This window comes from Trichosurus vulpecula, chromosome 5, assembly GCF_011100635.1.
Source record: "Trichosurus vulpecula isolate mTriVul1 chromosome 5, mTriVul1.pri, whole genome shotgun sequence".
In the NCBI taxonomy this organism is placed as follows: Eukaryota; Metazoa; Chordata; class Mammalia; order Diprotodontia; family Phalangeridae; genus Trichosurus; species Trichosurus vulpecula.
The window spans coordinates 17,140,950-17,213,038 of record NC_050577.1 but is presented as its reverse complement, the minus strand read 5'-3'; the positions used below and the strand labels follow the sequence as shown (position 1 = coordinate 17,213,038).

At 44.5% G+C, this 72,089-nt stretch overlaps 1 protein-coding gene across 1 annotated transcript; it reads right to left on the bottom strand.

Annotated features, from left to right (window-relative positions):
- Positions 1-34,263: 34,263 nt before the first annotated feature.
- Positions 34,264-34,602, bottom strand: LOC118852237 (40S ribosomal protein S29-like). Its single transcript, XM_036761926.1, has one exon. It carries the CDS (start codon positions 34,600-34,602, stop codon positions 34,432-34,434), a length of 171 nt encoding a protein of 56 aa, XP_036617821.1. The 3' UTR covers positions 34,264-34,431.
- Between the last annotated feature and the right edge of the window lie 37,487 nt (positions 34,603-72,089).

Below are 72,089 nucleotides of genomic sequence, written 5' to 3'. Positions count from 1 at the left end.
CAGGAATGATTAGGGAGGAGGAGAAGGGAAAACCAACGAGCTTGCAGGCCTTGTCTGAGGGACCATTACACTAAGACTGTGGAGACCAGGAGAAATCTGTGGAGCCTTTTATAAACCCAGAGCAGACCTCATGGGACCTTGCCCTGGACTCAGTTCATGCAAGCTGGGAGGGGGCTTAGTTCAAGTTCATGGGGAGATGAGGAATGAAAAAAGGTAAGACCTAGAAAATAAGAGAAGACCCTGTATTTGTGCACCCCTTCTATCATAGCCCAAAGCCAGGCTGAGAAACATGGACAGGAGGTTATGGGAGGCTTAGCCTAAGGGATAAGGCCTTGAGACAGCCTTGGTCTCCCCCCCCCTCCATCCCCTGTGGCCCCTGGGCAGGTTCTGAGCAGAGGACTCCTGGCTACTAATGCAGGTTCTTACCCTTGTGGATGAAAACTGGGAAATGTCCACCTCTAGGCCATAGAAGGGTGAAACACCCTGGTGAATGCCCCAACAGGCCCTACTCTGAGGGACTGAGGCAGAGGTGAACCTCTATGGCAGAGCTCAGTTGCTCCAATAGCCACAAATGAGCTATCCTCTGGTCAGTGTAACTTTCTTTATCCTGGACTCTCTTAGGTCTGTGTCTTCTCTCTCTTTGTCCTTCCTCTTTCTTTCTCTTCCTTCCTTCCTTCCTTCTTTCCTTCCTTCCTCCCTCTCTCTTTCTCTGTTTCTCTCTGCTGCTCCTCTTTAAGATGAAAAAAATTAATTAATTTCTGAAAAAAACAGCTTTAGATTTGGAAATTCCCTAAACGAGGACATAGCATTTCTCCTGTAGCTTATAACCTTGCCAGACTCCACTCACCACATGGATGTGAAGGCATGAAAGCCACCTCTCTCTGCACTGGAGAACCAGGCTTGTATACTCCCTTGTTGGTCGTCTGGTCTAGTTACTATGGAAACCATAATTAAATTTCCTGAATTACACACACTCAAATATATCTTTGTATGAACTTTTATATTTTTGGCTTTCTCAGTCTTGATGCACCCCTTGTTTTGGACACAGAGCTCCCATTGATGGCCATGTGGGTTTGTTCAATCGTGATGGGCCCATGAGACCTTGGGGTCTGAGATTGTGGAAGAATGTGTGTGTGTTTGTTTAAACCTCTCCTTCTCTGTGCCTTCTTCTTGTGTGGGCCACAGGGGATAGATGTCAGGTGAGGTAGGAGTCTCTGGGTTTTCACCTTTGAGAGGCAGGAGACTGGAGGAAGGAAAGGGGCTGCCATTTTGGCAATTATTTCCTTGGAAAGAGTCAGTCAGTTGGGATCTTTGGGCTTCTGTTTTCCTTTCTGAGTTCGCTTGGTTATTTCATGAGTGTAGGGAATTCCAGGTGAGGAATCTCCCTCTACCAAAGCAGGTGGGCACTTGCACTGTAACAACATTTTAGAGAGTGTCAGGGACCCTTTAACATCCCTTAACAAGAGTCCCCTAAAATTGTTTGTTTAAAATAGGGACGGGCAATCCTTAGACACAAACCAATGACACGTGAGGAAAAACAATCAGAAACTCTTAGTTCCAGCAATTCGGGTTGGTTTTCCCTTTATACATAGGAGGGAGGGGAGCCCTTTCTGCCTTACAGGAGCTTTGGCTCACCCAATATCCCTCTTGCTACATGGTCTCCCAAGAGTAGGGTCTACCAAAATGTCAGTATCTCAGGGAAAGGGAGGGCACCCAGGTCCTTATCAGCTGGCACCTTCTCTTAGCTGGCAGCCAAGGAGAAACCTTGGAAAAAGTCACTTCATTTCTCCAGTCTCAGCTTTCTTTTCTGTAAAATGTGAGGTTTGGACCAGATGGCCTCCAAGTTCCCTTCCAGCTCAGGATTCTGTGAAGTTACTTTCCCCTCACTGGGTCTCATTCTCCAGTGATTTTGGGGGTGGTTGGGGGGAAAGGCAACAGGATTATGGTAATTCTAGGAGACAGAAGTCATGGGATAACAGATCATATGATCAAAGCCTTCTGGCCAGAGGCTGTGTAGACAATACTCTCATTTTGTGATGAGAAAACAGGGCTAGAGATTTGAAGTGGCCTGTACATGGTCACATGGATAATAATTAGCAGAAGCTGATTACAAACCCAGCATGTTGAGCAAGGAAGGAGAACTGCTATAGAACAGGACAGATGGGTACCATTTTGCCTGGGGTGGGCCAGGAAAATGGGAATATTATTTACCTCTTTGTCTGGTTTTGATGCTACAGAAGATGAATAGTTTGGGTGGAAACCATGCCCATTAAGTGAATGATTTTTCCTGCCAAACATGTCCCTGTCCTACACACCTCTAACTCATGGCATTTTGTGGCTTCACATTTGAAGCTAATATTCCATGACCTGTGTTCGGGGTCTGTCTACACAGCTTCTTCATTGGCTTTAATGTCACCGTTGATAGATGTGGGCCCTGGGCCTGCTTCCTTCATCCTCACTCTAGCTTCCCCATTCCCATAAGCCTTGGCACCAACCTCTTGTCAAGTACTTGGCCTTACAGGAATCAGGATGCATTGGCAGGGAGCCTAACTCAGGATAGAAACTCAGAGGTAGAGGGGAAAGTGTATTCTGGAGGCAAATGAGTCCATTCCATTCAATTCAACGTTTATACCATCAGTCTCATGCAGAGAAGAGTTAGAGATTTAACAAAGAAAGGAAAGAAGCCCAGGTGAGACACAGTCCTGCTCCTGAGGATCTTACACAAAGAATACTGGCTCCTGGGTCAGAGGCCCTGGATTCAAATCCCGCTTCTCATGCTTTCTGCCAGTGATCTTCCCTCCTTGGTTCTCAGTTTTCTTAACTATAAAATGAAGAGGTTGGACCAGATGGCTTCTGTGGTCTACAACAACCCTATCATCCTCCAGTTGGTTTTGGTCTTCAGCCCCTCCCCAACCCCCTCCCCCCAGTTCTTAGACCCTACATGGCTAAAAATGCCAATGGTTCTGGTGCAGAGAGTTAGGAGAAGCCGGAAATCCCAGTTGCAATTCTCAGATACCTCCCGGCTGTATGACCCTAGGCAGGTCACTCCAGTGCTTTGTGACTCTGTTTCCTTATCTGTAAACTTAAGGTATTAGACTCAATGTTTTCTAAGGTCCCTTCCAGTTATGATCCTGAAATCACTGATATATATATATATATATATATATATATATATATATGTGTGTGTGTGTGTGTGTGTGTGTGTGTATGGTTACCTCCATTTCCATTGACCCTACTGCTTCACCCTAAGGATCACAGGGCTATGCCCTCCATCTGTAGCATAACCTCCTATGGATGCTGTTATTTGAACCCACATCCTTAGACTCCAAATCCAATGTGCTGGGGAGGGAGGGAAGGAGAGGTTCTATAATTACAAAACCAAGCATTTATTGAGTGTTAACTGTGAGCCAAGCGCTGTAAATACAAATACCAGTACCCAAGACAGTCTCTGCCCTCAAGGATCTTACATGCTGACGGACTAAGACAACGCACAAAAGGAAGCTGAAAGAGGTGGGTGGGGCGGGGGTGGGGTGGGGGAGGAAAGAAGGTGCCCTGGACTGGGACATGGCAGAGAAGCAGACAGCTCCAAGAGGAAAGAAGACCTGGCGGGCCTGCGTGTTTGGGAGGAGCCAGATCCAATTAGAGGGAGAGAGGAAAGAAGGCACCCAGGGACGAGCTCCCACAGTCTAGATTTGCTAGGTAGTGTAGTGTATAATAATAATAGCAATTAAGAAGCATTTATATAGCACTGACTGTATGCCAGGCACTGTGCTAAGCGCTTTGCAATATTATCTCATTTGATCCTCACACCAACCCTGTGGAATAGGTGCTATTATTATCATCCCCTTTTACAGATGGGGAAACCAAGGCAGGCAGAAGTGAAACAGTTTGCTCAGGGTCCCGCAGCTAGTGAGTGTCTGAGGCTGTCTTCCTGCCTCCAGATTCAGGGCTCTAGCCACTGTGCCACCTAGCTGCCCAAGTTCAAATGCTGTCTCAAGCACTATCTGTGAGACCCCAGGCAAGTCACAACTTGGGTCAGCCTCAGTTTCCTTTTCAACCAAAAAGGGATAATGATAGCACCTACCTCCCACGGTTAAATGAGATAGATGGCAAAATGATCTGTTAAGTGCTATAGAAATATCATTATTGTGGTCCCTGTTATTATTAGCCCCGCCCCCAGGCACATGATGTCATAGCAGGCACTTGACCAGCTGTGTTACATCTTCAAAGGGGACAGAACCAGAGGAAATAGATTTAAGATAACAAGACAGGCTTTGGTTAGACACAGACGGACCGTCAAGCCTTCACCGATTATGTGGAGGTGAGCTGCTGAATCTCCTTTCCTGAAAGCTGGCCCAAAGCAGGACCAATAACCTCCTGGTTTGGGCGGTGTGAGCTGTCAGTTGTCTGACTCAGGCAGAGGCTGGACCAGTGGCCTTCCTAAAGTTCCTTCCAACTCGAGAAGTCTAGGGGAGGTGGAAGGATGTGTATCAGACAGACATAACTTCCACAGACCAAATCGTGCTCCAATGGAAAAAAAAAAGAAAGGAAAGAAAACAACCCCCAAGGAAAAAGGACCAACTTTCCAAAGGAGCCTCAGCTGAGCAACTGTTGAGTTCGCCTTATCTGGTTCACAGGTGGTTCAGTTTTTCTCTAATGGACAGTCAGCCAACAGTCCTTTTTTTGAGGGGGAGAGAGAGTGTTGGGATAGGGGAGAAGGAGATGGAGAAGATAACACCCCAGATGTTTCCCAAGAAGAAGGGAGAAAGTCATTCTCCAGTGTTAAACCATGTCGTCATCTTCTCTGCCTGCAGATGTTTAATTTGGGAATAGTTCCAATTTCCTTCCCTCCCTACCCCTTTTCAAAAATAGCTATGTATAAGTGGACCGCCAAGCACCTGATTGCGTGGGTGTCCAACTCCTTTGCGTGGGGATGGAGAAGTAGTTGTCGATCTTGGTTCGGCTGTCTGGGCTTCTATTAGCATTACTGGTCCCATAAGCTCCGCCCCGCCCCTCCAGCCCCCGCCCCAGAAGTTAGAAGTGTGGGGAGTCGAAGAGCATCCCGTGGTGGTGAGGGAAGTGGGGAGGTGGGGAGGAAGAGTGCTGGATCGGGAGTCGGTGGTCTTTTGTTCAAACCCTGGCTGGGCCATGTCTCATTGGGTGCAACCTTTAGTAAGACAATTTGCTCATTTGTAAAATGAGAAAATTGGACCAGATGCCCCCTAAGGTTCCTTTGACCGTAGTATGTAACATCTATAGAGCGCTTTAATGTTCAGGAAGATTGGAGCAAGCATTTATTAAGTGCCTACTATGTGCTAGGTACTAATCCTTTACAAACATCTCATTTGATCCCCACAACATGCCTGTGAGGTAGATGCTATCATAATCCCCATTTTACAATCGAGGCAGATGGAGGTCAAGTGACTTTCCCCAGAGTAACAAAGCTAGTAACTAACTGAGACTAGATTTGAATTCAGGTCTTTCTGATTCCAAGTCTGGCGCTCTGCGCACTCTGTCGCCCCGCAGCTGCCTCAGAACTGGGTGCTTTCCTTACAAAAGTCCTGGGAGGTAGCTAATAGAACTATTTCTACTCCCATTTCCCAGATTTGATGCTCAGAAGTGTTAAGGGAAAAGATAACTGGAGTTGAAGCCAGAGGTCCCACTTACTGTTGAGTGACCTCGGGTTTGTTCTTATCCCCCTGAGCCATAACGCTTCTACAGATTTATATGCTCTTTGGGTCTCAATTTCCTTGTCTATAAAGTGGATTGGGTCTTCCTCAGCTCTAAAAGGATAAAACTGTGTGGAACAGGGGGAAAGAGTGGGTGCTGGCTCTTGAGTAAGAGGACCTGGGACTAAATCCCGCCTTGGTCACCCACCCCGGTGTGGCCTTGGGCAAGTCACTTCTGATCCCCTGCTGCTGGCAGAGTGAGACGATGTCTGAGGGTCGAACCAGGTGTAGGTCTATGAGCCGGTGATCTCGTCCCCGGCATGGCGGAGGCCAGTTGTAAGGCAGCGCCAGGGGCGTGACTTGCCCGAGTTCACGGAGCTAGGAAGCTTCAGAGCCTCCGTCCTCCTGGCTCTCGGATCATTCACTTCCTGCTGTCCTCGGGCGGCCTCCCAGGCTTTCTGGGAGCAGATGAGGCAGTCAGCTACAGGCCGGTTTGGGTTCAGACGCTGACTGGCAGTGCAGTCGCGCCCCTTCTGGTCGCTCTTCCTTTTCCATCCCTGGAGGGACCCTGGCGCTCTCCTGGAGAGCCAGCAGCTGCTGGCCTTCCCGGACGCGTGTGTGTCAGACCAAATTCGCTCCCGGGCCAAACGAGGCTGGCGGCCGTTCCAGCCCTCGCAAACATCTCTCCCTGGGCGTTGGATGTTCTAGGATGAACATTGTGTTCCTCAGAGCTGTCTTCCTGGAGTGTGCTTTGATCTGCGAATAAAGGATGAGCATCCTCGGAGGTCTTAGCCTCCCTCCAGGCCTGGTGTTTACAAGAGCGTCTGTCCTTCCAGGCCTGGGCTCTGCATCTGCTCCAGGTGGGAGCATCCCGCCAAGATCTCCAGCCAACATACCTTTGGCCTTCTCATCCATTTCTCTACCCTGGATCGGTCCATCTCCTGACAGGCTGGATCCAGACTACAAAAGACCGCTGAGGGGATGAAGGGAGCCCCTCTGCAGCCTTTCCCAGCTTCTTTGGAGAAGCCCCCCACCCTCAGGCCCAATCCCGTAAATCATTTTGTGCTGTGCAAACATCGTCCTGGGCCGTAGGGATGGAGCAGATTGTGTAGGAGCCCAGGCTCCTTTCAATGGATGAAAACCATTGGAAATGGAAAATAATTCTTGTTTCCCGGAGTCCACTGCACTGCCAGGGCAGGCTGACTTAGGGCTTTTCAGAGGAAATGACACCTGGTCGCACCTGGGGGCAAAGCCTCAGGTAAGAAGTACCTTGCTTCTCTAACCAGGCTCACGGTTTATGGTCTGAAACATCCTGTTATGTTTCTGGCACTGGTTAGAGTGGAAAGAGAGCAGGACTCGATGACAAGAAGACCTCAGTTCAAATGCTGCTCAGATGTTGACTAGCAAGTCAATTAACCCCTGAGGCTCATTAAGAGAATGTGTCTTCCAGAACCCCTGCTTTATTTTCAGGATAGGGATTAGACCTAGGTCTAGGGCTGAAAGGGCAGCTAGTCCAACTCCTCCCCCTCCCCTCCCCCCCTTTCCCCAGAGGTCATGGGATACTGAGTGATTTGTCTGGGGCTGCCAAAGAAGCAAGTGACAGAGGTGAGCCATGAATCCAGATCTTCTTCCTCCAAAGCAAATACTGCTTCCATCATGGTCACTCTGAGGTGTGGGAGCAGCAGATGGCAAGTCTGGATAAAACTTGATGGAGAATCTTGTAAAATACAACTGGAGAGGTAGCCTGAAGCCTTACAGCTATGACTTGGCCCCATATGTGGTAGAGTTGGGCATAGCTTGTCTCCTTCTCCCTTGGCCTTTGAAAACCAAGGCTGCCTCCATGTCACAGGGCATCACCAGAGTTCAATTCAATAAACATTTATTAAGCACCTACCATGTGCCAGGCACTGTGCTAAGAACTGGGGCTACAAAGTCCCTGTTGTCAAAGAGCTTGCAGTCTAAATAGAGGATCTGAGCAGTTATGTGCAACTTCTAACTTATCTAACCCTCCGTTTGTGAGCATAACTTCCTCTCATGACAATACAACATGGCGGTGTTTGGAGATGACAATGGCTAGAAAAGATAGGCAGTACTTGGCCGTCATAAGAAGGTGGTGGATGACAAGAAAGGAGCCCACAAGACCCATAGCTTGAGGCAGTGGGGAGCGCTGATCTCGGAGCACTGGATTTGGTGTCTACTGCTCACTCCTTGTGTGGCTTTGGGCAAATGGTTTCACCTTCTTTGGCTTCAGGTTCCTCATGTGTAAAATGAAATGGTTGGACTGGGTCTCTAGGCTAAGGTTTCTTCTACCTCCAGATCGAGGATCCTTTGACAGTATTTGCTCCCACCAGTGAAAGAGTCGGTCTAAGGCATTATATTAGTCCTAGGACATTAATACCATGGAATCTCTTTTGACTCTAGAGGACAAGAAGACTTCAGAGTAGCATCAAAGGGAAGAGACTCCAGTGAGGACTTGCCCCTCACTCATTGGCTTGTGCCAAGATCATCCTCCAAGTTTTAAGAAGAAGCAGGAAAAGGGTCTTATGTGGGGTGAGAGGTGGGTGTCAGACAACCCTGGCTCCCCCAGAAACAGCTGTGTAATGTTGGTCCAAGCCAGAAAAAAACAACCACATGAGTTTGGGAGGAGATTCCTTTTTCCTCCTTAGATTTAAAGAAGTAGGGAAGTCTAATTTTAAATGATGACCTTGAATTTTCCATTATGCCATGGCTCTAAAGTCTTTTGCCAAAAGTAATGAGGGTTTTTAGGGGAGGACTCACCAACGAAACACCTTTTTCCCCATAGTCCATCACATTCTGTACACATTGAGCACATATTAGAACATACACGAATGTTCTATAGGATAGGGAAAGCTAATATGTGCTCAATATGGACTCCATAGAAAGAGAGGTTTTGTGGGGGACATTTCCCCTTCCTCCTCCCCAAATTCTCATTACTTTTGGCAAAACACATTAGCCCCATCACATAATGGAAAGTTCAAGGTCATAACTCTAGTCTAGCCTTCTCTACTTTTTTAGACCTAAGGAGAAAAAAAGAATCCTTTCCTTAGGTGGCATGGTTAGGTTGTTTATCCTATAGGGCATCTTCCACAGAGAAGAATTTTAGCTTTTTCAGAATCTCAGAGTTGGAAGGTGACCTTAGTGGCCATTTATCTAAGGCATCAGAAAAAAAATCCCCTGTCCATCAGTCAGTAAGCATTTATTAAGCCCCTACTATATGCCAGGCACTGTGCTAAGTGCTGGAGTTGCAAAAAAAAAGGCAAAAGACAATCCCTACCCTCAAGGAGATTGCAATCTAATGGGGGAGAATATGTAACACAAAACATATTCATCTTGTTGAATGTTCATTCAAGCTTTGCTTAAGACCTCCATCAAGGGGGAAGCCACTACCTCTCTAAGGAGTCCTTTCCACTTATGGATGGCTCTAAGAGCTAGGAAATTTTCCCTTGCATTAAGCCTAGTTATATGGCAGGAATCAAATCAATACCATCAGGGCCACTTTGAAGGGCATGATGAGTTGTTCCCCTGTGGTTCCCCTCAGAGTTCCCTGCACTAGCCACCACTTCTTCAAATGCTGCCATATTAGCCCCAACCTTTCTGTGTTCTCATAATTCTCTTTTCTAAACTTTCATTGTGCTCTCTGAACCTCCTGTTCCATAGTGAATAAACTGTCTTTCCTGTGAGTCCTGGGCCCCATTCCTAGGAATTACTGTGTATTTATTTTATTTTTGTGTTTTGATGTTGGTGCCTTCCCTGTCCAAATCACCTCTTTCCATGTTACCCTCTCCCCTCCTCATTCTTCTGCTAGATCATAAGCCTCTAAATGAAGGCAGGGACTGGCTAATGTTTGTCATTGTACCACCAGAATCCAGCATGGTATCAGGCACATATTGATTGATGATTAATTTACATATATATATATATATATATGTTTTCCCTTTCCACCAGTAGAATGTAAGCTTCCTGAGGGTATGGGTTGTTTTGTTTCTATCTCTCTTTCCCCAGTGCTTACCATAACGCCTGGCACATGCTAGGTACTTAATGCTGTTGAACTGAATTAAGAAACTCAAGGGCCGGCTTGATGATCACTTTATCCACCCTAGATGGCCCAAGGACAAAGCTGTTTCCTACCACTTTGGCCATTTAAAAATTCCTTCTTAAAACAAATCTGCTGTTTGCCCTCTTCCCATGCCACAAAGCCATTTTATGAAGATTTTACCTCCTTGGTCCTGCCTGCCTCCCCCAGTCTCCTGCGTGAGATTATTGAAAATAGAGCCTCTTCTTCTGCTGACAGCTCTGGGATGAGGTTTGGCCTCTTCTCCCCAACTCAAGATGTCGGGCGTCAAACTGTCACTTCTGGACGTTCTTGGCAGCTGGCTCCAGGCTGTGGACTGGGCACTGTTCTGGTTGGCTGCTTGTTTATCCTGGCTGTTAATCAGACCAAGGGGAAGCAAGTGGCCGTGGGTCCGGTCTGTGAGCTGGAGGAGCCCTGGAAGCCATCAGGGTCTGGCGTCTGCACTGTGTAGGAACACATCACCTAATGGCATGTTACATTTCAAAGTGTCTTTTTACTTTCGGGGAAAATTAAACCAATAAACAAACAACAGGGGGAAAAAGATCCTGAGGTCTCCAGATCCTCGGCCTCCTCCTCCTTGCCAGCATTCTTAATTAAGTCCTGGCTCTAAACAAATCTTGTTCTGATTGAAAGGAAGAGGAAAACCCCATAGAAAAAGTATTTGAGAAAACACAGCCTTTCAAGGTTTCCTGGACAGAACACTGCTCTACACTTTTTTTTTTTAATGATCCGTACAAAATAGAAAGGTAATCCTGTGTAATGAGGCAGGATTTTCATTTTGGAAGAGTTTGCTAATCATCACCACCCCGCCCCGCTCCCTCCCCCCCCCCCCCCCCCCGACATCTGCAGCTGTGTCTTCTAAGTAGTGCCTGATAAACATGGAAATAGGCATCATTTTGCCAGATAGTCATAGAAAACGAAGGGAAGAGGGAGAGACTGTGTGGGGGCACGGAAAAAGCCCTGACTTTGAGGAGCCAAGACCTAGGGTGGAGTCCAGGTTCTGCTCCCTGTGGGACTTCGAGCTGGTGGGAGTCATTGGATGTCTCTGGGCCTTAGTCTTCTCATCTGTGAAATGACATGTTTATAAATACACATCAAATGAAGTAACATGTAGAGTGCTCGTTAAAGTGCTACACAGTATAAATATACAAATACATATATGTGTCTAATCATTAAATGAGGTAACATGTAAAGGACTCTTCAAACCTCTCTGTCTCTGTCTGTGTCTGTCTGTCTGTCTGTGTCTGTCTGTGTCTGTCTCTCTGTCTCTGTCTATCTCTCTCTGTCTCTGTCTATCTCTCTCTCTCTCTCTGTGTCTCTGTGTCTCTCTGTCTATGTCTCTCTCTCTCTCTCTCTGTCTCTCTCTGTGTCTCTGTGTCTCTCTGTCTATGTCTCTCTATCTCTCTGTCTCTATCTCCCTCTGTCTATTTCTCTCTATCTCTCTGTCTCTGTCCCTCTTTCTGTGTCTCTGTCTGTTTCTCTCTCTATGTCTCTCTCTATCTCTCTGTCTCTCTGTCTATATCTCTGTCTCTCTGTCTCTGTCTTTCTTCCTATATCTATATCTCACTAAGATTTGATGAGTACTTTGTATATGTCATTTCCTTTGATCCTTACAGCAGCTCTGTGATTTAAGTGCTGCCATCACTTCCATTTTACAGATGAGGAAACTGAGGCAGCTCTGGGAGACTTGCCCAGGGTCACACAGGTTCTGGTCAGCATTCAGACTCAGGGTTTCCTGCCTCTAAGTTCAAGACTCCATATGTGGTGTCTCCCAGCTGCCTCAAATTCTTGATTTTCAATCCAGTTCCAATTTGTTTTCAATTTCAATGAAATCAAAGGGCTGGACCCCAACCTTCCTTTCAGAAAACCTCATCCAAGTCTGCGTTGCACTGCATTTTTCCAACACAGATCAGTCTCTCCTATAGAGGAACTCTGCACCTGGGGATCTGAGGAGCATGAAGAACGCCTCCCATGTTCTTCTAGCTTTTTCTCATCTGTCTTTTCCACACGATCTGCTGTTCCAGAAGCACTTGACTTAGAGTTCTCCCCATTCATTCCCGTGTTTGGCTTCTCCTGGAAATGGCAAAGTCAGGAAAAGCCAGGTGACTCCATTTGGGAAGCTCACCACCGTGACGCCGCTCCTTTGGCTTCGTAATGATAGAGTCCAATGTATTAACACCATCAAAGATAAGAAGCTGCCTAATTTACCATGGCATGGTAGAAAGAATGGGGCAGCCAAGTGGCGCCATAGTGCATAGAGCACCAGACCTGAAGCCAGGAAGGCTCATCTTCCTGAGTTCAAATCTAATCTCAGAATCTAGAGCTGTGTGACCCTGGGAAAGTCATATCACCCTGTTTGCCTCAGTTTCCCCATCTGTAAAATGGACTAGATGGTCTCTGAGGTCCCTTCTGGGTCTTCATCTCTGGTCTTGTGGATATTGTGGTAGTCTTGCCTTTTGTGAAAAACAAAATAACCATATGAAAACCAGCCCCCTTTCATCCCCAACCCCAAACCTGTTGAAGGATAGATGCATAGGTGATCAATCTCCCAAACTGTCTGTTTTCGCCTATTCCAGCAGCCTCTCCCCTTCTCCCATTCTAGCGAGAAGTAAGGGGGCTTTGCACCTCTTTGTTATCATTCCTGTTTTAAATAACATGACTTAAAAGGGTGAAATATGGGGTGACCACAGCAGTGAGGAAAAGATCTTAAACCTTGATGGGATCCTGTGAGCATCTTCACTGGGTGTGGTGTAGTGGCATCCTGAGTCTGCCAAGGCTCTATCGCACCGTTCCTTGGGACTGTGGGTAGGGTATAAGGACTGGATGTTTGTGTTTTTCGGCGTAGGGCACCCAGGTGAAGAATCATCCTCTGCAGAAGCAGACCGGCATCTTCTCTGCAATTTACAGATTTAGAGTTACCTAGGGTGAAGGGGTTAAACATATGGCCCACCATACTCCCAGGTGCTATTTAACTAGATTAAAATGTCGTTAAAGAATATTTAACAAAATAAATAAAAATGCAATAAAAATAGATAATGTTAATCTCTGGTTTTCTAAGTTAATCTCCTGCCAGCAGGGATCTATTTTTATTTGAGTTTGATTCCACTGGCCTTGAGCATTGAGAGTTTAACGGATTTGTGCAGGGTCATGAGGCAGTATATGTTAGAAATATGACTGAAACTGGGGTCTTCCTGTCCCCAGGCAGGCTGTTTCTGCAGATCATGTGACTTAGTTCAAATCCTGCCTACCACACATACCTTGTGGGGCATGATTTCCTCTACCTCCCTCTGGATGTGCTTTTTAAAGCTGAATCTAGATCAATTCATGGCCTGAGAATACATTTGACTCTGATGCAAAACAGTTACCCATTTTGGGAGACATTTTGTTTTTGACACCAAGCATTTTAATTATAGCATTCTGATGGCCGGGGGACACTTCTTGATGAGGCTTTGACTTCACTTTGGGATGGGCTGGAAGACCACCTAAGACCTTGTCAGCTTTGGTGTTTTAATCACAGAGGACCAGATTTCCAGCCACTCTAAATAGGTGAGAATGTTTGGTGGAGAAGGGAAATGTCCAGGCTGGATTCATCACATGATTCTATGGAGAGACGGATGAGGAAGGAAGGTTTGTCTTGTGCTAACAAAGAAGCAAGGACTTTCCAAATGAATAAAGATCTGGGTGGTTTCTTCCTACTCGATGATGACTGTACCCAGTCCTCGGAGGGTGGTGGAAAGAGTACTGGGTTCAAACTTTGGTTCTCTTGCAGATTGGAGACTGAATAGTACAGTAGAAAAGGGAATGGGATTCATAGTCATAAGACTTGGATTCAAATCCCACCTTGGTCACTTACTTGGTCACTTGTGTGACTTCACCTTTTTGTAAAATAAGGAAGTTGAACCCTAAGCCCCCTGAGGACTCCTTTGTTATCCAGCTCTTCCTCCCCTTCCTTCCCAGGGCCAGGTTTGGGTCACTAACATTGCTCAGCACCAGCCTGGAGGAGAGAGGGAAGAGCGTGAGGAAGAGAGAAGGGCTAAAGAATCCCCTTCTTGGTAAGGAGTGGTGGCAATCCAGGGAGAAATTTAGGTAAAGAGAAAGCAAAGGAAAACAATGAAATTTTATTATTAAAAATGTTATTATTTTTAATTATATTTAATTATTAAATTTTATTTTTAAAAATTATTTTAAAATTATTATTATTATTTAAAAATAAAGAGTCCCTTCCTTGGGTGATTTCAGATCTTTTAAAAACAGGGGCAGAAGGTATTTCTACCCTTCCCGACAGTGGTGGCTTGCCTCTGAACCCGTCTGCTCACATTTCAATCTCTGACCGAAGTACCCGCCATGTTGCTGTGGCCAAAGAATTCATTGCTAAGCATGCTTATTAATGATAAGTGCTTTCCAATTATTATCTCATTTAACCCTCACAAGAACCCTTTGAAATCGGTGCTATTATCCCTGTTTTAATGCTGAGAAGCTGAGGCTGAAAAAGTTAGATGCCTTCTCCAGGTTTGTCCAGCTAGTTGGTATCTGAGGTGGGATTAGAACTGGGTCTTTGTGACTCAAGGTCTGTGTTCCATCCACTGCACCTGCTGCAAGCTGACTGGGGATGACCCCACCTATGCTTAACAAGGTTGGTTCCCACAAAATTGATGGGGTATCTTTGTTAGCAGAAGAAAAGTTGAGGCTAGAATAAATATCTGCAAACAGGCCTTGAAAGCCCGTTGGAGAAATGTCAATCAGTTGGTCAACAAGCATTTATTAGGCACCTACTATGTGCTAGGCACTGAGCCAAGAAAAGAAAGGGAAGAACATAGACCCTGCCCTCAAGAAGCCCGTACTCTAATTAATCTAATTAACATGCAAGAGATTTCCAGGCTCAGTGAAAGATAACCTCCGTGGGAGGGAAGGGAAGGCCTTTTCCTCTGGGGGAGAGACCTGCTTCTCAAGTAACTCAGTCGACTTGAATGTCCTATAGGATGCTCAACCACATTACAAGGCCAGGGAATTTTCTCGCAAAATGCTTATGATTTAATGCAGTTTGGGGAAACTAAAGTGCATTCTGTGAAGCCCCAATGAGGAGCTCAAGTCTCCTGACCTGCCCTCTGGCTCCGCTGCTCTTGGAGAGGCTTTCCATTGTTGCCCTGGGAGCTCATTCGCTTTGCTCCATTGTGGCCCAGTAAATGAACAGCCAAGCAGGACAGGACAATCCCCGACATCCACAAAGTACTTCAAAGTTTGCAAAGCATAACACTTAGTGGAAGGTAAATGGTCAGGGGATCTGGATTCCAATTCCAGCACAGATACCATAGACCAAGCCTCAGTCTCCTCCTCTGTGAAATGAGGGGATTAGACTCGGCCCCTGGGGTCCCTGCCAGCTCTAAGTCTATGTTCCCACCATCATCCATGACCTCATTTCAGCCTGAGGTCACCGTTGTGAGGTGGGTCTTGAGGGTATTGTTTGCCCCATTTTATAGGTGAGGAAACTGAGGATCAGAGAGTTGAAATTATTGGACCATCGTCACACAGACACTAAATGTTAAAAAGGTAGGATTTGAGCTTTGGTCTTTGACCCCAAATATAACTTTCTTTCTATTCTGCCAAGTGTAATGTGCTTTGGAAATTTTGAACAACCCAAGCCCACGATGGCTCCAATGTCAGGTCTTTTTTTCACTATCTGGTGCCACCGTGTGTGTGTGTGTGTGTGTGTGTGTGTGTGTGTGTGTGTGTGTCTGTGTCTGTGTCTGTGTCTGTGTCTGTGTGTGTGTGCTTGCACGCATGAGATAGAGAAAGGAGAAACAGAGAGAGAAAGGAAAGAGAGAGGGGGAGGGAGGGAGAGACAGAGACAGAGAGAGACAGAGAGGCAGACAGACAGAGGGGAGAAAGAGAGAGACAGAGAGACAGAGAGACAGACAGAGACAGAGAGGAAAGCAGACAGAGGGGAGAAAAAGAGAGGCAGAGAGAGACAGAGAAACAGACAGAGAGACAGACAGAGACAGAGAGGCAGACAGACAGAGGGAGACACAGAGAGAGACAGAGAGGAAGGCAGACAGAGGAGGGGAGAGAGAGAGAGAGAGAGAGAGAGAGAGAGAGAGAGAGAGAGAGAGAGAGAGAGAGAGAGAGAGAGAGAGAGAGAGACTCAGCTAATTGGTGTAGTTTTGATTCCTAGATGAAAAACAAAAGCCCAGTTCCCCATGTCTTCCTCCCTAGCTTTGATTTGCCCAGAAGTAAGGGAAGCCCATTTGGGAAGGCTGGTTCTGCATGGAGGGCAGAGGGGTTCCCAGTTCTGAACATTTCAGCCTTGCCGCATCCAAAAATTTCTCAATTTGACAGAGTAAGAAATGCATTTACATGGCCTAAACTCTTAAATTGTCCCTTTCAATTAATGCCCCATCATGGAGCAAGCTGGAAGCCATTACTCAGTAACTCTTCATTATAATTGCTTGCAGCTGAGTATCCAGCCCTTGGTAATAGAAGAATAAAAGAAAGCTCAGTTAGTAACAAGTGCGATTGATTCCGTTCAGAATTCCCTTGGTGCCTTGCCATGTTTGGCCTGCATGAGAGGAAACAAGAGGTTTTCTCCCCCCACCTCCCTCCTTTTTTTTCTTGGGGCCAGGAAATGAATTGGCAGACGTGGGGATGGTTTGTGCTATGCTTACCCTCATTTTTCAGCTGGTCCTTGTTAAAAATGAGACGGTGGGGCTCCTGCATCCTCCCTCGCCCCCCTTCTTTCCCTCTTTCCTTTTTTTTCCTCTTTCTTGAGAGCTTTTCTGGTACCAGATAAAACGACAATGCCTCAATTTGCTGCACGTTAATGGCCACCAGACATAGCAGTCACCTCCTAGTGTCCCTGGCCTGGCCTGGTGCAGGGAGGCTGTTGTGGACTTTTATTTGCTCCTCTATCAAGGAGTCGGAGTATTTTAAAAAGGCAAACGCATCTCCTGCTGCCTGCTGGTGTTGCCCCTTGCAATACTCTTCCAGGTGCAGACAGTCCTGGCATTCAGGGCTTCAGCAATTTGGGGATCTAAATTAGGAAAGGTCATAGGACCAGAGGACGAGCGTTGATTTAGAACTGGGAGGGTCCTTGGAGCTCATCTTGCCCCTCATTTTACAGATAAGCAAATCGAGACCTCAGAGAGGGTGAGTGTCCTAAATCCTACAGGTAGAAAGATGGAAATGTAGAGTCCTGGTTTACTCATAATTCAGAATTTTTGACAGATTATCATCAATCAATAAGCATTTATTAAGCACCTACTATATGCCAGTCCTTGTGCTAGGGGCTGAGGATACAAGAAGACAAAGAAGACTGCCTGCAAGCAATTCCTGTCCTGTCAGGGGAAGAACCTGTCCCCACATAAGCAGATACAAGCTCCATGATTCATGTAAACAATTTATTTTTAAGAATTAACATTTTTCTTTTAAGCACCAGCCGTTGTGCTGAGTCTGTTAATAGGAAAAATAAAGATGAAAAAGGAAAAAAATTAAAAATTGGTGAGAGGAGGTCCTAGTAGTTGGGGAGGGAGGGGTGAGTCATATTTATAGCTGGAATGGTTCTTGTGATCCTACTCCCTCATTTACAGATTAGGAAACTGAAGCCCATACAGGTCAAAAGACAAGGTAGTAAGGGAGTAAGTGGGCTGTCCAGGATTTAGTTCCTTGTCCTTGAATCTGAATCCAAGGCCTTTCCACTATGCTACAGGTACCAAAGATGGAAATGTTCCAATCCTTGTTGGTTCTAGAGACCTAGTAGCTGGGTGAAGGCTAGCTGTTTCTGCTATGTGATGGTGGGCTGAAGGCACTGAGGGTGTTTGGTTTGGAGAAGGGAAGACTGAAGCAGGCCATGATAGCTGTCTTCAACTACTTGGGGGACGTTCTTTCTGTTTAGCGCCAGAGAACAGAATTAGGAGAAACCAATTTGAGATGCAAATAGGCAGATTTGAACTTGACATCAGGAAGAACTCTCTAACCATCAGAACTGCCCATAAGTAGGATGGGCTTCTGGGGAGGTGGTAGATGCCTCCTCATTAGAGGTCTTGAAGTGAAGACTGGACATGCCCTCATTGGGCACAATGTACAGAGGACTTTTTTCCGAGCATGGGTTGGTAGTTGGCTGCAGAGGGACCTTCTGATTCTCAGTGCTCTGTGATTTGGAACTCTCCTGATCTTCAAAGGCTCAGCATCACTCTCTCCACCATGCCCCATTTCCCCCTTTGTGGGCTTTTGAGGCCTAGAGCTGAGCATGACAGAGTGGCTGTACCATAAGCATGGTGGCCCTCTAGTTGCTCCTTGTACTGTGGACTTCGAACTGGAGCCTGTGGGGATCAGAGGGCATAGAGTGTCATAAATTATAGACAGACTAGATGCTTACCAAAGGCCTATAAATGAAGAGAGAGATAATGAGGGTGTCCATGCTTCCTTGAACTTGGATGACTGGAAGATCTAAGACAGAAATTTCCATAATGCCAGTTGGTTTAGCCAGCCATGTTGTAACAATAGGAGTGATGTTTGTCCAGGGTTCTTTAATCTGCCATAAATCAAAATGAACTACAATCAAAATTTAGGCCTGAGGCTTTTTTAATTAGGAAATAAGCCAGTAGTTAAAAGCCATTTGGTTTCATGGGGCATAGGGGAGAATCAATTGTTTCAAATGTTCCCAATTTCAGGTTTTCCTGTCTTAGAGTCTCAGTTGTGGGAGGGACCTCAGAGGTCCTCTGGTCCATGGTCACCCCTCCTCCACTTGCCTCCTGGCTCTGCCTTCTGGGCTCAGATGTGATAAGTGAAATCTTGATTTCCTGGGAGTTGGCTATCTCTTTAGACAGCCCAATCCATTTGTGGCTAATTCTAATTGTTAGAAAGTATTTCTTAACATTGTATCCAAATCTACCTTCTGGGAGCTCCATGCATTCTAGCTCTCCCTTTTGGTTCCAGTATAATGGGTCTAATCAGGATGTCTCTCTGGGTTATAGTTCTGTTCTGTTCTGTCCCAATTCTACATCTGGAATCTTGTGGTCAGTTCGAGGGACCATAGTTAAGGAAGAATTTTGATAATCTGGATAGGGAAAGCAATCAGGATGGAGCAGTGGTTGCTAAGTACTGGAATAACCATGAGGTGGGAAGCCTGGGGAAGAAAAGGACAAAGAGGAAGCAAGGAGGTTGGATAATCCACAGGTTACATAGCAAGTTCTCAGTGAATCAATGGTAGTTATCACTCTAATATGAATGAAATCTCTTAGAAAACCTCCCCTTTCGGTGGGGGTCGTATTCTTTCAAATGAATTGCCTTTATATTTTGTTTTGACATTGCCTTAATTTCCTTCTGTATACTTTCCTTTCCTCCTTCCCCCACAAAGCTATCCCTTATAACAAAATTTTTTTCTTAAAAAAAGAAAAATAGAAGGGAAAAAGTTCAGCAAAACCAATCAATGCATCAAAAAAAAAATCTGACAATATGTACAATATTGGTGAACTCCTAAACTCTGCAAAGAAGTAGATCTTCCCACATTTCTTCTTTGGGCTAATGTTGTTCTTTTAAATTTTGCGACATTTATTTTCAGCTCTTTTACAGATGCAGGTCTTCCCACTAACAACACGGGTCATTCTGTATATTGTTTTCTTGGTTCTGCTCACTCCACTCTGCATCTGTTCATGTTAGTCTTTTTGTGCTTCTCTGTCTTCACCATATCCATCCTTCCTTATATATTCCATTATATCCATGTATCGTGACTTATTTGATCATTCCACAGTTGATGGTCATCTACTTTGTCTCCAGTTCTTTACTACCACAAAAAATGCCGCTATAAATATTTTGATTTGTATGGCCCTTTTCTATCTGTCAGTGACCTCTTTGGGGTATATGCCTAGAAGAGAAATTTCTGGGTCAAAGGATATGGGCATTTCAGTCACTTTATTTGCCAAATTCCAAATGGCCCTCCAGAATGGTTGGACCAATTCACAGCTCCACCTACAATGCATTCGTGTGCTTATCTTGGAAACCTTTTAAGAAGTTTTGGGTAGTGGGCAACTTGTTGTACTGGAAATAAGACTGGCTTTGGAGTGAGAGAACCTCAGCTCATAATCCTGGTTCTTATTTAACAAGTAATATTCTCTGTCTTTGCCACAGTCTCACTCTGTGTCAAATGAGGGGATTGGATTGTGATGATTTCCAAAGTTCTTTTGATTTATTGTCCTGTGATTTTTTTTTTGTTATTGTTGTTGACTTTGTGTTTTTAATGCTCACAGAAGCTGTTTGACATCCCTGATGTCTTTGCTGGTGCCTTGGAGCCATGCACCATCCTGTCTACAGCAATTCCTTTCAAAGACAAACTAAGATAGATCTGTCCTGGTGGACTGGAGGCTGGGTGCTTCCTGACCATTTGAAACAGAGGACCCTCCCCCGTGCCTTCTCTGCTACTGCCTCCCGGGGCCTAATTCATTCTGGGTTTGAGAGATAGGAAATCCTTTTTCTTTGTAGCAGCAGCCTCCAGGCAGACGATTCTTAGTGGATCTTCAAGAGGTATTATTCAAGCCTACCTCTGATATATGAGTCACTGTGACCCTGGAGATGTCACACAATCTCCCTAAGCCTGTAAAATAAAGACTTGATGATCTCTGAGATCCTTTCCAGTTCTTCATTTCTGATCTTTGGTGCTATGACCCTGGGGTTGGGGTTGGACTCACAGTATTCATTCCCCCACAGCCCCTTCCTTGGCTCATGTGATATGGGAGTAGAGGGGAACTGCTGAGACTCATTCTCTCCAATGGCAGTCAGAAGGAAGAGAAGGAAGAGGTTTCCATGTGTTCCCTTCGCTATCACCACAAACCCTGGAGGGCTATTTTCCATAGGTTTATGACCTCTCCCTTCAAGACAGGATAAAGTGAAGGATAGCCAAATCCAGCGTGTTCAGGAATCCAACCTTCAGCATCCAGAGAAAGTGAACAAGAAAAGACAACAATTGGGAAAAGCTCTCAGAGAGTTGCCATACAAATCAAATTACTCCCAGAGCCTTGCTGCCTGGAAGCTTCGTGGGTTCCTGCTTCCTGTAGGGTTCTTCTTCAGGAGGAACCTTTCTTCCAGTGTTGTCTGCTCTCTGGATTTATGCAGGCAGGGACCATCTGGGTTTTCATCAAACACCTTGGCTGATGTGTCCCAGCTGCCAACAAAGGACGATGACACCAGAAAATTGTTTCTTCCTTGAGTGTGTGGAAGAGCCTTCCTTTGATGCTTCAGAATGGATGGAGAAAGCCATGAATGAGGCAGCCAGGCCATCAGGGCTAATATATCCAACTGTGTGCTCAGGATGTGCTTGAGAGACAGTAGGATGATGCTGGACTGCCACTGACTTCCAAAAACTTCCTGGGGAGCAGAGACTTCCTGTTGTAGCCCCATAATTGTTTCAGACTTTGTAAGTCATGTCAAGGGAAGCAAGAAATTATGACTTCCCCATAATTCCTTTTGTCAGGTGCTTTTCCTTCCTGCTGTTTCTCAAGAGTACCTTCCCATGTACAGGACTCAGAATTCCTCTGCCAGGAAGTCAGAAATCCAAGAAAGATGGGCCACAGTCAAGGAGTAACCATAATCAACTTTACTCCCCAAGTTCCCTCAGTGAGAGTCATCTCCCAAGCCCCACGAAGGCTATTTATCTCCAATGTCTGCCAGAGCAGTGCCTTTGCAGGGGGGCTAAGGAGAGGAGCTGGATTAAAGGAGGTTGTTAACAGAGGCCAACTTGTAAATCCATCCAAGCATTCCCCCTACCTTGGACTCTCTCATCTGGTCATCCTGGCTATTTTGTACACAGGACCTTCCATCTTTCATCTCTGGGACTTTGTCCTGACTCTTCCCCACACCTGGGGTATATGCCCTGCTTACGGTCACTTCTTGGAATCCCCTGGGTTCCCTTAAGAATCAGCCCAGGTTACAACTTCTACATGAAAGTGTTCCCAATCTCCCTCACTGCTAGGGCTCTCTGTCCCATGATGGTGATCTTGATGCATTCTGTATATGTTTTATTCTTATGTGTGTATGTATGCATGTGTATACTTATGTGTATAGGTGTACATTTTTAATGTTTCATACTTATGTGTGTATCTCTCTCTCTCTCTCTCTCTCTCTCTCTCTCCACTCAATGTTGTCTTCCCCATTAGAATCTAAGCTACCCAAGACCAGGGACAATTTCACTTCATATCCCCAGTGCTTAGCACAATGCCTGGCACATACTAAACCCTTAATCAATACTTACTGACTGATGAATGGAGTGGCCATGGAAAGAGAGATCACATGATGGATAAAAACCTTGAAAAAAAAAAGACCTTGCTAAAGTTTGTAATGTTTCTGGGAAGAAGCTGAAGGAATCAAGGGAGTGAAAGACTGGAGTGACCCCATGGGAAGAAGTGTTTTGTGGATGTTCCCTTCATGTCCTTCACTAGCAAGTCACGGCATCACCTTCCCAAGGTCATGGTCCTCTTCCAAAAACTGGTAAGGCTTTTTTTCTTTTTCCCATTGAAATAGAGTTGAATTTGCAAGTCAAGGACTCTGGATGTTCCTTGGTTCCTGTATGGAGCTAGAACTGAAATTTGGGTGGGGTGGTTTGCACCAGGTGGGATCAGGTTAGGGTATTTACCCCCTGTGCTGAAAACTTAGAGAAAGTCAGAAAGCATAGATCTCCATCCATAAGAAAGTCTTTTCTTTAAAAATCCAAGACACGACCCCCCAAACTACAGTATTCCGATTAGATTAGATTAAGTGATATAAGACCTACAAGATGAAATGGAAAATAGAAAAGGCACAATCCTCAACTATTATTAAGTACTGCTCTTCTAAATCTCTGGGCTCGTCCCAGAAATAAATTGTGAACTTTGCTTGAGTCCCCCTTCTGGTTCAGAGCCGATGGTCCGAGTTCCCTCTCACGAGGGTAATCCTTCTGGCGTTGGGAGGGCTCAATGTTAAAAAATCAGTCTAGACACTTTTTCCTTCTGAAGGGTTAATTTCTTTTAAGTCACTTAATTCCATAGTACTCAAACAAGCAATTTTGGTGCCTAGGGAAAACTTGACAGATGTGTCCAGGGTAAGTAACAGGAATCTAACTTTTTAATGGAGTGTGGATTGGGTATAGACAAAGACCCTGAGGCGCATTTAGACCTTTGCTGGAGTGCAGAAGCAAGGCTCTAGAGGATGGAAAAACTTGCCTGGGGACAGTCTAGGGGTGTTTCTAAGCTAAATCCTGTCAATACTTCCTGAGAAAATGCAGAGGCCATGAGGTATGGTAGGAATGGTATGGGACAGCTAGGTGGCACCGTTATGCAAACAGTGCTAGGCCTGGAGTTAGGAAAACTGTGAGTTCAAATCTGGCCTCAGACACTTACTAGCTGTGTGACACCAGGCAAATCTTAACTTAACTCTCTTTGCCTCAGTTTCCTCACCTGTAAAATGAGCTGGAAAAGGAAATGGCAAACCACTCCAGTATCTCTGCCGAGAAAATCCCAGATGGGGTCATGAGATGTTGCATGTGAGTGAAATGACTGAACAAAGAAATGGAGTTTGGAGCCAGGTGGCCTGGGTTTGGTGGTATGCTAGACAATACTTAACAATTGGTCCTCCAAGAGCAACAGTGACAAAGATCATATGTGCAACACACTTTAAGTCTAATTTTTAACATTTTAATCTTTAATATTTTCTCCATCACTTTCTCAAGTCTAGACTATCCAAAAACAGTGAATCAAACTTTGATTTGTAATGTCTGATGATTTTGGGGATGTAAAGGTTCACAGTGAAAATTTTAAAATTAGCTTTCCTGAGCTTGTATAAGAGGGCTATATCTAGTCCATGCCTGCCTGGGTTCTAGGCGTGGCTCTCCTCTTACTCTCCAACCACATGGCTTTGGAATGAGCCATTTTGCTTCATTGGGACTCCCTGGGTTTTCCCATCCATGAAATGGGAGTGTCGGATCAGCTGACCTCTGAGGTTTCTTCCAACTCTAGACCCAGGATCCTATGATTTCTCGAGCCCTTTTCAACTCTTGATCCCTTGAGAGAAGGATCTGCCTGAGCATCTTGCCCAGGAGGTGCTTAATAGATGATATCCAATGGGGCTGCAAGGATAGCATCCTCATTACTAGGAAAAGTTCTGCCCCAGGAGCCATGGCCTAACTCACCGTCTACTTCAATAGGCTCCCCTGGCCTCCTGTGCAAATGTTTCCTGGTGCTGTGGGGCTACCCTGGGATCCTCAAAGATCATGCCAGCAGAGCCATTGGTCTAGCAGGTCTTGATGATGATGGGAATTCCTGTGAGGTATAAAGCATTCTAAGGTTTGCAAGGCCCTTTACATACATCATTTCCCATGGCCACAGCAGACAAGGTTTCAAGCATGGACCCAACAACAGAATTTGGGCCTCTTCTTTGAAGCCCAGACCAGCCAGGTCTGGAGACCATTACCTCCAGAAGGTTGACTGGCCACTGGGGAATGACTTTGAATTCTAGATACTCCAGTTCATAAAGAGAGTCTCCTAAGGTAGGACTGAAACCTTCGCTGATGGAGGCAGTGTCCACAATGGCCAAATCCACAATTGTTTGGGGTATTCAAGTATAAGTGACCAGGGAGGGGATTGTTGACCTATAGCTGGAAGGGACTTCAAAATGCATCTAGCCCAATCCTTTCATTTCACAGATATGGAAACTGAGAAGGAAATGAACTGTCCAAGGTAACACACAAAAACATAGGCTTAGAGCTGGAGGGATCTTTGAGGTCATTGAGTCCAACCCCCTCATTTTTCAGAAAAGGAAAGTGAGGCTTAGAGAGTTTCAATGACTTTGGATCATAGATTTAGATCTGGAAGACATTGCAGAGACCATCGAATTGTATCATAGGTTTCAGGTTGGAACAGGCATCAGAGACAAATCATTTTGCAGAAGAGGAAGTAGAAGCCTTGGGGCGCTACCCAAGTGTGAGGTCACACAAGTAGTAAGCATCAGAGCTTGGATTAGAACTCAGGTGTCTTGACCCCTTCTGGGGCACTCAACTAGGCAATATTGTCTTCTGAGATGGAGAGAACATCCACATTGGAGGGACCACAGATCCAAATGGTGCTCCTGCAGATTCGTGGCTGACAATAATAATTTTTAAGAGTAATAATGAAGAAGTGGAGGGTGGGGATGGGGAGAGGTGAACAGTGTGAAGTATATTCACTGAGCTCCTGTGGGTTGCTGAGCCATCGAGGAAGGACAAATATTTTATCCATCGTCATCACCAGGTGCGGCCCCTTTTATGGAAGTCTTTAGCTGATTCTACCTTGATGCCACTCCCTGACAAGGAGCTGGTCCTTGCTCCCCATAGTCAAAGATTTACGATTCAGAGAGCAGAAGATAAATGATTTTGGCTTCTGGATGCTGTAAGAGCAGATTTTTTTAGATCATATGGTTAAAATTGATCTCCCCATTGACTTTTGTACAGGGCAGTCCAAACTAATGATGTTAGGTAATCAATGGGGAGAGGCCGTGCATGAAGAATTAAGATCACAAATCATGGGTTGCTGTGACAGAAGGCTCTGAGCAGCAAGAAATCCACGAGCACAGGTCAAGGCCCAAAGAGACGAGGTCTAGATGCTCTTTCCTTGGTTGTGGCCCCATGTCCGGGAGATGGGAGAGGGTCTGGCCCACAGCAGGCATTGTACTCTCACAGGGACACCTGGGCTTACATAGTCCTACCTTTGACTCAAGTTACCATAACCTTTCTGATGATGGCATTATGTTTGCCAAGGGAACCTGGATTTTCTTGCTGTGGAAGCGCTTTCTGCTTTCTAGGTTAGCAACAGTGATCTGCAGTGGTAAGAGTTTTGCCTTTGGAATTAAATAACCTTCACATTCATGTACTTTTCCTATAAAAATATACTCAATTATTGAGTGATTTGTGATCCCAAATTTGGGAGTTCCCTTCAATGATGCAGATTATAGCCCCTTAATGCCTGCCTAGCCTGCATGACATATAATATGTTAAATTTCAAAAAAGTAAAACCATAGCATATTGATGAAACTAAATACTATGGCAATCATCTAAGATAGAGGAAACAAATGCAGTGATTAATTAAAAAAATAACCAGGGAGGCGCAATCCTCAAATTTCTGTTCTTATTAATTGCTGTCCTTATTGTTGCTTATTATTATTAATTGATATAGTTAATTAATTAATTAATTATTATTATTATTATTATTAATTGCTCTTGTATTCACCCCACTATAAGGTACAAACTTAATCTGAATTTTTTCAGGGTCAAAAGACTCTGTTTTATGTTGACTCTGATGGACAAGGATTCAAATCCCAAATTCGTAGCATACTAACTGTTAGTGTGGGCAAGTCGCTTGCCTGTTTTGGGCCCCAATTTCTTGACCTATAAAATGAGGGTGTTAGTCTAGATTACCTCTAAGATCCCTTCTGGCTCTAAATCAATGATTCTGTGAACTTTTCCTCTCCTAGGGTGTGGAAGTTCATCATAATATTTTTCCAAACCATGCTGCCTGATCTTCTCAAACTCACCCACCTTCCACTGGAAAAGCCAGACCTGAATTTTGGGCTCTGGTAGGGGAATTTTCACTTTATTTTGACTAGATCCAGGTCCCCACCTTACTTCCTGGCCATTTTGAAACTGTGTTGGCACATGTGGACCCCCCTCTCATTTTTTCTCTCCCTACCCCCTGCCAATTTTATATGTTGTCTTCCCCTTTGATAATGGAAGCTCATTGACAGTCATGCTTGCTTGTATAAGTATCTCTAGCACTTAACACCATTCTTGGCACACAGTAAGTACTTAATAGATGCTTTTTTACTCATTCATTCAAGCTTCTGGTTGCTATCATTTCTTTCTGTTTATATTGGCATTAGGGGACCAGTCTTGGCACATAGTAGGTGTTTAAAAAATACTTGTTGATTGTTCTCACTCTGAGTTGTAAGTCACTGTGGGTGCCCTAGTGAATGAATGAATGAAAAAGCATTTATTAATTACTTACTATGTGCCAAGCTCCCAGCCAGGCTCATTCCCAACCTCCCACATATGCTCAGGCCACCAGTTGTAACCATCCCAAAGCATTTGGATCCATGAGACCTTCCCTCACTTCCCACCAAACATGTGGAGAAAGCTCCAAGGTTATTAAATGTGGCCTCATTACTCAGCCCATGGCTCTGTCCCACTCTCCCTCCCATCGTAATGAGGTCTGATTTATTGTGGTCATTATTCGGGCATTACAGGTCACAAAATAACATGCTGTGCCCACACATGTCTTCCGAGCTAATAAATATCCCGCTTGGGAAACATTCTTGGAGGCAGTGAGCCTCCATTTTGCGCTGGTCACTTAAGTTGCACTAATTGAGGGAAAACAGGTTGCCTGTTGTTGGAAAAGCCCTGGAAGCAGAGAAAGATGGGAAAAAACAATGCTTTCATTGACAAGGTAGGAAAGGCGAATGTCAGGCAGTATTGAGAGGAGATGTTTCCAGGAGAAGATTCTCAGAGATAAGCTTAGAATCAGCATACTGGCATCTACTAATAAGAACTCCAATGATGAAGAGAGGTGTGGCAATGCAGAAACCTCCCCTCTAAGATTGGCAGGGTCTTCAGGAGACACCCTGGGTTGAGGGGCCACCCACATCCATTCAAAAAACATTTATGCTTACTAACATTTCTACACATTGCGTTCCAGGCGCTGTCCTGGGCTCTGAGGTTAGAAACACAAAAACAGAACAATTGGGTCCCCAAGGAGCCTATTTTTTTTTGCTGGGAGGATTATTATGGGATCGTAGATTTAATCTAGTCCAACTCTTTACTTTACAGATGAGGAAACTGAGGCCCATGCATGAAGTTGAGGTGAGTTGCCCAAGGTCAGATGGGTAGTAAGTACAAGAAGGGAGATTCGAACCAAGGCCTTCTGACATAAGTGTTCTTTACCATGCGGCCTCTCTAAGTAGACAGACAGCTCAGTAAAAATGCCCCAGGGAATAAAATCTGCCGGTTTTCGGAACACTTTATATATAGCTGAGTCTCATAACAGCACTTACTGTGAGCCTCCTTTTGGAAGTTGGAAGGTTTGGTTTGATGTAGTGGAAAATATGTTGATTCTGGAATTCCAAAACCTGGGTTCAAATCCTGCCTCTGATACCTACCAGCTATGTGGCCAAGGCAGTGTGGTATAGTGGTTAGGGTACTAGACTTGGAGTCAGGGAAACCTGAGCTCAGATCTCCCCTCAGCCACTTGCTACTTGGTTGATATTAGACAAATCAGTTCCTCTGCGTGGGCCTCAGTTTTCTTATCTGTAAAATGAAAGGGTTGGGCTAGATGGTTTCTGAGGTCCTCCTACCATCTGTCAGAAGGGACTTTAGAGACCACTTAGTCCATCCCCCTCATTTTGCAGATGAGGAAACTGAGGCACAGAGAGTTTCCAAGGGTAGATTTGATGCTGGGTCTTCCTACCTCTAAGTCTACACTCACTATTCCACTATTCCACACTGTCTTGGCCACACAGCTAGTAAGTGTCAGAGGCAAGATTTGAACCCAGGTCTTATTTGGCTTTGAGTTCCACGCTTTATCCTCTCTGTTCCCTCTTAAGGTTGAACCTGAACTAAAGGCTCAGAGGGAGACATTGGATGGAAGAGGTCAAGAGATTCAAAAGAACACGACTTCCTTTGTTCTCTGACCTGGAAAAAACTGGGTTTTCCAACAAGCTGGTGGGAAAGACATTTAAAAAGGAATAACCTTCTATGTAGAGCCTCAAAAGCCCAGTGTGCTGGGGGTCAGTGCAGTACCTTGCACATAGTAAGCGCTGAACCCACTAAAGACACGATCACACTGCAAAGAAAAGACCGCATCCATCAGTAATGGGCAAGCCCTATACATCGAGGATTTCTCTATTAATTAATTCAGTTTTAATTGCAATACATTTTTAGAAGGCTTATTTGCCTTAAGGAAGACACTAGGGATTAAGAAAACGGGATTAAAAATAATACCTTTCCCTAATCCATAATACATAGTGCAGAACTGATGAAGACGAAGCAAATCTGCTAAGATGTCTACATTATTTATAAGAATAATTTAGGATTATTTGCTACCTAGAAATTTTGTTGGCCTATTTTAAAAATTACAGAAATTAAATGAAATCAGGCTCCTTGAATTATCCATGAGAGCCGGCTTCTTGCAATCGATACCTCAAACATTTCAGGTTGACACTACATCTCAGGACTATTTTCTGACTTAATAAGATTAGAAATAATAAACTGAGATTATTTCTTGGTGAATTGGGGCCTCTGACCTGGTAATTTAACGCTTTCATTCTTGCACCAGAAGAAGGAAGGGATACCTGGTGCATTCCATCTAATCAAGACTACATTCTGTCCAATGGGCGGCCTAAAATTTCTCCTCTCTCTTTGAAGAGACGCAGCTGTAAATCTCATGTTAGATTGGGAAATCTCTTTGCCATTTTTTATCTTTAGAGTAAAAATTCCCCCATTGTAGGTATACAGTGGGAAAAAGTCAGGGTCAGAGTATATGTTATAGACCTTCTATTACGTTGTTGGTGGAATTGTGAATAGGTGCAATCTTTTGGGAGAACAGACTTGCTTTACATAATGAGTCAGAAATTTGGTCATACTGTTTAACCCAGTGATCCCACTACTAGGACTAAATATATTAAGGTTACTATTAAAGCGGGGGGAACCTCCTCTACAAAAATACAGTGCTTTATTTGTAACAGAAAAAAATTATATGTATGTATATGTAAAGAAGGAAAGATATATATGAAGAAAGAAAGAGAGAGGGGGAGGAGGGAGGAAGGAAGGAAGGAAAGAACGAAGGAAGGAAGGAAGGAAGGAAGGAAGGAAGGAAGGAAGGAAGGAAGGAAAGAAGGAAGGACAGAAAGCTGGAAACAACCTATAAGTCCAGTGATTGGGGAATGGCTGGATAAGTTGCGGGTTTTCCATGCAATAGAATGTTATTACACCATAAAAATGATCGATGTGAAAAACACAAAGAAATATGGAAATTCTTTTAGAAAGTGTTGGAGAGTGAAGAAAACACATGCATGGACTATTCTAAGTGTCCAGAAAGGAACAGCAGAATTGGACTTTCTAAGCACACAGAGATTGGAAGATCCAGAGCAAACTTGCTACAGTTCTTTTATTTTATTCAAGGTTAAATACTTTTTTTTTCCTTGCCCAAAATGGAAGTAGTTGAGAGTTTATGCTTTTGTTGGATACTTTATTCCTCATTTCATTTGTTTATTTGGTGGCTCAGAATCTTATTAAGTTGGTTATGAAAATGATTTTGTAAACCCTGAACAAAAAAGTAAGGAAAACCTTCACGAGCTTGACAAGAGAAGGCAGCGGGAAACATGGGAATGTGTTTTCAAACTATATTGGAGCATCCATTAAAACAACAAGACAGTGAATAGCGGCAAAGACAGAGCTCCCACAAAGTTTTTTACAATTTGCATTTGGTGAGAAATTTCTCCTTCCCTGTTGTTTTGCTGATTCTCCCGGAGAGAACCAACATCTGTAAAAGCGGCAGGCACAGAGGGGGCCAGGTTCTGGCCCCCGCCTCCAATCCAGCAGCTTTTCTCCCAGGCAAGATTTGGATGAGCCTGGTTTGAAGCTGCCCCAAGAACAGTGTTTTTCATGAGCCTTCCCCTCTTTCCTCTTCCTGGGCAGCATGAGGAAAATTCACTCATCATTTGCTCCAAGTGTTTATCTTGGGCCAGCCTCTCAGTAGCCCCCAAGACACCAAAGCAACTTATCTATGGGCTATATTCCCACAGAGTCACCTATGGTGAGAAGCTAATGGAGTCGCCCATTCCCAAGGCTGGGAACCAGGGCTGAGCCTGGAAAATCCAATGCAACTGATGGGAATGTAAAGCCATGTTCATGGCTCAGAGGGTCTGGGCTCAAAATAGGTTTAGTGTATGCTATTCAGGGAGTTCAGTCTCCCATGCTGAGTGCTGGACAGGGGTACATAGGATCAGAGAGTCAGAGCTGGAAGGGACCTTAGAGGCCATCAAGTCCAGTCCCTGCTTTTAACAGATGAGGAAACTGAGGCAGAGGAATTAAATGACTTGCCCAGGAAGTAAAAGTTTGAGGTGAGTTTTGAACCCAAGTCTTCTTGACTTCAAATCCAGTGCTCTCCACTGCCTCCTGAGGTTTCTGGCTTCAGCTGTCCTGTCTGAAACCTGAAGGAATACAAAGCTGAAGTTATCTCAGGGCTTTCAAAAATCAACCCTCTTCCTATGACACCAGAGATTTTCAAATTCTTGGGTCTAAGAACCCTTTTACATTCTTAAAAATGATTGAGCACAGCCCCTCCCTGACAGCTTTTGTTTATGTGGGTTACAGCTATTGAAATGAAAACATCTTAGCGTTTTATGAAAAGATCTTTGACCTTGTGGAACCCCTGAAAGGGCTGCACAGACCAAGCTCTAAAGATTGCTCCTCCATACCATACTGCCCAACACATAGGAGGTGCTTAACAAATTGACAAGATGGTTTCTGGGTTCTTTTCTGGTTCCTTTCCAGAGCTAACTCTATGATTATTTTGGAATGTTTGTTGAATGAATTGCTCTCTTGAGGAACACATGCAAATGAGAGAAGACCACGTATAGGCTGTCTCATAGGTGTAGGGAATCACAGAATTTTATATTGGCTGAGATCTCTAGAGATTATCTAGGCGAGTGGTTCCCAGTCCAATGTGATTACCCTTTTGAATGTCAAAAAGTTACTATCTGTTGAATGATAAACTATATTACTAAAAGCAATGGCATTTGGCAATGCTTTTAAAAGAGTTTGCATTTTGTTAATTACTATGCTGCTTATCTATATATGAACATATGTATGTATGCATGAAATTCGTCATTTGTCCAGTACACGGAAGGGACATTTTGTAGCATTGTCGACCATAGACTTGGGGTGGATAGGAACCTTTGAGATCATCCAATGAAACCTCCACATTTCACAAATGAGGAAACAGAGGCCCAGAAGGGGGAATTAAATTGCCCAAGTTAGAAAGACAGTAAGCAGGAGAGCCTGGTTTTCTGACTGCAAATACAGCAATCTTTCCTCTATATCACACTGATTTATAGATTTTCACTGGATTCTTGGACCCCCTTTGCAATAACTGTTCACAGACTGTGTACCATTGATCTAGTCAAACTCATTTCTTTTCAAGTTAAAAAAAGGCAGGGAATGGGGAGGTTATATGACCTGCCTCAATTTATATAGTATGTGGCAGAGATTATTAGCCTAATAATTGGTCGTTTAACATCTAGTTTCTTCCATTTCTAATCTATCATCCACCCAACTGCCAAAAAAATCTTCCTAAGAAAGTCGATCTGACCATGTTACTATTCTGCTCAAAAAGTTTCATGGCTCCCTAATGCCACTGGGATAGAAGTGAAATGTTTAAGTCCTCCACAATGGCACCCCAGCTTACCTCAACACATTAGCCCACGGCTTCACCTACATTAGCTGACTGGCTATTCTTAGAACTGGATGCAAGCTACCCTTCCCCAAAAGAAGCATTCTCCCCCATCCTCAGATTTCTGAGATCCCCTTAGCTAGATTTCTCTTCCCTGCCCCCCCCCCACTCTCCATTCTGTATCAATTCATCTGGATGGGCACATTGAATCTCTGTCCTAATGGAATACAAGCTCTTGAGGACACAGATTGTTTTCTTTTTCATCTCTTCACTGCCAAACCTAGCAGGGCATCTCATATATAGCAGGTGCTTAATAAATTTGATGTACAAGGAAACTGAGGCCCAAGGGGGAAGTGCCTGGCTCAAAGTCACAACTTAAGTGCAAGACTTGTACTTGAATCCAAGCCTCCTGACTCCTAGGTCTAGTCTTCTTGTCATGGCAACTGGCATTCTTCTCCACAAGGTCAGGAAACATCTGAAAGCTCAGAGGTGCCAGAAAGATGGGAAACAGGTTACTCATGTGAATTCTGTGAGAACTTGTTGCTTTCCTGGGAAAATATTTTGTCTTTTTTTTTTAAATGCAATTGGCCACTTTTACAGCCTGGAGTCATGTTTTGGAAATGTTACAAATTGGGTTCTAATAATTATTAAAAAGCAATGCGTGCATCTGGGCAAGCGAACCTCTAAAATGTGGTGGCTGGGAGCCCCTGGCTGGTGCTCTGTCTGCTCGCCTGGTGACCAAAGGCATTAAAACTTGCGCTGAGCAGGAATGCATTTACCTGACGCTCCTGATGTTGGGCCCTCCCTGGTGCAGGGCCTCTGAGGAAGAAAGGGGGAGGGCAGTTTCATTTACTATTTTCATTGCTCTTAAAAATCTCCTAAAAGGAGGTGAATAAAGGCCTCAGCAAAGGAAAATAAACAGAGACTGGAATGAGAAAGAGAGATTCATTAGACTCCAGGGCTAATGAAAATAGTAAGGGATTTGTTATTAACCCTTCAGCGGGAGGGCAAGATGAAAGACCCAGATAACACCATACCAGGGTATCTGGCAACATCCAGAGAAGTGGAACATCCCAAAGCAGGCTCCAAAGGATGAGACAAAAAAAAAAAAGACAGCTGAGTCACAGAAGACAGACAGCAGGACCAAAGGGACAAACTGTCAGGGCTGGGTGACCTAGTTCAGATCAAATCAAAATTGAGCAGAGGCTCTGAGCCCAAATAGGCTTTTACTGGGAAGGGGTGTGTGTGTGTGTGTGTGTGTGTGTGTGTGTGTGTGTGTGTGTGTGTGGGTATGCATGTATTGTTAATATATGTGTCTACATGAGTGTTTGTGTGTATATATATATCCACATGGATATACTGTATATATATGGTGTGTGTATGTGTGTGTGTGTTTATGTGTGTTGGTGGTGGTTACTTCCCCTACCCCCACCTCTTTTTCAGCAGTGTCTGCTCACTCCCCAGGTCTGCCTGGGTCTGGTTTCACCGGAGCAAACTTGGAGGGGGAGGGGGTGTTCTCTTGCTGGAGCTGGCACCATGGGGAACAGGAAATACCAAAAAGACCACGAGGTTTTCTTTCTCTTGAGATTTCCATTGTGATATTTAGACTGCCGAGGTCTACCAGAGTTTGAACAAACATTCAGCCATTGTGAGCATGCTCACTTGAAATTCCCCAAGGCTCTTCCCAGTGGGGGCTCTGAGATTGAGGGAGGGTCATGTAGGGGAAGACCATGTGCAATGCCCCCCCCCTGCTCCCCCCCCCCAGCTCCAGCATTATGGAAAAAAAAGAACCAGTTAACTACTAACTCATTCATTTGACAAATATTTATTAAGCTTCAGGTACAGGTAAGCAGGTGGGGGTAGGGTGGGGAGGAGGGAATAGCATCATGACTATAACAGCTTCTTCCTCAAGAAGTTTATGATCTAATCAACCCATCAGTTATTGACCTGGATCCTTTCTCCCAGGCAGGTAAAATGTAAGTAGGGGAGGTTTATTTCAGGGTTTTTTTTTTTAGTTTTACTGATGCCTTTTGTTTTTTTATATTGCAATCATATCCCAAATCTCCACATATTTTTTTTAATAACTGAGGATGACCTTTTTAATCATATATGCAAATGGTAGCATAGAATGTACAACAGAATCAGATCTTTAGGAAGGTAGATCAAATAGTCGTCCAGAATCCAGTAAAATGGTATATAGTCACTGATGGTCAGTGTAAGCAAGATCCGTTAATATAACTTAGTCCAACTTGATGAAGCCGATGTCTTTTGCGTACTGTCGGAAGCACTGGTGGCACATGTTCAGGCCATACTTGCGGATCAGGCCATGCCGGTTCGAACAGACGCGGCACGACCGAGACCCCTGGCCGAATTTGCGAGGGTGACTCCAGTAGAGCTGCTGGTGACTCATGGCGCCACTAACAAGGACCGGAGACAAAAAAAAAAAAAAAAAAAAAACCAACACAAATCTCCACATATTTTGAACCTGAATAGAGGAAAAAAACCAATCAAACAAAACTCACTGACAGAATGACCACATATGGCAGTGTTTGCAACACTCCACTCCCATAGTCCCCCACCACTCTGCTGAGAGGATTGGAACATGTTTCATCGTCTCTTCTCGGGAGAGCTGTATTGGTCACTACAATTAATTGAAGCCTAGCTTGCCTTTCGAGGTAGTTGCTTCCCTTTCCATATTTGTAGACATTGTGGACCCTGATCTCCTGGTTTTGCATCCTTCATTTCCCTTGGTTCACGTGTGCATAGGCTTTAAACTCTCAGGTTTGAAATATACATATGACATCCTCAAGGACCCATTTCAGTTTCCTCCTCAGCTCAGTCAGTCAGTCAACAAGCATCTATTAAGCACCTACGTAGCATCAGCTCACCCTGGGATAGTCTTGTCTGGGTCTTCTTCCTTTTCTAGCCTGAACAAAGACTGGGTGGACCTGCTCCTGTTATTCTTCTGCTTTGGAAGGCTCTGTTGGGGCACTTTCACCCTTCTTAAAGAGGCTATAGACAGTCCCCCTCATATTCAACATGGCCCTTTACCCTTGTGTTTTTGTTCATAGGCAAGAAACTGTATTGAAAATGTGATAGGAGCATGGTCTACCATCATAGTATTTGTCTGTTACCAATATTCCCTTGGAAATCCACGGTGGCCCAAAAGACTTCAATATGGTCAATAGCTTTAAAATGCACCATGAGTTTTGGGACACTCCAGGCCGCAGGCTGTAAGTGGGGTCAAAGAGTGTCGAAATTAGCACTTAGTTAAGATTATAAAGGGGGTGGGGGAAGGGAACAAGCATTTATTAAATGCCTGCTATATGCCAGGTTCTGTGCTAAGAACTTTACAACTATCTCATTTGTTGTGCACAACAACCCTGTGAGATAAGTGCTGTTGGATGAGAAGATGTCAGGTAAAAAAAAAAATGATGTCCGGTCCCAGAATGGTAATGCAGCTATCCTACAGTGAACACCTCCCCCCTCCTACTTGGTTGAATTTGGGCTGTCTGTATACATATATATATATGTGTGTATGTGTATGTGTGTATGTATAATTTTCCCCCAATTACATGTAAAGACAATTTGAAACGTTCATTTAAATTATTTTCGAGCTACAAATTTTCTCCCTCCCTCACCTACCCCCTTCCTGAGATAATAAGCAACTTGATATAGGTTATACATATGGAATCATGCAAAGCATATTTTCATATTAGTCATGTTGTGAAAGAAGACACAGACCAAAAGAAAAGAAACCCCACAAAAACTAAAGTGGAGATAGTCTGCTCTGCTCTGCATTCAGTCTCAGTTCTTTCTCTGCGGTGGATGGCATTTTTCCTCATAAGTCCTTTGGAACTGCCTTAGAACATTGTATTGTTGAGGGTAGCTAAGTCATTCACAGTTGGTCATTGTACTGCATGGCCATTACTATGTACAATGTTCTTCTGAATGTGCTTGCTTCACTTTGCATCCATTCATGTAAGTCTTTCCAATGTTTACTGAAAGCATCGCATCGCACTCGTCATTTCTGGCTGCACGATAGTCTTTTCCAACTCTAGCTCCCACTTGGAGCTCCTTACTTTGTAAGGATGAAAGGAAGCACCTATTTGCACAATCTCATCCATGCTCAGTTGAGAAGCATGGTCAGTAAGCAGCTCTGCCTGAGTCAAGAAGATGGTATTACACCCAAGGAAGGAAGGCGGGTGAAGAAATAGGCAATCCCTCAACAACCAGATCTTTATTAAACACTTCCTATGGACCAGACACTAGTCTAGATGCTGGCTATACAAAGATGACAATGAAAGTCTCTGCCTTCAAGAGGGAAGGCAACCTTTTGTTGAGGGAAACAGTGTATACACCTAGAAATACATGCCGAATATATACAAAGTATTTACAAGGTGAATATCAGTATTAGTCTCCTGACCGGGAAGCAATGCAGTTCTAAGACCAGATGAATGAAACGATCACTAAACATTTATTAAGAGCCTCCTATGTGCCAGGCACAGTGCTGAGCAAAATTCACAACACAGGCCCTGCCTCCAGGATGTTTTTCAACTTCCCTTTCACGAGTGATCCCACCTTTCTTCTGTAGCTATCTGGCTCACTAGGTGAGTGTCAAGCCTAGAGACAGATGCCACCCCTAATGCTTCCTAGTCCTGTGACTTTGGACAAGACACTTCCTTTCCATTGGCCTAGTTTCATCATCTGTAAAATGAGGGGGTCAGAATCACAGGATATTAGGGGTCATCTAGTCCAACCCCCTCGTTTTGTGAGTGAGGAAGGCAAAGGGCCCAGCCGAGCTTTTCTTGGTCATCAGTGATTGCAGAGAGAGCCAGCCTAGGAAGTGGCCCAGCACCCCCAAAGTTGGGGATGTGGTGGGAGTTTGGAGTGAATGTAGAAAGGCTTCTCACTGCATATTTTGGGAAGGCACCCGATTTGGACTGCACCAGAGTTGATTCCGGAACTCTGCCATAGCTGGGGCAGCTTTCTTTGGTGCAGCTGCCCCTTACCAGGCAGGTCCTAGTCTCCCGAAGTGCACCTCCTGGTCCTGCTGCTAAGGCCCTTCCTGGCAGCTGGCAGTCTTGGGTGAGTATTCAGGAAGAAACTATGAGAAGGTCTCTATCATCTCAGACACAGTTGCCAGGACTCCACCTTCCCCTGCCCATAGTCAGTGAGGGCTATAATGTCCCCTCCCTGAGGATGCCCACATGATTTCTATTAACAGAAGAGCCCAGAGAGCCTTCCACCTCCCATCCTGTTATCCTCTTCCTGCCACTGCCCACTCAGTATCATCTCTAGCCAGGAGCTGTTGCCAGCTATCCCTGAGCCAAGGAATGGAGGGAATCTGGAGAGGTAACAGAGCCACAGGCATCTCCATGGTGGTCTCTGCTTGGATTTGGGTTGTTTTTTTTTTAAATGAAGACGAGTAGGTATGAATGTAGATAAGGAAATTCCATGTCATCACTTGGTATCATGAGAACTTCATTAAGATTGTCCCATTCTGCCTCAGCCTTCCCGCCAAGGGTCCTCCAGGAGCCCCTGCATGGGAGGAGCTCCCAACAGCCTGGTTTTATCGTGAGGCATCTAGGGCAATCCCTTATCTCTGCAGATGAGAAAAGTAAGGCCCAGGCATGAAAATGACTTCTTCAAGGTCACCCAGATCAAGTGATAAACCTGTATATACTAATAACATTTCCTGTATATAATTATATATGCATTGTCTCCTCTGATAGAATGCAAGCTCATTGAGGGCGGGGATGGTTTGATTCATTATCTTTATATGCCCAGCACCCAGCACAGTACCTGGCACTAATTAGGCACCTAATAACTCTTTTTTTCTTGGCTTTCTTTTGTGTCTTAAATACTTAGCAACATGTCTGGCACATATAAGCACCTAATAAATGCCTTTTCTTGTGTGTGTGTGTGTGTGTGTGTGTTTGGGTGTATGTGTAAGAGTTTTGCCTTTCTTTGTATCCCCAGAGTTTATGTAACACAGTCCCTGACATACAGTAAGTGCTTAATAAATGTTAATTGACTGACTAGCACACATTACACACTTAATAAATGCTTGTTGACTGATTAATTGAAGTGAGTTGCAGAGCCAGGATTCAAAGCCAGGTTTTCACATACCACATTCAGCATTCCTTTTTTAAAAAATTTAATTTATTTTATTTTGAACTTAAGAAATAAAATAAGCATTTCCATAACATAGTATATAGAAAAAAAGATGATTGTACATGAAACTGTAAATCTCTTATGTACTACTTGCAGTTCCTTTAAAATATGTAATAAAGTTATCATGTAATTTTCTTTTTTTTCCCTCCCCCCCACCATGGCTACCATTAGACACAAATATGCATACATCGCTTTCATTATTCTTTCTGCCCTACTCCACTGCCCTCAACTCAGGCCAAAGTCCATCGTCACTGACGCTACTCTACATTTCTTTCAGGATATTTGGGAATGAGGGACTAATGGGGGGACTCTGAGTAGAAAGAGAAGCAAGTTGGGATTGCTGAAATAGAGCTCAGATTTGAATCCAGGTCCTGTTGCTTACCAACCTGTGTGATACTCACTGGGTCTCAATTTCATCATCTGCAAAATGGGGGCTTGATGGCCATGAAGGCCCCTTCTAGTGCTAGATTCAAAGGGCCAATAAACACACGAGTCTAGTATTTATTATTTCTGCTCAGCTTTCCTCCCTTGCCTGGATAGAGTAGCGCTGACTTGTCTAAGAATGAGCCATTGGCAGGGGCCATTTCTTGAGTTCTCCTGATGGCAATGGTGGCTGACTTCCCACCTCCCCCCCCCCAAGCTTCCCTGACCTCTCAGTCCTTTGGACCAATCAGGTTCTTATTTTCTCCTGTGCAGTGGGCTTTGCCAGCCATTGAGACCCAGACTTTTTTGGTAGCTTGAAAAAATAGATATTTATTTCTGCAGCAAAGCAAGAACACAATTTATTTTCTCTGTGAAAGTAACCTCAGGGTGATACAAGGAAGAGTGTGTATATCATGGCGAGCTGGTGTTCAGAGGGATGAGGACCATTTGTTTTTCTCTCCTGAAGTGTTTGTTCTCTCTGTGACATAGATCATCTTTTAGGGAAGATGGATAATGTATGTAGCCATCCAGGAAGCTCTTACTGCCCTGGGGTAGAAAGACAGGGTCTAAGGAAGAGTAGGCTGATGGATTGAAGGCCAGTGAGCCTGGTGGTTGGCCCATGGCTCTGGATCTAGCCAGGCTCACAGGGAATGCCTGGAACTGTGGACAATGTGCCTTCCTCCTTAAGGAACGAGACAAGTCTCTGGTTAATGTCTCCGAAACAGCCTGTTAAGACTGTTACTACAAATTAGAGTCTGCATCATTCTGAAACCCAAATAGACTTCTTTCATCTTCCAGATGGCCGTCTGATTGGGAGCTGGGCAGGATCACATTTCGGGTTGGGGCTTAATGATTCGGGACAATATTTATGGCTCTGACTTGACAGAGGGCAGTGGGGAAAATTAAAGCCTGCCCCCTGCTTCATTTCTGACAAAAAACAAATTCACCAAAGTGTGGGAGATTAGAGGTGGCATCTCAGAGCTCAGGCCCATATCCAGGCAGTGTTTGGGGTCTCATGGCCAGGCACGGGCAACTTAGCTCTGCAAGGCTCCGACCCTCTGTCCTTGGGACAAGTCTGATCATCTGAGACTTTTTTTTTGTAACAGAAGGTCTTGGGAAAGATATCCGTGGGAGAGGGAAGCTTTAGAAGAGATGAGTAACATTATGACGGTCTGGGTTGGTTTGATGACCGCATAGGAGGAACAGAATGGCCTCGATTGAGGTCTATTGGAGACAGCCCCAATAGGTAACACATGTGATGAAATAATACTAAGTGACATGGAGAGAGGGCTTGAAGGTTTTTAAGGCATTTTACATCCGTGAACTCACCCAAGCCTCACAAGACCTTTGTGAGAGAGGTCTCATAGGCTTTATTATCCTCATTTTCCAGATGAAGAAACTGAGGTTCAGAAAGGTCAGGGGAAAGGGGTAGCATGGCACAGTGCAGAGTATCCTATCCTGTCTGTGACACCAGCTGAGTGACTCTGGACAAATCACTTAATCTTGGGGCCTCAGTTTCTCCATCTGTAAAATGAAAAAGTTGGACTAGTTGGCTTTTAAGATCCCTAAATTTATGATTCTCTTACTTGCTGCTAAGTGTCAGTGTCAGGATTTGAACCTGGGTCTTCTTGCCTCCTCAGCTGGTATGATCTAAGTTAAATTGCCTCTGAAGAGGAAATCATGGGTATAGAGCTAGAAGCAGCTTCAGGGGACTTCTAATCTCACCCTTTCATTGTAGAGATCATAGAATCACATACTGAGAACTGATGGCCTTGCCCTTAGAAGTCATGTTTTACAACTGAGGAAGTGGAATCCCAGCGAGAGTCAGTGACTCGGCACATGGGCTAAGAATTCCAGAGAAGCTGGGTAGAATTTGAACCCAGATCCTCTGACTCCATGACCAATGCTCTTTCCCTTCATGGCATGCTTCTGGTTGGTTTTTAGCTGGGCTCCCCATTTGTCTCATGAGCAGTTTCCACATTGACTTTCTTTTCCCCAAAGCTCCATGGATGTGGTAGAGTTTTACCACTAACATTTGCCAAGAATTTGAGGAATTCTGTGATTGGGGGTGGGGGTGGTCCTAGATCTAGGAGGGGATGCCAAAAACTATAGGCACAGCCAATGAAACAGCCACTTTGCCTAGATGAAAAATCAGGGCAAAGGTTAGTTGCCTTATACTTTGTAACTAGCGACTGACAGAAGAAGGAAGGCTCATTGTTTTGACCCCCTCTCCCAAAAAAAGGGCAAAAACTGCACGACAGGGGCTGTTAATGCATTTTAGATCTTGCACGGGCTTAATAAAATAAGGTTTTAACTGGTTTCCTTTTGCCAAGGACATACTTTCTAAGGGTTGCCCTCATCTGTTTTCTCAAACCCCTCAGTTATAAAAAAAAATTAACCTTTGTAGAGAAAGTTGCGGCCCCTGGAGTTTAAAGCCAGGAGGGATCACTGTGGTCAATGTCCTTACTTTGCAGAGAGGGGAAAAAGAGGCCCAGAGAGGTCGAGGCGTTTACCTAAAGTCACCCAGGCTGTAAGAATCAGAGCCAGGTTTCCAGTCCAGGTCCACTGGCCACAAACAGAGGGCTCTTTCCACATCCCCAAGAAGGTTTTGAATCTTTGACTCTGAGACCCAGAGGGCCCCTGTTAGAAGTCACAGGTCCAATCTCCTCATTTGAGAATTGAGGAAGTAGAGACTGTGAAAAGAGAAGAAAAAGAGAAGAAAAGAGAAGGTTGCCCGGGTCACCTTCCAATGTTCCAACTAGAAAGCAGCTACCAGCACCGTGTTGTCAGGCATCCCGAGAGGCAGACTTCTGTTACATGCCATTAGGACCCAAGACCCTGAGTGCCTCTTGCTGGGCCTAGGAATGGGTGGTTGAAAACTGCCCTGGTGCCTGGTTTCCAGTCCTTCTAGTCCTCCTCCCCTCCTCATTTCCAACCTCCAGACACTTGAACACTCTCTGTGTCTGGGCTCCTCCCCAGTCACTGAGATCCAAACAGGGACCAGGTAGGAATTGGCTGGAGTTCACAGAGCATCTTAAGGTTTCTGAAACATATTGTTTCACTTGAGCTTCACGGTAGTCCAGGGAGCTACATGCTATTATGGTGCCCACTTTACAGATGAGGAAACTGAGGCTGGCACGCATTGAGTGATTGGCTAAGGGCCACCCAGCTTGTACGTGTCCAAGGCAGGATCCAAACCCGGGTCTTCCTGAATTCAAGTCTAGCACTCTATTCATGAGGATGCTCTGCCTTTGCAAGATGTGGGGTATGCGTGAGGGCCGAAGTGTTCCTGGCAGAGGTTGGTTAGGCTGACTTTAAAGCAGAGTAGGTGACCTCCTCCCTAACACCCCACCAGGCTCAGAGTTTTGTTGCTAGAAGAGCCATGACAAGTAATTGTGCCTGGGACGAGTAGGGGGGAAACCTAAATAAGCATGACTTCCCAAGCAGGACTGGAGAGAAACTCAGCTGGGGTGTCACCACTGTGGTGGAGATCTGGAGGCAGATGACCTGGGTTCAAATCCTATCTCTTGGTGACCTTGAGCAATCAGTTTCCCCCTGTATAAAATGAGAGGGTTGGACTAAATGATCTCTGAGGTCTCTCATAGCTCTAAATCTGTGATCTTATGAGTGAATTATTCTTTCTACCAAGGTTCTAGGCTCAGTAATCTAGAGCACCAAAGTACTATCAGTGCCCTCTAAATTTTGGTGCCATAAGGCAAAGCCCCAGCTTCCCTGCCCTAGTTTCACCTCTAGTGGAAACTGGTGAGTTGTGTTCAGTTTGAGCAAAAGGTAGACAGACTAGAGAATAGGGAAGAAAGGTGGAAATGAGCACTTCTTTCCACATCCCTTGGAGGCACAGTGAATGCTCTCCCAATTTCAAAAGGGAGGCTTTCCCCCTCTCAATTTTTTTTTCTGAGTTGCAAGTCTTTTCTTACTTTGGAGATGTCCTCCAGTGATTGCTTTACAACCCTCTCTGCTACTTATTATGCATCTGACCTTGGACCAATCCCAGTAAAATGGAAGCTTCTTTCCATCTTTGCCTTCTGAATCCCCAACATCTAACACAGCATTTGGTGTATCACAGGTGCTTAGTAAATGCATATCAATTGATTGAAAGGTAGGTCAGATTGGAAAGACTTGGAGGTCCCATTTAACTCTGAAATCCTATGAAATGGAGGCCCAGAAGGGCCTTGTCTAAGGCCCCATGGCTACTGAGGGGCAGAGCCCAGGTTTCCATGATATCATTCATTCAGTTTTAAACTTCAAATGTTTTTATTTGCCTTATTTCTTCAATAAGGGGTAAAGTGTCCTAGGGAGGAGTGTGCTAGAGAGAATCAGCAAGAGTTAGGTTGGAATTCTCTAACCATGTGACCATGGGCAAGGCACATCACCTTTATGAGACAGGTTCTTCTTTGGAAAATGGGGCTGCTGCTAATATCTGCACTCCCTAAGTCACAGGGTCGTTGGCTCGATGGAGAAAATGTACATGGGAAGCCATGGGATCCTGGATCTAGAAGGGACCCCAGTGACCCTCTGCTTCAACCTCCTTATTTTACAGGTGAGGAAACAGGCCTGGAGGGATCTTAGCTCTAGAGCTGGAAGGGACCTCAGGAGCCATCGAGTCCATAATTTTACAGAGGAGGAAACTGAGATCCTGGGAACTCTGGGACTTATCCAACGTCACTTGACAATTGTCATTAATTAGATTTTAAGTCCTTGAGGACAGGCCTGTACAGACTTCTTTGGGTTACTGTAACATGATGCAGTGCCCATGCCAAACTCTCAATAAATACTTACTCAGTCGAATTGAATCAGGGAGGAGAAGAAATTTGCTGACCTTTCCCACCTTTGGGGGAGCTGTCTATGGCATGGTAAACTGGAGAAAACACTAACCTGGAAGATATTTTGGGTACATTTTTCATTGATCAAATGAGATCACCCATGGAAAATGCTTCACAAACCTCAGAGCACTAGATACGTGGTTGCTCTTTTTTGTTGAGTAGACAGATCTGATTTTGTGTCCATGAATACTCAGGGTATTACAAGGGCTATCATGCCAATGTCGATGGGTAGAGATAAATACCATTAGGTTGAGAGTTCCTTTGCTAGCTGCTTTGGGACAAGCCAACACTGTCTGGGTCTCCTTCTGCACCCCTCCCAGCACAGAGCCCCTGACCCACTGCCCCTGACCCGCCAACAGCTCCTAATCTGGTTAGCTTCAAAGCCTACACAGAGGACCACCTTATAAAACCATGCTCGAGAGAGGGCATTTATCAGACACATTAAGAGCAGGAAAGAAAGGAATGGGGGTGGTCTGTCTGCCAATTAGTGGGGAAAGGAAACAGATGACACATGACACCTTTCTGAGAAAATGGAGATTTTCAAAACCATATTTGGATTTCATTTGTGCCCCTCCAAGAAAGGCCAAGACAAGAGTGAGAACATCAGCTCCAATCAAGGGTTCAGGCTCCAGGTGGCTCCTGGCAGCCAGGTGGGCAACGTTAAGCCCTAACAATGGCCCATCCAAGATGGCCCACCCAATGGACCTGCTGGCCCATGAAACCTGAGCCAGACTTGATTGCACTGGAAGGCTGGAGAGATACCAGAGCACAAGGAAGGCAGGATATCTTTGCCTTCCACCCTGACAGTTCTCAGACCAGACCCAGGGGGTCGGGAGGCTCTGATAAGAACAAGAGGGCTGCAGTTTCTCCAGAGCTGGTCAGGGGAGGTGAGCTGACCACAAGGTTGACTGAGACACAAGCCAGAGCCTGCTGGGCCCTGGAACCACCCACCACCACAGCAGGAGCTGGTGGTGCTTGGAAAAGCCCAGCTTTGGTCCTTTAGGCCATCCAGTGACCCTTTACAATAGACAGAACCCTGCTCAGCAGGAAGAGGACAGTGTTTGGAGATTCAGTTCTGTAAAGGTCAGGATCTATGTATTCAGTTCAATTTTATTTGATGCACTTCAACAAGCATTTACACAAGCTTATTGGTACGATTTAACTTAGTGCTATAGGGGCCTCCCAGTGTGGATCCCCACCCCTTCACCAATGCAGACCAGCAACTCTCCTGTAAGGTAAAGTTTAGGAGAATTAGGAGGAGGCAAGGAGGGAGAGGGGGCTGCTGAGGGGCTAAGGGAACTGCCCACGGCTTCACAGAGGTACGGCAGACCAGGGTTTCGTGGCTGCTTCCAAGATGGCCTGTTGAGGTGCCATGCTGAATCACCTCCCATGGTACATCGCAGGCCTGGTGCCTGTCCCAGGCTCTGTGTGAACTGCTTGGGATAGAGAAGACAAAAATGGAGTGGCCCTAACCTTCAAGGAGACATGTGCATGTACCACACAATTGGGGGAGAGAGGGGGTGTCAACAATCAGAGGGATCAGGAAAGGCTTCCTGTAGGAGGTGGCCTCTGACCTGAGCCTTCAAGAAAGAGAAGAATCCTGAGAGGGGGAGAAGGGGAAGGGCATTTCAGGTTTGGGAGATGGCCAGGACAAAGGTGTAGAGGCAGTGAGTTCCGAGTAACCGGGATAACCCTGATTACTTTTTTACCTTAATGTGTCAGGATGTGACATGAAAGCATAAAGGCACCATCAGCTGGGCCCCTGACATCCCCCTCTTGTGGTCGTGACTTGCTGACCTCTAGGGAAAGGCCAGGAATAAGATTATTCACCTCATCTGACTGAGTTCCATTTCTATTGGCTTAGCACTCCTGAGTGGAAGCATGGTGAAGATATGGGTTTGAATCCTACCTTCTCCACTTATTATCTCTGTGGCCTCAGTGCCCTCATCTGTAAAATGGGGGGGCTACATGTGTAAAATTGGGGGTGGGGTGGGACTTGATGACTTCTGAGAACTCTTCTAGCTCCAAATCTGTGATCCAATGGGCCCCTCCTGACTAAACCCTCTGCCTCTGCAAGGACCAGAATTGAAGAATACGTCAAAGAACCAAGCTGGGTCAAGTGAGGTGGTAGATTTTTTTTTTAATCCATAAAAAGAGAGAGAGAGAGTAGAATGAAAAGTTTTTGCTTCAAAGTAAAATTGTAATATGTTTGTAATTATTTATATTTAGAGTATATTTGCACAAATAGAAGAAATATAGTAAAATATAAAAATAGAATTTCATCATTTGACAAACCCTCTTCTCTGAATCAGGTCTTTGAATTCTAATTCATTCTGACTTTTTCTGTAGGCATGTACATGTACATGTAGGCAACCCTAGATCATCAAAGTCTCTGTCCCAGTGCCCAAGCTTGAACAGGTCTTGACAAGCTGGAAAGGCTTCATGCAGGAATCCAGGGATGGACGATGTGTTCATTCATTCGAGAGAGATGAAACACCATCCCTCAAAGAGCTCCCAAGACCAGCTGAGCTGAGTTCAGTGAGATGTCCACCAGGCTCATCATTGGGCCATGAATTTTTCGGCTGTGTAGATGTCGAGGACTGTTTTCTAAGGCAACAGAATCTATGTGAGTGGCTACTATCAAGAAATCCATTCTAAATACTGCTTTCTAGTCCACAGAAAAGGACTCTGTGGTCCTGGCTCCCCTGAAAGGACTCTGAGGTCCTGGCTCCCCTGAAAGGACTCTGAGGTCCTGGCTCCCCTTGGGATAGCAAAGAGGACAGAGGGGAATGGGCCATAGTTCTTGGACAGGAAGGGATCTGAGAAGTCATCTGGTCCAATCCCTTCATTTTGCAGATGAGGACACGGAGACCCAAGAGATGAAGCTCTGTGCCCTGAATCATGCAGCTGGGAAGGTTCTAAGGTAGGATTCAAACCCAGGCCTTCTTGCTTCCAAGTACAGTTGGTTAACATCAAATCTTGTGCTATGCCCCAGACTTGCCTTTCATCTCATCTGTCCCCTGAGCACTTTGCCTCCCTGGGGGAATTGTCTGGGCACCTCACTCCTAAAAGAACCCCTCCGCCAGCCAAGAAAAAAGCCTATAAAGGCCTGGTGTCTGGAGTTCAACAGAAAATTACGCCAGGCCCCAAAGACCGCAGCCTGCAAAGCGAGTCTCTTGTCATCTTTATGGGCCTGCTAGACAATAAAAAGAGAGAGATACGACCGGAATCACAATATTATCTCTTCCAAGGCAAAAAGGAGAGGAGGAGGAACACTGAGATTGATGGACAAAAGCCCAGTCTAAGTAAACCATCTACATAAATTTGCATTTGCATGGGAGCTTTGTGGATAAAATGTGGTCTTCATTAAAGGCAGAGGAGCTGATATATGAACACTGGGGGCCAAGGGCATGACGTGATCCTTTTCTGTTCTGTTTGCTTTTGAATCCATGACCTCTTTAGGGGTGTCCTCTACATGGAGGGGCTCGGGGCCCTGGAACCCCTGAAAAATGAGTGACCCTGTAAGGGGAGCAGCCAGAACAGGGGTTTGTGGGCACACTGAGACGAGCATTTCTGATCTCGTGGAACAACTCAGGCCTGAGCCTCAAATGACCCTCATTATGTCTGGGCAGAAAACTGACCTTGAGAAGGGATGTGCAGATCTAACTTGCCGATCTAGTGGATAAGAGAACAAAGGCAAAGGACAGCCAGGACCTCTGGACTGCGCTTTCTGAGGAGGGAGAACAGCTGGCCTTCATCCTCACTGAGGAGCGTGTAGAGAATTGCTTTAGCCTGCAACGGGGATTTGGGGACCGCAGATTTTGTGAAGTTGGAGGCAATTTCCTTTCTAAGAAGATTCCTAGCCTGTAGCCCAGAACAGTGTTTTAAATAAGGGTGGAAGGGCATGAAGGGGCCGCTTGGGGTCGGGAAGAGCCGGGATCAAAACCCACCTCGGGCATTGGGTTGGCCATGGGCGAGTCATAAGCCTTGGCTTTCTCACCCATAAAATGGGGATAACAATGCCTATAGAACCTACGTCGCAACTTTGTTTTTAAGATCTTTGTAAAGTGCTTTGCAGACTTAAAAAAATCTACATACGTGTTGCTTGTTATTAGATAGGCAATAATTCTGATATAATTCTCTATAGCGGATAAAGCAATAGACTGGGAATCTGAAACCGTGGTTCAAGTCGTGCCTTAGACACATTGGTTGTGGGACACTTAGTGAATTACTCTAGATCTCAGTTTCCTTTTCTGTAAAGTGGGAATAATTATAGCATTTTGCTCACAAAGTTATTGTGAGGGTCATGTGAGAGAACGTATATAAATTGCTTTGTAAAATTGGAAGCAAACTGGATCATATATGCACATTTTTGGGGGGAAATCCTAATGATTATTTCTGTAAGGGAAGGTCTGGCACTTGGGGGCCAATCTGTCGATAAGTGGTGGGCTAGTTTCTGGCTCTCTGAAAAAGAGGAGGAGCCACGGCCTCCTGATTCAGTCCAAGGTCCCTCCCCCTCCACATGCCTCTAGCCTTGAGGATTTAGAGCTCATCAGCTGCCTCCTTCTGGCTCTGGAGCTGGATTTGGAGTCAAGTGGTCCCTGCTGGAGTCCTGTGGTGTGTCCTTGGGCAAGTCATTCCCCTCTTACTTTTCTAGTCTTATTTCATATCATTGTCCTTCGTGGACTTTCCTTCATATCCAAACTGGATTGCTTGCTGGGTCCCAGAAAAGGACTGTCCGTCTCCGGCTACCATGACTAGAATGTCCTCCCTCCTGATTTCTGCTTCCTTCAAAGCAGCTTTTCCCCCTAAGTCTTTCTTTCTCCCTCTCTTGCTCTTGAAATCACCATTTTATACCTTTCTTAATAAAGGGTTGTGGCATTGGATTTTCTGAGCCTCAGTTTCCTCATCTGTAAAATCGGATTAATCATCACTTTCAGGACTTCCCTCACAGGGTTGCTGGGAGGAAAATTCGTTTTAAGACTTGACTTCCTAGGCACATAAGTTGTGACCTCACTGAGTTGATTTATCAATTCAATCCTTTGTCAGAAGTAGCTCAAGGTCAGTTTTGAACCCTGACAGATAACTGTATGTATTAACTCAAATATCCAAAAATTGATGAAAATCTTCAATTTCCTTCTTGCTTCCCTTTGGCAACAAGGTCCCCGTGATTCTGGGTTGTATTACGGAGCTCAGATGGAGTCACTCTGGTGTAGTGAAAAGAGGGCTGGTCTCAGTCAAGGGACACCTGGATTCGAATCCCAGCTCTGATCCTTACTCTTTGCAGGAGCTTGAGCAATCCTTTCATTTCTACGAGTCTCAGTTTCCCCATCTGTGAAATGGGCTTCTACAATATATGTACTGCCTACCTCCCAGAGCTATTGAAAGGACCAGCTGCGGCAAAACTGAAAGCAGAGGGCAGGAATCCTTCACCTGGGGTCTGAGAATTTGTTTTTTAAAAAAATATTTTGATGGCCGTATTTTAATATTATTGTCTTTCTTTGTAATCCGATTCACTCTATTTTATGCCTTTAAAAATGTGATAGTGAGGGGTGCATAGGTTTCTCCAGACTGTGAAATGGGGTTCATAGCACTAAAAAGGTAAAGGCCTCCTGCTGTGGAGGAGTGCCAATTGTTATGTTCCCTAGGACTCCAAACTTTTTGATATTTACCAAACAAATAAGACTCGCCAGGAGGTTTATCTATTGGAAAATTATCGTCTTGTTGATTTAACTGTGGTATTTTTTGTTATGGCTGAGGGATGAAAGCAGTCCATTACATTGAAGTAATTTCTAAAGCAAAGAAGGTTTGGAACAAAACAAATGATTTGGATGCAAGACATAAACAGCCAAACAGCTTTGCAAACGGGACCAAGAATGAGGCATCTGGGATGGCAGGTCTGCTGCTGATGACTTTCAGGTTTGCAAAGAAAAATAAACTGGTGACAGAGGAATCCCAGCTGTGGGCACAATGAGGAAATTAGCATGAGTAGGTTTATAATTACCCCTTGGATATGCATCCGAGAATGAGCCCTCTTCGTGTCCTGGTTCCTTCTGGATGTTGCCTCCCCTCCGGATCAGGGCTTCTGAAATCAACACACCCTTCAGCTTCAGGCATGCATGGATATTAACCCAACAAATTGCTTTATTTTTTTTTTTATGGGGCAAAGTAACTAGCCATCTCTTATTAAGAAGCATAAAAACTGATGCATAAAATAAAAGTAATATTTGCTTTGGGGTTTTGCCTCTTCATTTAATCACTTTATGGTTTTGAATTTTTAAAAATTATGTAATTGAGTTTTTTTCTACACATTTGCATTGAAATGACAAAATTTGGAACTCATGCTTGCTGTGTGTGTGTGTGCGCGTACGCGCAACGTTTTTATTTTCTAACACTATTAGCAGGTTGTCCAAAAGTTCAGGGCTTATACTTTGCTTCTGAAGGATCTGCGTTTTGACAGGGTTTCCATTAATATCATTAGTACCTTGATAGACTGGGGACATCCTTAGTATGGAATACTTTGTGATGCATACAGGGTGGCAGATAGGAATTTAGCTTCTAAATCATTTGAATCTAATTGCCCAGGAGGAGAGGAATGGGCATCTGGAGAATGGTGATTGGAGGGCTTTCCCATGTCACCCTGTCCTGTTCTTCATTCTAGCTGGCCTTTCCTTGGCAAGATGAGAGCTAGCCAGCAACTATCAGGAAAGGAAGATACCAAAGCCCACTCTGACATTGCTGTGCCCTCCCAGAGAAGTTGATTCTTATTTCCCAGCCTACTCTGGGCCATGCATTACTTTCCAATAAATAACTTTGTGCCTGGGGGAATGTGGGTGGAGAAGGCCACATAGCCCCTGATGAAGACTGCCAGTCTCCCAGATACTACTTGGACTGAGGACCTGGCAGAAGCAAATGACTCAGGAAGACCTTCCCATCAACGTTACCTTCCCCTCTCTCTGGCTCACCGGTGACCTTCCCTCCCTCCTGCCCTCAGCTCCATCTACTTGGGAGGGAACCCAGAGTCTCTGTTCTACTCTGCCTTTTGGGAATGTTCCTTTGGACATGACCACTCATACCACTTTAAGGTATGCATATCTGTGTATACCCCCCATATATATATGCATATTTACATATACATAGATAGATGTAGATATATGTACACACACACACACACACACACATATATATAAAATTATCATTATTAAATCCTTGCAACAATCCTGTGAGGTAGATGCTATTATATCTCCATTTTACAGGTGAGGAAATTGAGACTGAGAGGGATTGTGGCTTGCCCAGGGTCACACTACTGGTAAGTGTCTGAAGCAGCATTTGAACTTGGGTCCTCCTGATTCCAAGTCTAACTTGGAGCACTGCAATACCTAATTGCTTCCCTGAAGGAAGCTTTAGGCTAGATGAAGGACATCTCACTCATCTTCAGCTAAGAAAAGATCATAGATTCACAGTCACAGAAATTTGAAAGTTGGAAGGGAGGCACCTCAGAGGCCATCTCTGTCCCGAAGGAATCCCCACCACAATGTGCCTGGCTATTAATTGGTCATCCAGGCTCTACTTAAAGCTTTCCAATAGGAACCCCTATTGGTCACTTCATGAGGCTGCCTGTTCCATTTTTGGGTAACTCTACTCTCCAGGTTATTGGATGATTTCTGCTTCTACCACCAGGTTTTAGTTTGCTCAATGGAGGCTCTGTTTCTAAAGATGGCTGATGTCCCACCATGTTGTACCCAGACAGAGGTTACAAAAGGACATAAGGTGAACATAGATTCAGTGATCCTTGCAGGAATGATTCTTGCCCCTTGGAAACATTTGACATTTTCAGTCTTACTTTTTTGACCAATCCTTGACAGGCCAACCAATATTTGTGTGCACTCTTGGCTGTGTGTCAAGGGATGTCAAAGGAAGGGCTTCTTGGGGCTACCTCTGGAAATCATTAGTTTTTGGAAACTGGGTAAGAACTTTGGAGTATATTTGTTCAAGACTTCTCAGATATCAGCAGCCATGGAGCTCACTTGGTTCCAGCCAGGATTTGTAGATTCTGTTTGTTGGACCAAACTACAAGAGTGTCCTGGGAGTTGTGAGGTTACACTGTCTCTTATAGAAAATATAATGAGTGGGATTGATGGAATGTGACCCAAATGCACAGACTTCTGAGTTCTTGAGACCTCTCTCTTTACTCTAACTTTTTTTTTTAGGGAAAAAGTATCATATCTTGGGAGGTCTGAGAATCTGAGGAATAAGATGGGGAGAATGAGTTACTTTTTCCATTTCACTGGGCTGGAGGAACCAAGAGAAGGAGTGTTTTTGGGGAAAGAACGAGGTACAATATGATGAACCAGGTGGAAAAGGAAGGCCATGGAAGTGCCCATGAGGGATGGGAGTGACAGGCCTCCATTGTAGACTTCACAGCAGGAGGCAGGACTGGGCTTGTAGGTAGGGGAAGGGTACCTGGGAGAGGGAGATAGAGGTTGATTAAAAAAGAGCATATTGGCATAGTGGAAAGAACCCTGGATTAATAGTTAGGAATATGGGTTTGAGCTCTGGCTCTTCCACTATCTAGCTGTGTGATCTTGGGCTAGTCTCATCACCTCTCTGAGCCTCAGTTTCCCTACCTGTCAAACTAAGAGCTTGGATCAAGGGATTTCTAAAGTATCTTCCAATTTGAACAATCTGTGACTGAAAACCTCTGTCAAGGAGATATTCCAGATAATTACAGAAGGCCCACATATCTTAATTAATTAATTAATTAATTCAATCAATCAAAGCAAACTAGGTGAGAATAGCCCTTAGTCAGTTAAAAGGATCACAAAACCTTTGGGTCATTGGATGAAAACAGATAGAATCACATAGGAAATATCTTGGCTAAAAGAATCAAATATAGCTTGGACTACATATAGAAATAGTAAGCTAGTTTAGAGCCCATGAGTTGAGTGGTGGTTGAATCCAGCAGCAAAATAGTCATAAGAGGAAGTTACCCTTGGGTAGAAGGGAGAGTTTTCTTTTCTTCCCCACATTGACCAGATGATGACCCTGTGAACTTAGAAAGAATAGAAGTTCATTGATGTGGTAGCGGTGTCCCTAGAGCAATAGCATTGGTGGCAGATGAGGCATTGGGAGCTAAGAGGCAGGCTTAAGGCAAGCTAGACACACTGAGGAAAAATTGTTTATGGGGTTTACAAAGTCACCAATCCTCAGAGCCCAGAAGAGAGGTGTACCTAAGGGGGACTCATGAGGACTCCATAAAGGGAGAACAGTACTTCCAGTAACTAGAAGCTGTGAGTGTACCCTTAGCAACTGTGTTCCCTGTGTTTTCGTTCCTGTTCCAAAAAGATCTGGTTTATATGGGTAATAGTTCTATAAGCAATCTCTTTATTTTTATAAATAAATACATACATATACATACACACATTTACACATGTATGTATGTATATTATATATGTATGTGTGTGTGTATATATATGTATATACATATCTGCTTTTTAAATGCCCTTTCTAAAGGCAAGTTAAATTTGGCTGATAATTATTAGGAAATGCACTGGTAGGGGCTCATCATGACAATTATAGAATTTTCAGCCCTTGAGGGTTTTCCCTAGAATCTTGAAGGGAGAAGTCAGTTGCTTTTGGGGAGGTGGCCTGCCAATGTAAGTGGGACTTGGGAAATTAGTATTGGAGAAGATGTTCACTGTAAAATGCGGGGGTGGGGGGGCGGGATTTGGACTTAACGGCAACTATGGTCCTTTCTAGCTGTAAATTCAATTCAGTTCAATTCAATACAATAAACATTTATTAAGTCCCTTCTATATACCAGGCACTGTACTAAGTGTTAGGGATACAAAAAGAAGCAAAAGACGATCCCTGCGCCGGGGAAGGAGGAGCAAGAAGGGAGAATCTAGCTACTTTACAGATACGGTGAACTGAAGAGAAACACACGTGAGTTCTAGAGGGAAGAGCTAGGGTCATGAGAAAGAGACATTAAGGACCTGTGGGAGAAGGAGATATTATTTCCGTCCTTGACTATACTGTTACTAGGAATTTTTGCACTGGGGGAGCACAAATTTCACTCAGGGTTAGGGTTAGGGTCAGGACACTCATGCTCTGATTAACTTTTAAACTCTGGGTATCAGCCCCAGTCCTGGGGAGGCCTCTGTGGTAGGAGGCGGGGAGAAGGCTGGAGGGCTCACTGTGGGTACATAGGCTGCGGAGTATAAATGGGACACCTGGTAGCTTCCTATTTTAACAATTCTTCCTGCTAGTGATAAGCTGAGTTGTTTCTACGTTGCTGAGGGACTGCAAGGGCTTTAAGTATCCTTCAGATTTGGTGCCCAGAAACAAAGCTCCAGTTACCCTGTCCTAGTTAAATGTCTGGTCCTAGTGATACTTCTGAAACAGAAGAAGCAATAACAGGATCTTTCGATTACGGGATCCTACTGATCAAACGTTGGATGTGACCTCAGAGACTGTTTAATCCCATTTCATAGATGAGAAAAGTGAGGGCCGAGGGGGTGAAGTGGATTTTATGAGGTCATACAGGTAGACGGCGGAGGGAGGATTTGAACCATAGTCCTCTGGCTACAATAGATGAGGGACACAAATTGGGACGGGGAGGTGTCAATAATTTATCAGTAATTATTCTGGGGCGGTGGTGACGACTATTTCTACTGGTAAGGTGCAGCCCCCTGAGGACTTTAGTGGGTTGTCCTTTAGAGTTACTGAAAATTCCATTCCTTTGACAGTTACTCTGGTGATGGGCGCCTTCATGGGTCAAGTCTGGTCCTTGAACAACCCCCATGCTTTTCATCACCAGCTAGACTCATCAATTTTTGCCAATATTCGGTTCAAGGTGAACTAGACAGAATCAAAGGAGATGGAGAAAGGGCTGTGGGGAAAGTGATCCTCTTGGTTTCAAACATTCATAGACAACGACACAAGGTTTCTACTAGTGGCTTTAGGTTCAACTTAATTGGCTTTATGGAATTTTCATAAGGAATTTAAACTAAGGCTATCAACGAACTTTTAAAAAATTAAGATCTCTTTATTACTTAGGCTATCATTTTAAGACAGAAATTCTTGATTTGTAGTCCAAGAACTTATTTTTAAATTTGATAACTATGTTTCAGTATAAGTGGTTTAATTTAAAATCCTTTGTATTATATTTTATGTATTTTTAAAAATAATTCTGTGAAGTCCTAGACTTTCCCAGGATGCCAGAGAGGTTCATGACACCAAAAAAAAAAAGTTAGGAATTCCTGCTACAAGGCGAGAAAGCCACTTTATCTGTTATTACATTTTGCTGATAGAAAACTTGAAGGATATAGGAAATAAGGGTCTTCTGCTTTTAGATTCTTACTTTATTTGATCAGATTCCTCCGTTCCCAAAAGTCCTCTTTCTCTTTATCTATCTCTGCACTCTATTTCTCTCTCTTTCTCCTCCTGTTCTCTGGGTCTCCGTCTCTCTTTGTATCCTTTTTCTCTGTCTTTCTCTCTGTCTATATCTCCCTCTGTCTCATTGTCTCTTTCTATCTCTCTGTGTCTCTGTCTCTCTTCCCTCTCACTCTTCTTCCCTCTCTTTGTATCTCTTTTTCTTTCTGTCTTTCTCTCTTTGTCTATGTCTGTGTCTGTCTCTGCCTCTGTCTCTGTCTCTCTGTCTTTGCCTCTTTCATCTCTTTCTGTCTCTTCCTGTCTCTGTCTTTCTCTCCGTCTCTCTGTCCTCTGTCTCAGTCTCATTGTTTCTCTCTCTCTCTCTCTCTCTCTCTCTCTCTCTCTCTCTCTCTCTCTCTCCACATTTGGTTAGGCCTCCTGAATGCATCTTAATCTTGACATCTCTTACCTTGGACATCATGAGCTATTTCCTTCAAGTTAGTTCACTCACTAGCCACCCAGCCAGAAAGGAAGCATTTGGTTCTTTCAAGACCATCCGCCCTTGCTTTTCCTAGGGCCTCACTCTTGAAAAGTTTTGTTAAATGTTGTTAAGTGGAGGCATTGTCTCTGGCTCTATTGAAGGATATTGGATAAAGGGTTGCTCATAGGATGCAATAGTTTTAAGAGTTGACTGTGGTCTGTTTGTCTCATGGCCTGATGTGAAACCTCTGCAGTAAGAGAAGAGTCAGAGAAAGCCCCCAGGCACACAAAGAATGAGGGTCTGGGTGGAAAGTTGGATTTAGGGTCAGGCTAGGGTCTAGATCCCAGCTCTGATTACCCATAGGACCTTGGGAAAACCTCTCTTGGGCTCAGCCTCCTCATATTTGGGTTAAATGACCTGAACCGTCTCTTCTAGCCCCATATCTATACTTCAGCGATTCCTGAGCACACCGAGTCTCTGAATTAAACAGCAAATTAACATTGGAGCATCACAGACCTGAATTTCCTATCTATTGAATGGTTTGTTACTCAGTTAACCTAGGGCTCAGATTGCTATCTTTTTGCCCTTTTGAGTATTGCTTAGACTCTATTTCTCTGTTCTGGCTGTCTTTTGCCCTTGTCTAGTTGATTCACTAAAACTTTGGTCCATAAAATATGTAGACATGATAAGATCACAGTGGGTAAACGCAGCGTAGACTGAACAAAGATTTGCAAACTCTTGCTGGCTCCCTCGAGTTCCCTTCTGGGCTCTTGCTCTGTCTCATGTTTTTATTTTCCAGGCTTCTGACTTCTTAGGATCTATGCTTCAAACCAGCTTCTGAAAATATTATTGCTGATTTATGCTGCTGAGGACTTTGAAAAGTTCTGAGTAGACGGGAAAAAAATGAATCAAAGGCCATGCCTGGGTAAAGAAAAAATGAAATATAGGTTCTCTTCATCTCTGTCTTATAAAAAAGACCAAGAGTCTCTTGGATTTTTTTTTGCTTTTGGACACAATATGCTGGTTAAGAATAATATTAAAAAACACCTCTTTGATCTTAGGGTAATAGGATCATACATTCAGAGCTGGCAAGAGGCCACAGTGGCCACCCAGTTCCACCCCTTCATTTTCCAGATGAGGAAACTGAGGCCTGGAGAGGTCATGCAGGTATTAAGTGGTAGAACTAGGATTTGAACACAGGGCTTCTGACTTTAAATCCCACCCTCTCTCCTGAAGGATATAAATACAAGCTCATCCTGTTGTATGGTCCTGGCTCCAGCAAAGGGGAGCAATGAGAATTGAGATTATGCACATGGCACATAATCAAAAGAATAATTGTCTCTTGCTCTGGAATGCATTTGATATGGAATAAGATGAGCTGGAAGTTTGCTGGAGAAGGGGAAGGGGAGAGAAGAGGAGGGGGTGACAGAGACAGAGAAGGAATAAGCCGGGTGAGACTTCTTTGAAGAACAGCCATTCTGGGTGGCATTTCCCTGTGCCTCTCTGCAATCACACGTTGCTAGGGGCGAATTGTGTCATAATGGGGATTGCTTTCACATACAGACTGAACTAGATGGCTGCTGAGGTCCCATTCTGTGATTCTGCTCGTCACTGGAGATGTCTTATGTGCTGGACCACGTTATAAACTGCCTGAGGTTTTGGGGACAGAGATGACAAAAACACTTGGACAATGATGATCACATGTTATGAGGTGAGCAATAACTGCAAGCTTGACAACACCTTATTAAGCACCTACTATGTTCTAAGAACTGGGTATTCAAAGAAAGGCAAGGAGCAGTTTGGAAATCACAGTAAGACCTGACTCAGTCAGACCTAAAATATTTCCAGCTTCCTCCTCCCTTTGTTCCGTACATCCCCGATTCCCTCCCCACCTCTCGCCCCACCCCTACCTTACCAATATCATCTATGCTGGCACAGACATCTTCCACTCTTGGGTGGGTCTAAGTTCTAAGCTAAGCAGATCTATTTTTCCTAATTCTTCTTCTCTCTGTGCCTGCCTGTCTGTGTGTCTGTCCTGTTTGCTGTCTGTCCCATCTTTCTGGTTCACACATTCTATGGAGTATAGGGGAGAAAGTAGTGAATGATAAACTCCAAATTAAAAGTTAAAAAAATGTGGAATGAATAAATAAGCAAATGCAACTCAGGAGCTAAATAACAACAAGAAAGAAGTCGCTAAGAAGCTTAACAAAAGATTTACCTGCAATAATCTTGCCCTCTGTCTTTACTTCAAATGAGACGAGCATCCCACTCACTGACTGTGCCTGATCTTCTCCATGGGCAACATTTTTACTTTCGGAAATAGCTAATGTCCTCTTGGGAGCTCCCCATGTTGAATTACTACCTGGGACAGATGAGACATGCTGAGATGATGACTTCACAAATGCTTCTCCCTGAGGAAATGATGTGAGTTGAAAAAGAACTAAAGAAATATGATTTGAACAATTTTCTGAAAGGTCCATGGTTTCACCTATATCTACCTGAGCAAGTCTTCCCCCTAAGGCTCTCCAAGGTCAGGTCAACCCAACCCAAATGAATTCCGTTCAGGGGCTATTGTTGACAGAATTAACACATTTCTAAGCTTGGCATGGGAACCTGTTATTCTATAGGAAAAAATCCATAGCATACAAATCATAAGGCTTCACTATTGCCCAGGGGTCTCTTACAGGGCATGATGCCATGAAGAAGAGAAGAGGAGGAAGGAGAAGTCAAATGCATTATGTGATTTCAGAACCTAAATAGGCCTATTTCTATCTGGGCAAAAATAGGAGGAAAAGGGTCTAGTGGGTTGTCTGACCTTGTGGAAACTTGGGGGGTGGGAGTTAGGCCCAGGAATGGTTTTGCCACACGGGGATGGTGATTACTGCAGTGAAACGAGGTACTCTTCCATTTGGGCACCCTAGAACAAACCTATTTGCCCCATGATGGTTCTTGTTCTGGGTGTCATATCCCTGGCCATTGTATTTCATTCTAAGATGTGAAGCTTCATCTGTGCTCCATCTGTCAGGTTCCAAAAGGTCATGGGTTCCTAGGTTTAGAGCTGGGAAGGGCATCAGGGGCCATCTAGTGGAACCTTCTCATTTTGCAGAGGGGAAAAGTCCTCTGTAGGGAGATGAAGGGGCCCAGAGTGCATTTCTGAGCCCCCAAAGCCTCTGCTCCCTCCATCCTCATTCACATTTGCCTCCAGAGTGACATCTCACTCTACCAAAGAAGTATTCGATGGTTGCCTACTGTCTCCAGATAACATCCACCCCACCTGCCTCCACAACCAGCCTTCTGAGCTCCCCCACGGGGCCCATTCTAAAGTAGCCAGTTATGTTTTCCACAGTTCCATCAAAGCCCGGAGAATTAAAACTGTCAGCTGACATATGGAAGAGAGGCTTTCTGATTTATTATGGAACCTTTTACGGACAAGAGTTATTTCTCTTGGCCTGATACCTGGCTGGCAGACTTGATCGCATTTCAAGCTATTGCAAACATTCCCTCAAGTATTCAGCGTCCACAGATGGGTGTGCGTCTGAATCCTGTTGGAAAGCCTGGGCAGGGTGGTTGAGTGACAATTGAGAGTGAAGGGAGGAAGGGAAGCCCCCTCCAAACTTCGCTTCCAATGACTTTTACCTTCACGATGGGGAAATCAAGGGTAGGGAAGTACTTAGAGATATATTTCAAGGGCAAGAAGATCTTGGTGAGCTCAGTGAATTTCAAAAGCTTTCTCAGTGGGAAAAGCGAGCTTGGAGAATTTTCGTTTTTGTTTTCAAATAGACTATTTCCATAGCTTTTCTTGCCATGTGTGAATCTATTGCCCTGTAGAAGGCCTAAGCTGAGTAGGAAGGTCAGACTGGGGGTAGGGCAGGGAGAGTGGATGTCTCCCCACTTGGTTTCGAGATGTCACAACAGCATGAGGCATTGACACAATCTTGACCCTGGACCAGCCAGGGGCATCACCACAGTGCCTGCTTCTGGGACCTGCAGGGCTGTCTAGCTGGTGGAAAAAGCGATTTATGAGCAAAGCCTCCTCTGGTTCCCTGCAGGCCTCCCATCAAAGGTTCTCGGAAGACCTCCTGGTTTATTGGTGACAGCTGGATGGTTGGAGAATAGGATAAATTATGGCTTTCCAGTGACTTCTCTCTTTCTCTTCTCATTGGACTTGCTATTTATTATTTGTGGGCAAGAATAAGGGAGTTCCCTGTGCCAACTTTTGAACCCATTCTAAATTCACATCTTGAGATTGTGAACTATGCCTGAACTGAACCACCCAGGGTTAGAGTTCCTGTTCTCCTAACAAATTGGGGCTTCTTGTTTTGAAAGAAGGAGGAAAGGTTTATTTAAAAGTCATCCTTGGACAGTAAACATCCTTTGTAAAGTAACGAATTTAGACGAGTTTAATGTAAATGAATTTGAAACTTAAAGATTAAATTTTTTTTCCCTCTGAATGCACATAAGCTTGAATAAGAAAGGGCAATGTGGGGCGGTGACTAGAGCCCCCGGACTTAGAATCAGGAAGAGCTGGGTTCAAATCCCACCTTGGATACTTGATAACTGTGCGCTCCAGGGCAAGATCTTCTGTGATTCTGTAAAGATGGAAGGCAAACTGCAATGACATTACAAGCCTATTAGACCCCGATAAACAGTCCTTGTTGACATCAGAGGATCTGAGTTTGAATCTAGGCTGTGAGAGGTGGTCCTGTGATGTCCTCTTCCTGTCTTTTAGCACCTCTAACCCTCCCTACCCAGCACATTAGACAGGATCAGAGAACCTGGGTTCAAACACCAGCTTTGCTATTTACTAGCTGTGTGACCTTGGGCAAGTCACTGAACCTGTGCCTCGGTTTTTTCCTCTTCAAAATAAGGCAGTTGTTCTTCATGGCTTCCAAGGGCTTTCTAGTTCTAAAGCTATTATCCTAAGTTAATCTTATGGTAAGATAGAAAAGGCCCAAGGAACGTCTGTAAGATTTTATTGACAAAAGTGGTTGAGAAACATTGGGATGGAGGATGAACTCAGACACGTGAGCTCCTTCAGCATCTATTGATTCCTTCCTTAAGATCAGATTTGGGGCTGAATTCTGAGAGTCGGAAAGAGCAGGCGTGAGCTCTGATGTAAAAGGTATTTATGGACAGGATTTAGCTCCATAAGAAATTTATTTGAGAAAGTCAAACATTTTGGCTAAAGTCTTAAATTCTTTATTTAAGTGCTGAAACATTAGGAGGTAGAAATAACTTTGAGACATTCTGCATTGCCCCTTCTCCACTCTCAATTCCCCTGGAGTTACTTTGTGGTCTTTCAGCAGCCCTAATGGACCCACACAGTAGCATGATCGACGACTTTCCTCAGCTTCCATCCTTGTCCTTAGGATACCTCAGGAACTTTGGGAGCTTTGCCCAATGTGGCTCAGACCCAATGTGTTTGATCACACTTCCACTTCTGCCCTCTCTGCTCCAAATTATCTCCCTAGCTATTCTCCAGACAAAGCATTTCATCTCTCATCACCACACCTTCATTCAAGTAGTGCCCCGGTGTCTGGAATGCACTCTCTCCTCACTTCCAACTCAAAGAATTCCTAGGTGCCGCCTCTTACAGGAAGCTCGTCTTGGTTCCCTACCCCCATTGTTAGTATTCTCTCTTTGAAATTACTTTATTTAACTTTGTACTGTTTCTGAGTCATGGAATACTTTAGTTGTCCAATGAGCATCGCTCTGAGGGCATTGGAGAGAAGGATGGTGGCTGGAAGCAAGTTATAACACATTATGAATGAAGAAAATTAGGAAGAAGAAGAACCAGAGAAAGTGATGTTATCAAGGGAAAAGATGATTGAAAAAGAAGGTGGACCAGTTATATGGAGAGAGTGAGGGACAGCTGTGCGGAGATTGTGTGTTCTTCTTTTGTCTTCACAACTTCAGGACGATAGAAGAGGGCCCTTAGTGCTCTGGGAGAGTTGTAGAATCACAGATCTAGAGCTGGAAGGCACTTTAGAAACAAGAAGTTCCCAGACTCTTTGGTCTCAGGGCCCCTTTCACTTTTAAAAGGTATTGAGTGCGTCCCAAAGAGGGGAATATAGATGGATTCCATCTACAAATTATATCTATCAATCTTCTGTATAAATGGCTTATACTTACCAATATCTACCATATTAGAAATTAAGATGTCTTAGCATTATGATGAAAATAGTTTTGACCTTACAGATCCTCTGAAACGGCTTTGGGGAACCCCAGGGTCTCAGGATCACACTCTGAGAAGCACTGTTCTAATCTAACCCCTTAGTTTATAGATGAAGAAACTAAGAGGGGGTAGGCGATTTCCCCAAAGTCACATGGGTAAGAAGAGTCAGATGAAAGATTTGAACCTAAGCATCCCCCAGTTCCAGAGCCAGCTCTTTCCATTCCCTCCTATTGGAGTCCCTGTGATGAATTGTTGTGCGCTTGTTGTTCAGTTGTGTCTGACTCTTCATGACCCCATTTGGGATTTTCTTGGCAGAGATACTGGAGTGGTTTGCTATTTCCTTCTCCAGCCCATTTTACAGATGAGGAAACTGAGACAAATAGAGTTAAGTGACTTATCCAGAGTCACACAGCTGGGAAGCATCTGATGCTGGATTTGAACTCAAGAAGATGCGTCTTCCTGACTCCAGACCCAACGTTCTATGCACCGTGGCACTACCTAGCTATGATGAACTTACGGAGGTCATAATGGAAAGAGCACTGTCTCTAGTGTTAAAAGGCCCAGCCTTAAGTCCCACCTCTGACATTGACTACCTGGATGCCCTCAGTTCCTTCATTTGTAAAATGGACTAGATGGCTTCTGACATGGACAGGAATGTCCTCTGACAGATTTGGCTGCTCTCTGTATGGCTGGAGGGCATACCCACATCGAGGAGGTCACAGGACTATTAGAATATTGGAGTCCTTAATTTTGAATTGATTTCATCATCGATGGGTTGTGTTCTGGCAGGAGAAAGTAAACTCCATGAGGGCAGGGCCTGTTGATGGCTTATATTTTTTTGGAACCCAAGCACAGTGCCCAGCACAGAGTAACTGCCCAATGAGGGTTGCTGTTTTTGGTGGCTGTTGCTGCATCTAATTGTCTTAAATGGGCCCTGATTGTGCATGGAGAACGCTGTCACTAGATGTCCTAAAGAACACCATTCCCTCCCCGTGTTCCATGATGTCTCCCTTGCTACCTTCATGAGTTTGACCATCACTGCCCTTCAGTGCACAGCCCGGTGCTGCCTCTGACATGAGGCTCACCCTTATTTCTCCAGTTGTTATTACCCCAACAGAGATTCAATCTTCTGGGACCTTGGTAACCAGCAAGGCAGACACAGACCCAGATGGGAGCCTGGTGCCATGCTGTATGCTGGAGAGAGGGAAGTAGACCTTCTATGGACAAGAGAACGGCTTAGCCCACTAAGGACAAAGAATGCCAATTCTCACCTCTAGCCCTCCCCAATGTACACTTGAGCAAATCATTTGTGACTTTCCCTGGGCCTGTTTTTTTTTTCCATCTAAATAAAAGGGACCCACGCCAACAGCCACCCATCTTGTGTGGGCTGCTGTGAGGATTAATGTGGGAGCTCTGATGGCTGACTTAGAACCTCTTGGGTGAACGTTAAGTGCCCATATAAAGCTCCCAGGACTGTAAAATATGTTTTTATCATTATAGCCAGATTTGAAGTGGTGCAGGTTGGCCTTCTGTTTAGCTCTGATCTTGTTTGGGACGGAAGAGAATATTGCCATTAAAGTTATTTTGCAATGACAGAATGTGCTGAGAGGTGACTGCCAAGAGGGCCCCCTTAGCCCGGCCTGGGCCCAGGGTCCCACTGCCAGCTGGGATTATCTTAAGTGGGCACCCGTAGAGACCAGCAGGAATCCTTTCTGACCACAGGCTAGTGAAAACTCTCCCATGTTTTCCAATGTTTTAAAAGCTGCAGAGAATTAAAAATAGAAGCCGTAGTGGGGGAAAGGAAGGTCCTTGGGGGGCACTTGGTTTGACTCAGGATCTGCTTCTCTTGGTTGGAATGTTGTAAAAACCCAGGGAAATGAGGACCAAGATGGAGCAAGTTAGCAGCCAGCGGAGCTCCTCCCACGCTATGAAAAGAGAAGGAGCCTTTTTGATATGGTCTGGATTTCGAATTATTTCTAGTTTTAGTAGGAAAGGAATATTCCCTTCTTGAATTCAACACACGTAGCTTTTTGTTCACCATCCCCCTCCCCTTTTAAACAAACACCAAGGGAAGATAGCTCTTTAATGCGTTATTATGGACAATCTAATGTTAAACTCAGGTACAAATGGAACAGAGACGGCAGTGTCTGGATTCTGCAGGTAGTGACTACATCACACTGGCCTTGGTGGAAGCGAATGGAAAGGGGTGCCAGCAGAGTTATGAAGCCTGCAGCCATTATACTGATTTCTTTGGCAGGTACAGGGGAGGCTGGGAGTGAGAGAGAGATAGTGAATTTTCATTGCCTTAGAAGGAGGATAGGAGGAAAATAAACATTTTAAATAGATTTATGCACTTGTTATCTTTTCTTATAGAATGTAAGCTTCTTGAGGGCAGAGACCATTTCATTTTGATTTTGGATCCCCCATGCCTAGCACTGTGTTTGGTGTATAGTAGGCAATCAATAAGTGTTTGCTGGTTGATGTAGGGGAGGAGAAGGTGTCTTTGCCTCTACTCTGGGCTGCTAGCTGGTCTCTTCCCTAGAGTAGGGCTCTTGCTTGTACCATGTGAAATCCAGACTGGTATTAATCCAGACGAGTAAAATTCCAACTGTGAGATTCCAGGAGTGGGGCATATGGTCTGGAACATGAGACTCATGGAAGCTCGAAAAGGAAAGAGCCTGGAAACTCTCTAAAAGGAGCCCATAGAGGGGACCTCTGGCCTAGACCTTCCTCCTTCAGTGAAGAGCTTATAGTAAAGCCAAGAGGGCAAAAAGAAATCATGGAAGGGATCAGCCACAGGGAGCAAACACCCTGACTCCCACTTTGGATTCAACACTTGTGGTCAGGACACTGCTTTTTCATTGACTTGGAAATGGTGCCATTGGCGCCCTGCTAGATGGAAAGGGGATGGGAAGAGTCCTTCTTCCTCTCAAGTATGAGACTGGAACAGGGCTTGTCCACAAGTGCAATTGAGATCTGATGAATTGTGCATCCTAAAGGTGAGGACTGGAAGGTTGGCCACTGGCGTGTGCCTAGCCTTGATGCCTGCTTCATGATATCTGAAGGAAGAAGAATTTTCTTTTAGTACTCCTTGAACAAAAGTGCATCCAGCCCAACCCCCGTAGTTACCATCCATCCAGGGAGACAACTAATGTGGAGAAGGGACCAGCCATCCCCACCAACTGCCAACCAGCTGCCATCTGGTGGTGCCAGTGCTGAGTAGGTAGATGACCTAGCTGAGGCAGCAAGGCACAGGTAACACAATATGTCGTTGTTCAGTTGTTTAGTGTGTCAGCTCTTCCTGACTCTGGATGGGGTTTTCTTAGCAAAGATACTAGAGTGGTTTGCCATTTCCTTCTTCAGCAGATTAACAAAGCTAATAAGTATGACAGGATTTGAAGTCAAGTCTTCCTGATTCCAGGTCTACTGCTCTATCCACTGAGTCACCCAGTTGCCTCAATACAATATAGTCACCCCTTAATTTCCTTTCCTTTCCTTTCCTTTCCTTTCCTTTCCTTTCCTTTCCTTTCCTTTCCTTTCCTTTCCTTTCCTTTCCTTTCCTTTCCTTTCCTTTCCTTTCCTTTCCTTTCCTTTCCTTTCCTTTCCTTTCCTTTCCTTTCCTTTCCCTTTTCCTTTTTTTTCTCCTTTCCTTTCCTTTCCTTTCCTTTCCTTTCCTTTCCTTTCCTTTCCCTTTCCTTTCCTTTCCTTTCCTTTCCTTTCCTTTCCTTTCCTTTCCTTTCCTTTCCTTTCCTTTGCTTTCCTTTCCTTTCCTTTGCTTTCCTTTGCTTTCCTTTCCTTCCCTTTCCTTTCCTTTGCTTTCCTTTCCTCCTCTTTTCTTTCTTCCTTTCTTTGTTCTTTTTCTTTTGCTTCTTTTTCCCTCCTACTCTTCCTTCCTTCCTCCCTCCTTTCTTTTTCTTTTTCTTTCCCTTCCTTCCTTCCTTCCTTCCTTCCTTCCTTCCTTCCTTCCTCCCTCCCTCCCTCCCTCCCTCTCTCTCTCTCCCCCTTCTCTCCCTCTCTCTCTCTCTCTCCCTCTCTCCATCTCTCTCTCTCTCTCTCTCTCTCTCTCTCTCCTCTCTCTCTCTCTCTCTCTCTCTCTCTCTCTCTCTCTCTCTCTCTCTCTCTCTCTCCTTCTCTCTCTCTCACCCTCTCTCTGTCTCTCCCTTTCATTTGAATCCAAGCCATGATGTAGCTAATGACCTCTGGGGCAAAACTCAGGACAAGTAGCACAGAATGGCTTGGAAGAAGTAGAGGAGGGACAATCCTGAACCTCCCAAGGGCAACAGTTCCAGGACATAGTAATGTCGCTACTGAGGAGACCGCAGGGCATTAGTTTGTTGATTATAAAAGATTATTCTGACTAACTAGGAGCTAAGTTGTTTCTACACTATTGATGAGTAAAAGTGCAGTTGTTGATTTCTAAATTTTGGTGCCCTGGGACATACTTCCAACAGCCCCGCCCTAGTTATGGTTCTGAGGAGAGTTAATGTTCCTCCATTTGTTCCCTCACAGGGGTGATAGGAAAAAGAAAAAATTAATGTTTGCAAAGTGTCCTCTCACTCTCTGAAGACAGGTGCTCAGTGCTTAGCAATATTCGGTTTATTATTATTGTCAACACCGTGTCCCTGTGCTCTCCTGGCTCACTTTTATACCCAGTGGGTCCATTTTGCCTCTTTGGGGTATGCAATGGTGCTAAATAGTGATGAGAGAATTCTGGGGTGCACCAACCAGCCATTCCTGGATGTAATTTCCTTGTGTACACATTCTGCTCTAATCCTAAAGGGGAAAATCCAAGAGCTTCAAGACCAGAAAAATGAGTTTCTATCTCGAGATAGGACTGAGACAGTGGCCTCATCTGATTTTAATGAGAGGTTGCTCTAAAATGGTAATAATGCCTCCATGTTCTTAGAAAAGCAAAAGCCAAGTAGACAGCTACCCATCTTTTAAGACCCAGTTTTTATGGAATGACCCCTGTCCTATTGACTAATGTGACCAACAGTAAAGTTAAACCAACAGAAAATATCAAACATAATTGTAGATAACACATCATAGAAGCACCTTGGTTTGCTCAGGGTTTGGTAACCCTAGTTCTGACTCATTCTGGGCAAACATTTATCTCTAGTTCCAATATCCAGTCCTGGAATTTCAGAGGAGGAAAGTACCTTCCAACCACTGATTTTAACCCAGAGTGGTCTCACCTACATATGTTGTGGAAAAAATTACCCCAGCTATATAACATTCCTTTCAAGTGGTCATCCAGACTCTGCTTGTCACACAGTGGTAGCTTAATAATGCTTTTTCGAATTGAATCACTACATAATCTGGCTGTATTTCTTCTGTTCCTCCCAATTCTCCTGCCTTTCCCCCTTTCCCTACCCTCCTTCCTAAGCACTATTTAACTACTCATACATAGGTGGTGGTCTTGAGTTTGGGACCCTTCAGGTGGGGGCTCTAGACTTTGTTCTCTACTCCAGACCATATAAGGAGTGACTGGCTCAGAGAAGCAGCTTCTCCTACGGAAGGGCTAACATGTTAATGGTGATGAGGGTTCACTATCATGCCCCTCATGATAGCAAGGAGTCATTGTATGTACCCTTTAAGGCCTCTTAAGTCATAGAGCTGAAAGGGACCTCAACCTCCTAATTTTGTGGATGAGGAAAATGAGCCCCAAAGAGGGAAAGTGAGTCACCTAACACTTATATTTGCAGGATAAATGAAATTCCACTATAATAGCAGTATTTAAGGTTTCTAATGGGTTAAAATAGCTCTTGTAAATCAATCTGGGAGTGACCCTCACTCTTGTGTCTGATGTAATTTTTATGGGGATGAAGTGGAGAACATGTTGCAGCTTATACCATCCTTTAAAAAAATTGTAACTTTTGGGTTTGTATCACTTTATTTCCAAACATGTCCTTCCCTTCTCCCCTTATCCAGAGGCCCAACTCTTACAACAAAGACTTTTTTAAAAAGAGAAAAAAGGTTTAGCCAAACTAAGAGATGCGTCTGCAGTCTGATAGTATATGTAATATTCCACACTCATAGTCCCCTACCTCCTTAAAGATGGGAGGCAGGGACATTTTCTCAACTCTTCAGAGCCAAGATTGGTCATTACAACTACACGATGTTCAACTTCACTTTTTTGTTTATATTTTTCTATTTTTTCTGCATTTACAATGTCATAAGTCTTTGTGTATATTGTTACTTTACTTTGCATCAGCTCATAGAAGCCTTCCCAGGTTTCTCTGAGTTTTTCATATTCCTTTCTTCTGGTAGAATAATATTCCATTAGGTGCCTCAAACACCACTAACCAACCTCCCAGCTGCTACCTCAAGCGGTACCTCAAACACCTCCTTTGTTCCTACTTCTTTGCTACCACAAAAAGTGTTGCTATGAGTATTTTGAATTCTATGGAGTCTTTCCTTGGGTATATGCCCAAGCAGGATCTCTGGATCAGAGATAGACCTTTCTTTTCTAAGTTGGTTGATTAGAAGTTGGGGTCACCTATAATAAGGATGTGCCCTTTAGGGACCTTTAAACGCTAAAACCCTGTTAAAGAAACCGAGGGGAGAGAAAATCCTAAGGAAATAGAGTGGTCTCCTTTTCCTGGGGACTAGTTGACTATAAAGGACCATGAAGGGCTTGGGAGCGACCACAAAAAGAAGTATTCTATGAAATATGCCAATTTCATCAGTATTTATTACTACTAGTTGATGTAAAAACTGCATTCATTCCCACAAATCAGTGAACTATTTTCTCAGAACATGAGCACATTCAGCAAGAACCTAAAAACACATCACTTGGCTTTAAAAACAAATTGGGACCATGTCCCATGGGGCAGTCCATAATCCCATCTTATCATAAAAATGAGCTTTTAAAAAATGGAGATCATTCACTTGTGCAAAGGTTGGCCCACTTCATTTCACTTCTGGCAAAACCAGTGACTATTTATTAGTCTCCAATCGGCCAGGAGGTATGAGCGGTTGAGGAGAGCTACGTTCCCAAGAAGGAAGCATTCAGCCACTGCTGGTGTTCTGGCCTGCTCTATTTTTCTCTGTGTAAAAGAGCCATCTCCAAGTCTCCATATAATGGACACACACACAGGCCTCCACATTCCCCTCATTGAGAACATTAATCCACATACAATATTTTCTTTCTTGGCCCCTTGGAAAATGACACAAGGAGCTTTGTGGTGTAAGCACACCCACCACTAAACCAAGGCATCTATTAACCATGAGCTGCTCAGTGTTAGCATTACAAAAACCCAAATATGTCTTTGTTCAGTTTTCAGTTGCCAACAATTAACTCTTTGAGTTTCTTGTGACCACAGCATCCTTCTGATTTTTGCATTAAGAATGCTTTATTTTTAAATCTAAGTGTTTTAACAGGCAAGAACCAGCTATACCCTCTTCATTTCCATTGGCCCCTTTTCTATGTCCATACTTAGGGCAGTAAAATTCCATTTTATGTTGAACTATTTTTGCAGAAATTCCAGTTTTATGACATGAATTCTGTTGGTAAAGAAGACTGAAAAGATCCCTTGATGGAATGTTCATCAAGTTTCATGTTTCCCCATTCATTAATTATCAAAGGAAAAAAAAGAAAAATAATACCATTCTTTTTCTTTTCATTTACCAAATCAAATAAACTAGTTTTAAAAAAGAATTTTTGTGAGATAAATGGCCAAAATCCCTTTTCATTTTTTCTAATGACCTTGGTCCTGACCCATTCTATAGAAGTGGGCCTTGAATTTTCTCAGTCCTTTGGCTTAGGGGAGATATTGGCACTTGAGCTGCATGGAGGGACTTTACAAGACAGTGATGAGAGGATGCTTTCCAAGTCTCATGAATGTTCTGTGTAGGGTCATGGAGACAGGAGTTGGTGTCATGTGTAAGGAACCGAGAGAAGCCTGGTTGGCTGGATTGAAGAGTACAGGAAAGGCACACTGGAAAGATGGGTAGGGGCCAAGTCATGAAGACACTTAACATCAAACAGAGGATGGTTTGTATTTGATCTAGGAGCTACCAAGAACCATTGGCGTTGGTTGGGTGAGGGAGTAATGTGGTCAGATTCTTGTTTTAGAGGTCCCAGGGTGTAAAGCCAATCAGTAAGTGAAAAGATCTTTTCTGCCCATTGAATAGGTTTCAGGTGGAGCCAACAAAGGGAGGTCTGATTAGAGATAGGCCCATGCTCTTTCACTAATTAAGGGAAGCCCTCAGGGCCCTAAGAAGAGTTTCTAAGACCAGAGCCAACGGTATGTGCCTGAGTTCTGAGCAATCAGATGATGTCTAAGGACTGTATAAAAAGAGAGAACAGAACTTGGAAATGGCAGAAACTGAGAAACTGAGGACTGAGAGCAGAATGGAGAACAGCAGGATTCAGGAGCAGAGGGCCAGCTTCCTGAGTGTGCAGAGTGGAGGGTGCTGAACACAAGGGGGAGTTTCAGAACTTGGAGTCAGTGGAGCCATGGGAGAGAATATTGAGCAGGGACTTAGGACTTGTGAGTGATCTTATAGGAGGGCCCTAGCATTGAGGGGAGGCGCAAGTATGATCTGGCTTGCTGCTGTAATATTTTGTTGTAATCTCCTTGTTACTATAGTGAGGTGGGCATATTGGTTTTGGAATGTTGTTGCCACATTATTGAATTGGGGGCATTGGTCCTTGAGTCTGATCCTTTGGAGTCTAAATAAATGTTATACTTTCTCTGCCTTCTACCTAGAGAATTCACTATACTTTGCAATTCCAAACCATTCAGGCATGCTCATGGTCATCTTCAAGGTCATGAATTTTGCCTTAGTGATATACAGGGTCAGCTTGCTGCTCATGGCTGTGTCAAGGTGATATTCACAATTCAGACCAATTGTCCTGGGGCATATTGTCAGCCCAGTTTGAAAGTCACATCTCTTTGGTCTGTTCTAGAGACTTTATTTTGTTCTCTTCATGGATGAATCTTGGGGTGGACTGAACTTGTAGGATCATAGATGCATGGTTTGATGGCCCTCGAATGCAGGTCCTGCTGACTGCCATCTCCAGAGCTCTCATCACTGAGCCAGCTAGCCTCCCCATCCCTTGTGCCATACCCTTCCACCTGCACTCGGCTCCTCCTCCATGTCTGTGGGTACCACTATGTGTCTGTCTTTTCCTCCACCTGTGCCTGCCTTCCCCAGTTCACATGTTCCCATTTATACAGAAGCAGCTTCCACCTTGCACATGTATCTTCCTTGAACAAGGAGGAAGGACTTTTGTGATTCTTAGGCACATGCCCAATACAGTGTGGTCAAGAAATACTTTCTAAAATCAAAGTGCATGTCCCTATTCAAATATACTAAACAACTTTCAAATGTGGGGACATCTTCAAACAGCAGATGGTACCCTAAGTAGAAAGAAGCTTGGGCAGTTGTCTGTAGCATGTGGTTTCCAAATATTTTTGTTCTTTCAGCTTGCATGTGGCTCTGTGGGAAGCACTGGACACTAACGACCTTTGTTTTTAATCTGTCATCCTTACATTGGCTTTCTCCTCCAAACAGAAGACACCAGTCTCCCTTTTATATCACCGCCAGGTCTGCGGAGCTTCTCAGAGACCTGCCAGCATAAACAGGGCAGCATTTGGGGAAGGGCAGAGAAAATGGGATGGTAGTTTTCTCCCCTCTGTCCCCAGATTTCTTTCGCAGGTCAGGGATGAGCACCAGAGAAAACATAGAATGCACTGCATGGATCTTAGAGGTATTAGCTGCCTCTAAAGGTTCAGTTTTTCTAAGCCAAGGATTAGATTATTGTGGCTGGCACAGATCAACAGATGTATTCAAAGGACTTTTTAAAAATAATGTTGAGTCTCCAGGAATGGGCAATCCATCTGAGGATTTGGCAAAGGACCATCATATCAATCATGGGTGAGAGTGGATGCAAGAGACTCAAAGGAGAGAGGGACCCTGAGATGTGCTGGCATATGGTTGCTCTGAAAGCAACCTTTATTCCCAAGAGACACTCCCTAGAACAGTCTAGAATCTCCCATTTAACTTCCTTGGAGCCTGTTCCCTGGTTGGGACCTTTCCATTCATCCCAGAAAGTGAATTTAAAAACAAAAGGACAGGTTAGAAACTGTGAGTAGTCTGAGCGGGGCAAATTTCCAAGCCAGGAGAGTCCAAAAGGCCAGTGGGACGAATCTGTAGGCTGGGAGAACCCTCAGCACGCGGAGCGGCTTCAGACAGCACCAAAGCAGAAGCAGCTGCTGAAACCAACCAGTGAGACAGGCTGGGAGAAAGCTGGGTTCCTGAAACCAGCGGAGATCCCCAGTCCTCCCGACAGGAGTCTGTGGAAGCGATGAGAGGCAGCAGCGCAGCACCACCAGCCCGTGAGACATCAACTCCTAAGGCTTGCAGCCCAAAGGTATGAAACATGTCTTCTTGAACTTCTGGGAGACATAATGGCCAGG

Bases quoted from the DNA above. Each gene is read 5' to 3' on its own strand.
- LOC118852237 (XM_036761926.1), bottom strand. From the start codon at position 34,602: ATGAGTCACCAGCAGCTCTACTGGAGTCACCCTCGCAAATTCGGCCAG.